We start from the raw sequence: 72,089 nt of genomic DNA on the forward strand, positions 1-72,089 counted from the left end.
GGTTTTCAACTGTTAAAAAATGTCAGCGAAAATGTTTTGGGACTGAAAATACACCCTGAAAGAACTGTTTTAAAACTACCCTCCCACTGTTTAAGAAGAAAGGGTGTGAGCATCCGAACCAGAGGAAGGGGGAGAATGGCAAGGAACTGCTTGTAATAGTTTTGCTGGCTGATAGTCACATGAGGTCCTTTGGGTTCGGCGAGCTGTGACCCAATACTTTGCCTCCATGCACGGCATGCGTGCTGGGAATGTGGAAGAAGGGCCGGTCATGTTTGACTGCTCAACGGCTCTCTGGTCGCTCTCTCTGTCCACCCGTTCTTCCACCTTGTTTCCGATCTGTTTCACCGCCCTCTTCTCACTTGACCCCTCTATAACTTCTCCTTTTATAATCTTTCTCCCTCCCCAAAACTCTCGACATATCCCCCCCCCCCCAAGCCTCTTACTTCGAATCGTTGTCCAACACCCCTAACGCAATAAGCAAATTCGATCTCATGCTGGCAGGTGGACTGGACACGCACAAAACTTTGAATAACATTCTAATATAATGCATCATAAAAATATAGAAAAATCCGTCTCTCTGCAACCGTCTTGATTTTATTTTTGAAAAAAAAACAACTTCCACAACAGGACCAAGATTACGAACTCTATGTATATACATTTTACGATAATATGCACGATCCTTGGCCTCAAACAAACTAATCAGGAAGACATATGGTCATGTCACTATTTTTTTCAAGATAACAAAATGTTTACAAATGATCTGTCCTTTAACACCGTACTCGAAATGCAGAATGACGAGTCTCTATGGCGAGACTGTATAATGAAGCATACACAAGTCGTGGAAATACCAAGTATGAGTAATATATATAGGTGACACATTAAGTACACAGTTACACAGTATCATTCATCATGGGATGTGTGTCTCACCCAAGTAAAAATAAAATAATAAAATTAAAAAAGAGAATATTGTTCAGCAATGTTCATTGAAGCATACTTAATTTTTTTTTAAATTTGGCACAATACATGCTGGCTATACGGAATATTATTCGAGAACGTTTTGAAACCAACACATGCTGGATAAACAGTATATGAACATGATATATGGCCTTCGACCCATGGCAGAGTTAAGTCCTGGTTAGCACACAGATGAACAGGCTAGTGTCAGTGTGACATGCCATGCACCCTCAGTCGACCATTGCATGCTGGCCGCTCCGCGCACCTTCAGAAAAAGACACAATTTTCAGTAATTAGAAACAATAGGTTTGCACACGACCAACCAGTAACACACACACACAAGCACGTATGCGCACACACACAGTGGAAATGGGTGACGGGGTAGAATTAATCTTCTTATGGCAGACGGCAAGTCAAATCATTAGTCATAGATGTTATGTTCTGTTACAGAAAAATGTAATGATTTCATCTGTTCACTCTAATCGATTATTTTAAGATAAGATAAAACTTTATTTGTCCCAGAGGGCAATAAAGGTGCAGCTCGGGAAAAAAAAATTCATACACAAATTAAAATTATCTGCTATTCTCCCCTCCCTCTCCCCAAACCCTCCCCTATACACACACTCTCTCTCTTTTAAAAAATCCTATTTAATTTAGTTAGGAGTTTAGTGAACATTACACAAGATCTTAAGAGTAGCTAGCTCATTGGAATTAATCATAATCGTGCATATGACGATATTAAATGAGGATTAAGCCTCTTTAGTTCTTTGTACTTCGCATTGTTGATTTGACCATATTATTTCCATATTCTTTTAGCTTATATTTCACCATTGACAAATAACATACTTTCTAGAATATGGTGTGGTTAGTGGACTGATAGAGCGTTGGGGTGTGTGGTCAGTTGATAAATTTGCGTGTGTGGGCGTGTGTGAGATTGAAAGAGAGAAGAAGCGAGAGTATGCACGTCTGTGCATGAGAGTGAGACAGAGGAGGAGGAGGAGGAGGAGGAGGAGGAGGAGAGACATCATGGGGACACCATCTGCCACAATCAGGCCATCAAGATGGTCGTTTATTTCTGACCATAGTGACGATACAAGTGACGCTTAACATACACAATGACGCAGAATCTAGCAAACATCGTCATGCTGTGACGAAAATACGCGCAACCCTTTCGTCGTCACCACAATGACGCAGATCGCATCTATTTTTAAACAGAGGCACGTGCACTAGCATCCTGGGCTGTGTACTTACATCCTCCCGGACCTTGAAGACACCAACTATCGTCGCGTGCAGTAGCCTTATTAACCAGACATAGTGTCGAATATGTGACCACGATTGGCAAATATTTACAATTACGGTCACAGGTTAAAGAAGAAGAAATAAATGAATGGACAAGTGTCCAGTTAAGAAGGCCTTTTAGGAATGTCTTCTCTGCGTCGAATGACAAGGCGATGAGGACAGGCTGCCGACACCACAGTGTCACCGACAGAACAAGACAGATTTGATAGAATTGGTCAGACAGCAACACAGCAAGGTACGGCTAGCGAAGCCATTGTTAGAGAAATGGACTGAAAGCAGAGCTACAGACATCTACTAAAGCAGCGAAACCAGTCCTGCACACATGTACTAGCAATGCAAAAGACAGATGACCTAAATATTAAAAAAAGGTTTGTTTATTACACCACCACCGTAAATAAAGAATTGTCTTTAAAACGTAAAACAGTACTATAAACACATACTTAAGTCTTAAAGCCACTGCTACAGACATGAATTAAAGAAGTGAAGCCAGTGCTACTATGTTTATATGAACTGAGTTGCGAAAGCAGCGCCACAGACATATGCCGAAGCCTCTAAAGACACGTATTAAAAATCGGAAAGTGAACACTGTTGACATGTAAGTTTACTAAAGTCGCAAAACCAGCACTACAGTCAACGCAAGTTGTAAAATTACAATTTGCCTCGACCGTCGCGACATGGCACTAGGGGCAGCTACAAATATGCCCAAATCTGCTTACAACCGTTTCTCAAGTCGCACGCATCAGTAAGGCAGCCCATGATCTGACTGAGGATCGTATATCCTGATACTATGATCGAATCATAGACCATATCCGGATCCAGTTCAGGTCTAATCAAAGACAATGTCCTGATACTGTCATAAGATGTTGATGCTCACTAATCCCCACCACCACCACGTTCGGAGACGTAACTAGCCCCTCTCACCCTCTATCATGGCATATGACCATCCCCCCCCCCCCCCCTCTAAACTCGCACTCCTCGGTATGCCACGCAATCCTCTCAACTTCTCTCCATGCTAACGGCACGTAAACCCTCCAAGGCCTAATCTCGGCGGCTGTTCCCCCCACTCATCGACATAAGCTTTTCGCCTCCCTCGAGTGTTGCGAGACCGTAGGTTCCGCGCTTCCGCCTCCAGCCCCTCATTCCACCCCTACCTGCTCTGAAGGAAGCGACGACAGACCTTTGTGCATCAAGACTTTCACCCTAACGTGGCTGGTCTACTGAGCCCTGGTTGGGCTCATCAACCGCAGTCAGAACCAGTGAACAATAACAGAACAGAACAGATGGGGTTCTTAACAATGGAAATTTCGCTCTCATTAACGATGACACAACTCGTCTAAGCCGACAATGCGCACAATACCACGAAAGTGCAAGTACCAGCATGTGTCCCTGCAAAAAAAAAAAAAAAAAAATCACTGAAGGAAGGGTTAAGTGGTAGCACTGTGGTACGATACAATTTTGTCACCAGTGTGTCTTATCTAAGCACACGCGCACTTCGGTGTGCAAATGGCGTCGGTTCAACAGCTGGTGGTTGTGGGGGAGAGGGTCTCAGAGCTCTTCCTCGACTCACCTCCAGAGGCCGTAGTTATGAAGCGAGAGTAGGATATTTCCCCAGGAAAAAATGGGGAACTCAAGAAAAGAGTTTTGTTTGCGAAGGTATAAAGCGATGCCCAGACCCTGCGGACTCTACTGCATATTATTTTATCTCGGTGCACATTTGCCACCACTTTATAACTACGGCTTTAAGAGTAAAATTTTGGAAATGGGACGCCTGTCCTTGAGTTTTCCATGTTGCCCTTTGCTTCATAACTACCGCCCCAGGGGTCAGCATATGTTATAAAACAAGCCAACCCACCATGCAAAAACAAGTCTGCTGACGTCTACAAGGTTTGTGATGCCTCCTCTGGTCATTTCGGGTACGTGTTTGGGCAGACCATTGATGCGACCACAACGAATAAGCAGATTTTGTCGAAACCTTCTTCTTGGATCCGATTTAAGGACAAAGAAAGAAAGGGACATTGATGCTCCTAGTCACTTATTTTAATTCGCCGAAGCAGCCGGCCTTGTAAGCAGGTTCCATACACAGGGGTATGGAGACAAGGCACTCGATATTCACTGCGTGACAAGCGTTTCAAGGGGTGCACCACCGCATAAAGATTTGCTATTATAAAGATTTGCCTATGGGGTCTACAATTGTAACCGGAAGGAGAGAGTAAATTCTCCATGAGTCTTGTTTAATAACTAGACCCCTCACGGACAATTCATCTCTCCGGCCGCTTTCTTCAGTCAAGCCTGTAACACCTACCCGTCAGTTTTCACAGCAACGCAAGAAATTCCTTTGGCAATTTTCATCGGCAGCAGCTGGGGTCTCTGATCAGGCTCCGACTAGTGGTATTGGACTTGTAGCGACCACAGTCAGGCGATCTTTGTAGTGGCGAGAGTAAGTTTTAACAGAACAGTGAAAATTGTGAAGGCGGACATAAGTCTATTTCGACCTTATTGTAAAAATTCTTTTGGTGCTTGAACCACTTCCCTTCAGCCTCTAGCACAGTAATTGAGAACTGGGTGCCATCTGACACCCCGCCCCAGCCAATCCCCGAAACATCCACCGAAGATTTAAGTCGTGACGGATTTATAGGAGACAAACAGCTTTATCTCTCAGGTAGCGGTGTCTTCACACTGTCTTCGCACCATCTTCGGTTACCCCCCGACCGGAAATTCATTTCATTCCTCCATCGCGGAAACGGGTAGCGGAGGGGAGACCACACAGGTCTTATCGACAATTGCCTTCCATCCCTCAGTAAGATGTGTCCCGCTGGTGTCCGCTTCTTTTCAACTCGCCGGCAGCCACGAAGCCAAGCAGCAGTTTACCCAGCTCCCTCCACACGACTTCCCACTTCTCTCCCAAGCAGCGGACGAGGTTTAGCCCTATCAGTCGGTCCTTTCACTCTGTAATGTCGCAGCTTTCTTATCAGCGCTGTGACACGCTTGGTCACAGTTTCACTTGTCTCCGACCTAATGGCTCTAGAAGAGGCGATGTCCCGAATTTACATTACAATTGAGGTTATTGTGAGACCTTATTTGAAGATGTAATTAAAAACCTCACTAGTATCAAAGATCTATATTTTTAGATAACTTATTAGTAAGTAGAACTACTGGAACAACAAATGGATAGTTTGAAATAACCATGTCAATGTTAACCAGAGTGAAAACATAAGCAGATTATCAATCTAGCCTTCATCTAAAAATCTACACACTGGAAACTGGCCATTACGAACATCCAGAATAAAAGAATTCAAGAGAATCACTCAAACTAAAATGAATAAGCAACTGTCTCCATGCCATGGCCTAGCTTACACCACAGCAAGAAATATCTGTAATAATCTAGGCAACAACAGCAAGACAAAAGACAAAATAGAATAAGGCAGTTAGACAAATGTTTTCTGTGTCTCATGTATATGTATAGCTACAAGCAGAGAACAACAAAAAATAAGAGTGCAGTAACATGGTAAACGTATGTGCCCTTATATAGAACCAAAAGTTCAAACAGAAATACACAACAACTGGAGACAATAACTGCTACAGAGTGAGGTGGTCATGTGACAGTCCACACTAAGATCAACAGAAATTTTAGGACAGACAAGAACACAGAGCCATGCACACCACCACTCTTACCAGAGCTGTATGCAGTGCCAGAGGACTCAGAATCACCAGACATGTAGGCATCTATTGCGTGCCCACAAGGGAACAGAAGCAGAGATCAGTGTTAATGCAGTGGGCATTGTAAGGGGTGGGAGTTGGGGGAGAACAAATAGGCCATGTCAAGTTATACAAAATAATAAAAATCCATTTATGTAAACAAAAGCATTAGGCAACACACACAGACATCATAAAACATAAGTGAATACCATATTTTGTAATCACAAAAATGAAAATGATTTTAAAATTGTTAAGAACTTCTGGAGGAATAAAATAGTGGGTTAACTCCACAGATACAAAGTTTAGTGGTTTCACAAATTAGTAGTTTTTCATAAGACTTTGACTTAAGCTTTCTCAAAAACATGACTCATGTTATTTTAAAATTGCAAAATTAATCAAATCAACAAAGTCAAAAATTGAAAAACACATTTTTACCCACAAGAGACAGAAAAAGCAAAATAAACTGAACAATGATGAATGCCAGGGACGATCACACCATACAACAGACAGAAAGCAAGACTGTTGTCTTTTCCTCAGTGTTTGAGGGACACTAAGTTTGACACTACCTTTCTGGTATCAATTTTTTTAATACCTTGTGCTAAAATAACACATAATTTACTGCCCCAGGACTATAGAATGTGAATCACTCCTTCTCTGAGCTTTTGTAGCAATAGCAAAAATGGGCTGAAGCAAATGCCAGCTCACCTTCAACAGCAATGTAGCAGCTTGTGGAGGTTTCACCAGCAGTGTTAGTGGCAGTGCAAGTGTACTGGCCCTCATCTTCTGGATAAACATCTAGAATCTGAAGTCGGCAATCTGAGCCAATGTTGCTGATGAGAATGTCCTTTTGGGAAAAATAATTTACAGGAATAAGCTTAGAAAAGATTAATATAGTCATATCATTCTGCTTCAATGGTCACAAAAATCAAGTGGTATACATGTGTGAGTGATGTGTGTGTACCTGTGTGCATTGCAGAAAGAAAGAGAAAGACTGAAGGATATGTAAGATTATGGGAAACTGAGAGGCAAAGGTATAACGGAGAAAGTGGAAAAACCAAGAACAGGCCACATTTAGACCATTTAGAGTTAAATGTATTTTTTCCTACTGTCAATGTTATTTATTCATGGGTGCAGGCATGTACACGAGTGTGCACACATACACAGATGAAACTTACTTGGTTGTCAAGAATTTCCTCTCCATTTCGGAACCAAATAACTTGAGGGCGAGGGTTTCCTTCTACTTGACAGTCTAGAATGATTGTATCTCCATCACGGATCTTCTGATCTTGCAGTTTCTTCACAAACTTTGGGGCATAAGAGCTGTAACACCAAAATGAAGAACTACCTATTAACACATGTAAAAATGGAGCTTACAGTTCACCAAAGGACAAGCGAGTTAATACCAACAAAAATCTAAAGCGACCAAGATGCTGTAAAAGCTGCCAATATGTAGCATCTTGGCATCCTCTGCATGTGCCCACACACACAGTTAGTAGTCATATTAAACAGAACATATGAACATAAATATTTTCTGAATAAAACCACAGTCCAATGTTCTACTAAGATCTCAGAATACACACCTATTGTCTTCAGATGTCTGGGCTCCTGCAAAAGCAATAGAATTTTATTAGGAATGTTTCTAGATCAAAACACAAATTTAAATAAAAGCAAACATAATTTTTTTGATTCTGCAGAAAGACATGAGAAGAAAAATTGATCTATTGTAAGGGAAGTGCCAACACCAACTTCTTGTTTTCAAAACCTGACACTTGGTATCCAAACCCTGAACTAGGCAACATAGCTGTTTTACAGTTTTCTCATCTCTGCATTTAATAGGAACAGGTTTTTCACACCTGTTTGCTTTACTAAAGCTCAATAAATTATGGGCCTCATTGTGTGGAACATTCACTAGTGTGATTATACATCCAATAGTTTTGCAAACACCTGTTTCCATCCACCTTTCTATTAATCATGGTGGTCAGGGCCTGCTGGAGGTTCATCCACTGCTGATAGTTATTTACATTTAATGCAGGCACACCAGTAATATTTGTCATATGCATCTGACATAATTAGGTAGGTGAGTTTGTAAACATGAGCCTATGTTACAGTCCAGATTATTCTTTTTTATGTTGTAATTTTTCTTCTAAACAAACTGAGATTCTAAATGGACATCAGATAATTTTTTTCTGAATATATAAAGGAATTCTTAAGCAGTATTTTTGTGCAAAGGGTGTTATCAATCTGTCTTCTTTTTTGTGTTTGTTTGTGATTGGATATAAAAGCCAATAAAGAAAGTACACAGAAACAAATTGCATGCCACCAGTAAATTGTTTTGCCTGATTGCTTATGTCTCTTGTTTACTGATTACTACAACTGGGCCAGGACATGTGTAGCCAGCCACAGCTATTTCTATTAACTAAGATTTTCTGTACCAGCTGCTGTTTACCATATAACAGGAAGACACATACCACTCAGAGTAAGCTGGGAGGCTGTACAGATCCTTGTGCCATCTGCCAAGCATGCTACACACTGATAAGTGCCAGCATCTCCTTTCTGCAAATCTTTTAGCTCCAGCAAGAGTGTTCCATCCCTGCGCTGCACTTGATATGCGAGGTGTATCAGATAGCTGCAGAAGAAGAAAGATACAAATTATTTCATAACATGTTACATAATTTTTTTATTGTTTTAAGTTAACTTGTAACCAGATACATGTAGCATCAGTGCTTGTTATCTAAACAGTAGTGATAAACTAAAATCAGAAACATAATTTGCTAGCAGCTTAAAATGATGTTCTAGGAAGCAGTCTTTGTAAGTGCAAAGTCTAACAAACAATTGTTCTTCATGTGTCACCTTCTTATCGTCCTTTTCCCAGTAGACCTCAAGCACGCTTCCTTCAATGGTGCATGACAGAGTCACATTACTGCCAGGAGACGTTGAGGTTTGTGGTGGCAGCTCACGTACAAATCTTGATCTTAAGGACCTGATGGTAGATTGTAGCATATTTTCAGATTTAAAAAATTTATCAAGACAAAAGCTATGATATATGATTGCTATATGATTGCAGCTTAAGCCCTTCAATTCCATTTGGTACACAGACAGTCCATCGATCATGAATCTTTGCAGTCAGTTTCTATGTCTTTATGCAACAATCCAGCACTTGTCCTATTCTTTCCATCATTTGAAACCATCTTTTGTATCCACTGTGAAAGTTTATTCTTGAATATTTAACTTTCAGCATTTTGTTCATGCTGCTAAACATGTAGAAAAGATAATACATATCCGCTTACTGTGGTTTTGTTGTGTCCAACGAAGATTTTCTCTGCTGCTCTGTGGACTGTGATCTGGAAACTTACCCTTTTCTGTCAGGACTGGTGAAATGAAATAAAATGAAGCTCATTACATTAAGTACAATAGTAATATTTCAATATCATTAAAATTAGCTGCATAATTATTAGATATTAACTTAAATACAAAGAAATATATACCTTTAGTGAGTTAAGAAATTCCATAACATTTTGTTGTGTGCATGTGTTGCGATTCATGCATCTAAAACATTTACACATATGCATGAATCAAAAAAAAAATATTCATAGCAGGTTACTTAAATAACTTAGATCTCTGCTTGAAAAGATTTCACCTGTTACTGAGGTGCACTAATGTGAAATAAATAATAATGTCACTATGCAGCAGAGCCTGTGACATATTCCCAGACCTTGTATTGTGAGAGTAGCAGAGCATGATGCAGAGCCAGCAGGTGAAGTGACCTTGAAGGTGTACTCTCCTTCATCAGATTTGACAATAGCAGCAATTGCCAGTCTGTGTCTTGTTCCATCTGATGTAATCCTTACAGTGTCACTAGGTGACACTGGTCTTCCGTTCTTGTACCTAGCACATAAACAAGTGGAGTACATCAAGGTGCTGTAAGATTTTCATCAGCAGCAATACATATGTATACCCTAAGAGAACACATTTATTTGAAAAAACAGCACTATAATGCAATAAATGAATGTTTCCAGTAACTATACTGGAGAAAATATTTGTTCCGATAACTGAAAAGACATGATTTATTGTATGATGCAAACAGTAGAAAATACACGTTAACTTAACAAAATACAATCTCAACTTGTTAAATTGCCACCTGTTATCTTGACAATTATGCCTCTTGTTGAACATTGTAATAGAATGGATTTCCGTCAAAGTCTCCACAGTTATAGATTGTATACCCCCTTTTTGTAGCCACCTTTGCCTCTTGCCCAACATTTGTGTTGGACCAGGCAAGATAACGGTTGGAGTGTAGCTTCTTACCAGGTGCCAGTGGTAGTAAAACGGCCCTGATGTCACACACTCAAACACAGCTTCACTGCCTGCTGGAAGCACCAGGTTCTGGGGAGTTGTTTTGAAGGATGGTGGGGCTTTAGCATCATCTAGAAACAATGATAAGAACTGAGCTTTGGGCAGGGACATGCATATCTTTTTTAAGAATAAGCACAAACTGCAATAGATGGCTTCTCCAGAATTACTAAAAAAGTATAATATTTAGACAATTTGACTTCACTTTATTTAAATAAAGTAGAATAAATGGATCTTATGGATCATACTTTTAAGACAGCATTTAAATATTAATATATACTGAAAATGATTAATTTTGTTACCATTAAATAAACATAGACAATGTTTCATGTTTATTTTAGACAGACTAAATTCAAACCTTTTGAAGAAAGAGCTGTGTCAGAAGCTTCTCTGAGGGGAACAAAATCTCCCTCAAATCCTTCATCTTCTAGAGCTTTTTGCTTCGCTCTGTATCCTCGTCTGACCACTGAACCAGCTCCACTCCACCACGTAAAATGCAGTCCAGCCTGACGCTGGTGCCTTCCTGGACCTCAATAGTATGCGGCAGATGCTTGATGAAGAATGGTGCTGTAAAAAAAAAAATTACTTTTAGGAAAGATTTATGGTATGAAAAGTGAACCTACTGAGTCAGAGGGAAATGAATAATATTGAAAAATACCATAAACAAAACTAGAAAAGCAACTAATATATATATTTTTTGATATTCATATGAGGGTGAGAACACAGTTCAAGGAAGCCTGATTCCCCAATAATCTTGTAACAAGTAAACATAATTCATGGATGTCACAAAAAACATCACTAACTCGTGCTCACATGACAGTCATTAGACATTCCCATTAATTTAACTAAAAGAATAAAATCACCTCATTTTCAAAGCCTTATTATTTAGTTGATCAATACAATTTTATAACCGATATTACACATTTAAAAGAAACAAAATAATGAGCATTATTTGTGTTTTTAAAAACACCATCATCGAGCAGGATATGATCAGTGATATTTCTTACTCCTAATCAGCTGAAGACTTATATATACATGAAAGCAATAAAACAAATTCTACCTTTCACATTTATATAGCAAAGTAGCTTATTAACGAAAATATCTTTGCGACTGCAGAAAACAATGAAGAATCTGGATGACCTGCATTTTCAGAACCATTAGGTGGCATATATTTAAGGCATGCAAGCTTCATCATTCACATAATTTGTTTTGTCATTGGTTATGTTTTAATAAATATATCAACAGTATAGGAAAACGAAAAACAATTACATGTGCTCCCTACCAAGCAGTGCATACTTAATAACATGGCAGCATATAAGTAAAATTTGCTAGTTTTGGACTGTTTAAAATATCTTCATCAGTTTGTTAATATCAAATTACATTAGTGGCATTTGGAACCAAAAGACTTGCATATAACTTAATGATCCTGGAGCTCAGAATTGTTTATATATATATATATAAAACTTTTACAATGTGAGCCTTGTGATCATGTCAGAGGAGCCTAATGTGAAATTTGGGAGATAGGGGTAAAAGGGAAGAAGTGTGACATTTTGTGTTTATAATCATGACTCATCCATATATCAAGAGTTATAAGTCCTTTTACAGCAAATTATCTTAGAACTATGTTAATGAGATGTGACTAGATTACAATTTTGGCTCATTTATAATGGTCATTGAAAGCTCCAACCATTCTGAGTCCATCTTTTAGGTTTCCAGAAACAAAGTCAATTATACAACAAAACTATATATTACAGATAGTGCAGTGTATGTAAGTAATGGAGTTAGATTTTTATTTAAATTAAAGAAATAAATATGAAAGAAAAAAAGACTTGCAGTCATCTGTGAGTGTTGAAGGAACACAAGTGATCACAATATTGATAACAATATATAAAAAAGAAATAATCACAATGATAAACATATAGTTAAATGCTGCAAAACAAGCAAGCTACTACCTCTTCCTCTTCGTGGAATTTCTTCGCCTGTGTACCAAGTGAAAAGCCCCTCCCATTAGCAAACAAGGTCTCACACCAGTAAATCTATTAACTTTAAGTTGATGTTCTATCTCTTACGCACATACACGCACACACAAGCACACACTAAGCACTGGACATAGTTCAACCCACTCCTACTTAATATAAACCACAGGAATTAACAAACACTAAAAGCAGCTTGCTTTCTCTCTCGAACACTATTACACACATGCACACACACATACCATAGTACATATGCATGTACACACACACCACAGTTATACTCCATAGTACACATCAAATACTTGGAGGAATTTTTTTGTGAGAGAAAGTACCCATCACAGAAATTTCCCTGTCCCCATTTCCTGTTTGCTGTAGTGACTCAAGAGATAAATAATATTTTTTCTGTGCACACAAATTGAAAATGAAATGATACATGCAAATAAATTACTCACCTGTCTTAGCTCTAGAAACAGGTTCCAAGTACATCATTTCTGGCAGTTCAACATCCCTAGAAAAAACAAACAGAAACTAAGATAATTACAAAAATTAAAACCCTTTCTTCGAAAAAAAAAATCTTACAAAAGAAATATGATACGGCAAATAACAATTGCCAGAAAACAAAATTAAGATCATATAAGCCAACAATTTATTCTAAGGGAGATAACATTGAAGTTGGAATGAAAGTCGAGTCATTTTCACTAATTTTTAAAAAAAAAAAACAATCTTGTAATTTGACTTACCCTTTCTTTCTTGGGGGCAGGATAGTCACCATGCATGATGTTTCTACACAGCCAAAGGCATTGGCAGCACGAACTATGTATTCACCCTTGTCAAGAGCCATAGTGGAAGGAATTTCAAGGGTATGCAGACTTCCCACAAACATAATACGGTGGCGCTGTCCATACATCAAGCCTCTGTGTCCTTTATTCCATGTCACTTTGAATTAAAAAAAAATGTACAATGTAAAGCTGTCTGCTTCAAATCTACATCCATAGAATGCCAAAATACCAAAAGAGTTTAATATTAGTTGCATGCTGGTGTAACTTTTTGCACTTCTGGCAACGTTTTTAGTAAGTAAATTCTGAATTTACTAACAAACATCTTCATTGTTTCTTTGACTCTTAAGTTTAATGAAATTGTAAAAGTGTGCAGAAAACAGCTTCTTAATCTTACCAACTGGCTGTGGGATTCCCTGAACTGAGCAGTCAAGACGCAATTTCTCTCCCTCATGCACACTGATCTGTGCTGGCAGCATGATGGAAAAGCTTGGTGGTCTGCCAGGAACAGCCATTTTCTGCACAGAACTGTAGCCTGGTTCAAAGCTTGGTTGTCTATATGTCACAGCTTCTGGAGATGGTGGTCTTACTTTCTCTAGAAAAAGAACGGTGGTTCACAGGCATCATCAGTGTTCGCTTATATTCATAGACTTGCAAAGGATCTCTAAAAATTAAAAATATTTGTCCTCGCATAATGAATTCAGATTTAATAGATGATTATTAATTTTAACATGGGTTTTTTTTCACTGAATTACTACAATGAGTGAAAAATCTTGAAAAGAAAATGTACAACTGAATATAAAAATCCTTTGAGAAATTTATGAAAGCAGACCACAAATCATACTATAAGGAGTAGAAAAACTTGATTCTTGGTTTATTGTAGCGTAGTAAATATGTATCTAGTAAATACCATATTCATAAGAGATCATACCTCTGACATGAAGTGTAGCTGAGGACTTGTTGCGCCCAGAACGAGACTGAGCCTGAACAAAATAGAGGCCAGCATCAGAGGCCTTAACCTTTCGGATGGTCATGGTCGCATTACCACTGGAGTCACTTGTGATAAGAATGCGGGATGAGCTGTACAGCTCAAGCATGTCTTTATGCCTAGAAGAAGAGAAGCATTTAGGCATGAATATGCATGTGTATGCAAATGCAAAATGAGACTATCTCACAACAGGATACTCTGAAAGAATTTAACTTGATCTTGCTGTTGACCTGTTCTTTGAATATTCTAGATGATTTTAAGACCAGTAAGGTGGGAAAAAAAAATCAACAAATTCTGTAATAAAATAAAGTTCTACAAACAGTATTATACTGCATAAAGGCAAGATTAAAAAAAAAAAGCAGCAAAAGTATCCGAGGAAACATGAAATTTCATAATTTTTTGACAATATTGTCATCATTTTTATTTTTATCCCTGATACTTGGCAAGCCAGAAATGTAAATGCAACCATAGAAGAACTACTGGCAACTGATTTGGACCACATTCCTGATCTAAAAATACTGACCATTTGAACTTGGGCATTGGTTTGCCAACTGCTTTGCACTCAAAAGTGACATCATCTCCTTCATCTACTGTGACATCTTGGATATGTGTCAGGAAGCGAGGACGCAAGTGCTCCAGCTCCAGTTCTTCTAGTTCTTCTTCAGCTGAAAAAAGTCAGGTATTTTGTTTTGGCTATCAACTGATCTTGGGTCACAGAATCCTTACTCAGATGAATGATGGGTAGGAAAATCATTCATGATCAACAAAGGTTTGAAAATAAAATCCTTTTCATCTAACAGAAGACTATTAAATGTTTCTCTTTATCCATAATGGGTAGCAGCCTACCTTCTATCTCAAGCTTAGCAGAACAGCTGACAGTGCCTTCTTCATTGGAAGCTTCACAGGTGTAGGTGCCTGCATGTTTTGCTCGAGCAGTCAGCACTTCCAGAGACAAAAGTCCATAGTTGTTCTGCAGTAACAGAGATAACTGCACTTGAAAATCCTTTTTACTTGTATGGCTTTCAACCACAACATCAATTTGCAATCAATCTAATATTAAGTGAGGCATGAACTTATAAACAGGCTTTTATGACCATGTTAAAAGGTGGAGAAACCTACATGGGTAAATCATTTTATGCATAGACTACAAACATAGTAGCATAGTAACACAATGTACAAAACATCACTCACTCTCATGCTGTATTCAGTTCCTTCAAAAATCTCCTCTCCGTCCTTCAGCCATCGAATGCGTGGCTCAGGTATTCCTGTGACAGAACAGTTGAGGTGTACACTCAAGCCCTCTGGTACTTTCTTGTTTTTCAGCTTGGCAGTGAAGTCTGGTGCCACTTGGTATTTGTAGCGGCTGGTTGGTGCTGCTTCTAACTGTGCCAACTCAGGTGCACGTTCTGGTCGTTTCACTGTGTCATGAACACCTGGAATGTAACAGAAGACTATCAGGATTTTAACAAAAAGACAACTACTTTTCAAAGATAAGAAAGAGTGAAGGCATTATCAGAAAGTAATGATGTGAGCATTAAAGGGTAAAGGTCAACTCACTTTGCACTCTGATTCTGGCCTCAGTGGAAGATGATCCAGCATCATTGACAGCACGGCACATATATGAACCCGAATCATCATAGTCAACATTGTTGATCTGGAGTGTGCACAAATTGTTTTCCGTCCTTATGTCATAATGCTTGTCTGATTGGATACGTTTTCGATCCTTGTACCTTTAATTAATAAGTTGGGAAAACAAATAAGAAAATGTTCATTAGTTGACTAGTACTAGAACATTACTCAACACTAAGACTTCTTGTGAAACAAAAATTTTATTAATTGACCAGTAAATATTACTCAACAATACAATTGCTTGTGAAAAAAACTCTTTAATTAGTTGATCAGTAAACATTACTTAATGCTTTGTGAAAAAGAGGGAAAATAAAATAATGTTAGCTTTTATTCTAAATATAAAGAAATTAAGGTTGTCACAATGGTTAAAAAACAAGTATTAAAATACTCTAGGGAAACAATGGCATACCACTCTATGGCAGGCTGTGGGAAGCCAATGACTTCACACTCCAGTTGTACCATACTGCCCCGAGTCACTGTCATATCCTCCAGCTCATGTGGGAAACGTGGTGCACGATGGCCTTCAGGAATTGCTTCTGCAAATCCAAAAGCCACTGACTGGGTTAATGGTGAACATGCTAACACAGTCAAATGTTTCAGACTTAAGTGTTGCTCAGTGTCATGATAATAAGAATCAAACAAAAAGATTTCACCATCGATTATATTGTGCTTACCAAGGATCTTCAGATCACAAGAACTCCAGGCCTGTCCAAAAGGATTAACTGCCAGGCATCTCCATTCACCAGCATCTTCAGGGGTTCCTTTATGAATTGTCAGGTGACAAACATTCTTGTCTTGTTCAATGACATAGTGTGAAGAAGGAGAGATCTGACGATCTCCCTTGTACCACCTGATCTCTGGCTCAGGATAACCAGTAACTGTAAACAAATAATTGCAAAGGCTAAAGGGTGCTTTAATGACACCAGAAAACAAATTCCTGACATGCAAAAGCACATTCTTAATAACATCCTTTGTTGTGCATTGTATACAAGAGCTAAGGAAAAAGCCTGCTTACATAAGCAGTTTTTTTTATAGAATATTTCTTAGAAATAAATTGTGCTAAAAATCTGTTTTGGGGAAATGATTAAATGCTTTCAAGTTTGAAGGTTAGGGGGTCTGGCTCTAGAAAGATTTACTCAATCATTTCTTTAAATCAAGACTTAAAGCTAACAATTCAAGAAACCAATTTAGTCTTTACAATAAGAACACAGTGAGGTATTACTGGACATCTTTCTAAATGGAAGAAAATCCAGTGCTCACCTGTGACACTGAGCTCCACATCCTCACCAACTTGTCTGACTTGGTCAACCAGCGGTAAGGTGAACTCTGGCTGTATGCCACCTTCGATGACAGCAGCCTCCTGTTTGGGTACTCTGTGAGACAAAATCACTGGCTAAATGACTTGACTTTCTTTCTGACCCACTTTATCATTGAACTAGAAGTCATGCATAATCAAGAAACCAGCACAGAAAAGATTGTGCCCTTCATGATTAACTAAAAGCAATAGGCATCTGAAATCTTTTGTGCCATCCGCAGTTCAGCTACTCAATCACAGATGAACTATCAGCGGTGTGTGTGTGTGTGTGTGATGGGTAGGTGTGCATTGGGTGGTTGTGTGTGTGTGTTTTTTTTTTCTCCATATACATATATGTTGGAAACAGGGCACAGCTCCCATCTAAATTGCCCGCTGGGATTAATAAAGTCGGTTGTTATTGTTATTGTTATTGTTAAGTTTAATTCGTCTTTCAGTATCTCTATATTATTAACACCTATTAACAAAGTTTTTAATCAGTGTAAAATGAACTTTATGCACATATCACATAGCAACTTAAGTTAACTGGACAGATCATCAATTTATTGTTTTGTCTGTATACAGTTTAAATCTCTTTCTATTTCATCTCATATATATATATACAAAAATCAGTGCCAAGGGACTTTCACTTAAGTTACTTGCACTTACTTGACAGCAGCCACAGTGTCTATCTCCTCCTTTCTCTTCCGCCTGTGTCGTACTTCTGTGGCAAGACAGGTATAAGGATGTACAGCTTTTGTTTTTACTTAAAAAACTATCAAGCTCATTCTTTATTAAAAAAAAAAAACCCAACTTGTTATCTATCCAGAACAGCTCTGTTCTTAAGTGTCAATGCTTTTAGTTTAACAATAATAATATTGTCTTGTGACAGCATTTTCCATTCTCTCTCTGTAGGCATGTATGTGTTGTACTTGCACTTGTGAGCCCATTAGTGCATTTAGTTTTGTAAGTGACAATCACCAAGCTTATCATGTTCACTTGACAAAAAAAAAAAAAATACATTAATCTTACATTTTAATACCATAAATTATTTTCCCATAAAAACTCCAGCTCAAAAGATTAAATGAGTATATGTCAGCAGAGTTATACAGTCCTCCCAAAAGCCACATTGGCTGGCAGGGAACCTATCATGTATGGTCACAAGGTCTTCAGGAAATTGAACCAACAGCCACAAAGCAGAACCTCACCTTCCACCATAAGCTCTGCTGTGGTCTCTGTGTCACCCAGGCTGTTGATTGCCTGGCATGTGTACTGTCCAGCATCTTCTGGCTCCAAATCTAGAACCTGCAACGTGGCCACACCCTCCTTGTAGGCCAAGTGGTGACGAGCATCTTGTGTGATCTCCTGACCCTCCTTCAGCCTGTGATAACATAAGAGCAAAACATAAGCATAGCTTCATGATTTGCAACATTACACTTTAAAAATTATATACTAACTCTTATATTCTTGAATTAGAATAACATTATTAGATAGAATTGAGAAAGTGAAAAAAAAAACATAATCTTTCACTTGCAATTAAGTAACTTCGACAATCATTTTAATTTACTTAAAAGTCTCAGGAGATGCTAAAAACTGACAACGTCATGTTAAAATTTGGCATTTATGCCCTAAACATGATCAGTTGTCACATCTTTGTTCAAGTTCATTCATACAGTGCATGTGAAGCATTTTACACTTTTCCAATCCTAGACTATTAATACGCCTTTTCTCAAACAGGCAGTGCTCTAATATCCTGTTTATGTATCAAGTTTAATTTAGAAGTTGAGAGAAGAAGTAGACAGCGTGTAATGTTATTTTCGAAGTCAACTGCTGCCCTTACAGGCATAGGTAAACATCCACCTGGGGCAAGCTGATGAGTAATAAGTATGGAAGGCTTCGGTCTAAAAATGTCCTACAGCTGTTCGCCGTCCTATCCTTCAGACAGAAAGGAATGCAAGCGGCAAAAAAAAAAAAAGTTTCTTGCAAAAAGTTTCCCAGTAAACTTCTTAAAACTGTGGGAAGAGGGGTGAAACGTTTCTTCGAGGTCTATTGTGCCCTGCGGTTTTCCAGAATGAAACTGCCGTACTGTGGTGTAAAAAAAAAGAAAAAAGAAAAGAAGAGTAGGATGCCCTTTGAGGAACCAAAGTGTCTGCTGTGTGAAATATTACTAACACAGTGGCAGGCCGCCAGATCTTGCAGCTAATGTTTGTGGGTGTGGGGATGTGGGGGGTACCGGTTAGTGGGGGTGTGACGCGATAACGTTGAAGAGAAATAGATTTTACAGTCTGGAAATGTGGACCCCGCCAAGCACCCGATATATCGCAACACTTTCCATAAGCATGTTTACTGTGGCTCTGGAGGGAACAAAAGTCACCTTCAGTAATATTACTCTCTAGGCGAATCTGCCGATAACAATCTTTTTTAATCGTAACAATGAGTGATCTCCCTTTGAGTGACGTCTTCGCTCACGGTAGTGCTTTCCCCTTGGCGTTGCTAGTTTCTGTATCTCCTATGTCTAGTACTACAAATCAAGTCTGTGTTCGAAAACTTACAAATCACGTAACTGTGGTGTCGCAGTAGATAAAAGAAGCAGTCGAACGTCTGCTTTACCAAGGTGTACGTACGGAAAGTTTATTTATCCACAGCTCGCATTACCAGTTTTACCACACATCATTAGGTAAAAGCATCGGCATAAAAACTGCTACATCCGCTACTATGAAGCATACGCCAACAGGTGGTCAGGAGTTTATTTTCACAGCTATACTTCTCTTTCTAGGATAAAGGCATTCTAAGTTCGGCCATCTGGAAACATGCATGTGAACTTCTGGCACCCATCTTGGATTTCTCAACCCTTAGTGGTGCTTCCCCTTCCTCTACATGCATCTTCTGCAAGGATACCTTGGCATAACCACCTAAAATTTAGATTACAGAATTTAGAGCTTCTCTCTATAATGTGTTCGCTAAAAGCGCCTTTGTGCACACTAGTTTAGACAGTCTTTTCCCGTCAGACAATACAGTCCAATATACCAGTCGGTCCTGTTCTTGTTTCTATAAACGCTAAATAGGAGACAAGAGGTGAAAGACTCTTCACAAGCGAAATTTAATGTCAGTGAAGTGGGCTTGCTGATCATGGGAAGGAGCAGTTAAAAGGAAACAGAAGCCGCACAAATTTCAGACCTTACCACGAACTTGATCGATTCACTCAAGAACAGCGCAAGCACACACTAACTCGAGCAGAGGGAGGGGCGTGGCCCGTTCGTCAGAAGAGGAATCTTCTTCGATGTGCTCCAGTTCCCGCGGCACGTCTGGCGAATACAGGACGCAGTGTGCCTCCGTGTCGCTCAGGTCCTGTCCCGATTCGTCCCTCTCCCGCCCGAAGCCTGAATCCAAGGTGACCACTGACTCGAAGTCGCTGACCGACTCTTCTCCAGTCTCCACGAAGAACTCTTCTTTCACGATACCGGCATCCTCCTGATCTGGCCCTTGGTCAGGAGAGCCTTCGGTGATGGGAGGCATGGACAAGGACCCTCCATCGTCAACCCCCGCGCCGATTTCTTTCAGCTTGGTGAGAGTCTCTGTTGCAAGTTCCTCCTCCTCTTTGGCTAATTCCTCGGCAGGAGGATGGAAAGGACAGTCTTTCTGGGGACACACGTGATTGGGTATCAAGAGGTACAGGCGGTCCAGCGCTCGCTTTCTCATTGCTTGTTCGTCCATGCTTTGTGACCGCTCTCTCCGCACATTCTTCTCTTTTTCGAGGACCCATGAGAACCTTTCTAAGCTGGCCATCGCGACTAACAATTTTTCTTGCGCTTGAACAGGAAATAAACTCACTTTCCACGGTCCGGAAATGGCTTCAGAACTAGACACCAGTGACCACCTAAGGGCGTACATAAGCCTTAGGGTGACACTATGCAAAGAGTGCCTTTAGGGATTAAAAACTGAAGTCATAATTCCGAAACGGAAAAAGACCGAAGTAGTATCCTTTTTAAAAACACAAAACATTATTCACGTGAACCGCCGAGATCAGAAATACAAGGTGATTCGTTGGAAAGCCAGTATTTCTCAAATCACCACCTCAACATCGGCAGATCACAACAATTGACACTGGTCACGGGTACATGAACGTCGCCTAGTCTTAACCGATGGTCGAGGTCAACAGCCTGCAGCAAAAGGAAGAAACGAAGTGCAGATTGAATGCCAGGAATGGTCACCACCCATTTCTTCCAAAATTCGAAAAAGAAGAAACGGACCTCCTTGCGCCGCACACAGTGGCGAGAGAGCCAGCGCCCACCGACTGCAGTTTTCTTTACGAATGCGGCGCCAAGGAAGACGCATGACGCAGTGCAGCCCGTTACAGCCATCCGGTGCCAGCCTGCGGGAGTCTGCAGCAACGGCAACAACAGCAGCGCGGCACGCTGGCAGCAGTTACGCAAAGGGGAAAAAACGTAAGGGCCGCGTTCCGAAAGGAGCTCAATCTTATTTCCACCTTTGAAACACAGCTACCTGCGCAAAAAGGATGTCGGGGGCATATGGAGAACAGGAGGGAGGGGAGCAGGTACCGGTACACGAAGGGGAGTGGGAGGTAGGCAAGGGGTGGGAATGGGTGAAGAGAGAATGCATTCGAGTAGCGCTTGCGAAGGCAATGCGTGGGCAGACACAACAATGATTGTTACTAAATGCAGAACTGCGAAAGAATGGAAGCCAGGTGAAGAGCCCCAGCTGCTGGTCTCGCCGCTTAGAACATTAACAACAGTCCAGACAGAAGCGCTGCTCATTTAGGGGTCTCTTAGCGTTCGTCATTAGCCACATTCCTCGGCGAGCAAAGGTCACAACAACCATTCCCTCTCATGCTGGTCAAATCTATTTTTGTCTACCTTTGGCTGTTTCTGAGTACAGTGATACCTCGGTTCTCGAACGCCTTGACTTTCGACCAAATCGGTATTCGACCAGGAAATTCGAGAAAATTTTGTCCGAACAAATATTTGGAACTCGAACATCCGAACGTCCGAGATAAACACATTCATTCCCTCCTGCCATAAAGTTTTGTGGGGCTGTTTCTCGAGAACCGAGGTATCAGTATATGAGTCAGCATGAAACACACACAAAAAAATTAATTAAATGACACGATGAAGTTTTGCTGGTGGCAAGGGACAGAGTAGAAGTAAATGTACTGTACATTAAATAAATCAGTAAAATTGTTGTCACTGACACATGAAAAGAAACTGTATCACACTTGTAATTTTCATCATGCATTATCCTTCCATTTTTTTCTTTCTCCGTACTTTAATAACTTTATGACATTCGTGTCCGATGAGAAAAGCATAGACCAACATATTGAACACATATTAAAGACAGGAAGTAAATTTTTGAAAAAAAAAACATTTTCGTCTCACTGTAGATTACTCACGGCTTTTTAAAAGGAACTGTTTCTAAGATTTTGTCTGGTGGAAACTTCATGCTACAGGTGCGCGTGATACACACACACGCGCGCGTACAACTTAAAAAAAAGTCACGAAAGTTTGTTGGCTTATCCTGGTTTAAACCTTAGCAGCAACTACTATACTCGAGGTTTCTTTCATATGAACATGCTTATTAGAATATTACTTAGAATAAAACATTTTTACGTTGCAAGGGTAAGAGTGTTTTCCACCCAGAACTCTCGCATTACACCCGCAATTAAAAGGCAAAAATCTAGCAACGGAAATTACTTTCATGTTCAAGTGCCGCAGACTACTCTGCTACTTGGAATAAAGCTATCATTGTTTTGCATTATTGCCATATAAAGATAACAGTATAAAATCAATTATATTTGTGTATCCCTTTATACAATACATATACCAGTTCGTTAAGTGGTGCAAAAATGGCATCTGTAAAATGTTTATGTTCATTAATTCCTACAAAAAGGGGCACAAAAACCTAAACGCGCGAACTTGGCGGTAATTATAGTAACAGCTGTGTGTGTGTGAAAGAGAGACAAAAGAAAGAATGCAAACCGAGTGTGGGGGCTTAAAAAAGGTTGTGCTGCATGCCAACAAATCCCAAGATCGGTATTTAGAACTGCATATTTCAAACTAAAAAGGCGAGTCTCACAGCTAGACTTGATTTAAAATAGAAACTAGTAAACTATCTCTCATTCCTACTGGAATTAGCTGGGTTCCTTCAACTCGTGAGATCTCCGCACAAGTTGTACGTCCTGAGCTATGATGTACCTCCCGTGCAGCTGGTCCACGCTGTCTTCATTCACCTCTCAGTTAATATTGGTTGTGTGTGTGTATATATATACCGCGCATGCGCCCACGGTGGCATGGTACCAGACCAATACACTTGTCAGTGCTGTTTCGAAATATACAGACTACCGTCTACCCCACCCACAAAAAGAGAAAAAAAAAAAATCCACTCATTCACATGTCTACCGGGTCAGGTATACCAAGCCAAGCACTTTTCATGCTAACTCTGGCATAGCCCTATTCCAGGACATTCCTATCACCACCACCACTCTCACTCTCCAAAGGTTAAAAACAACACGGTGCTAAAAGGCTACACCTTTTAGACTGATGCACATGTTTCATCGCTCGACCCGCAAGAAAACACCCCACAAAAAAATTTTTTTTTTTTTTTGGGGTGGGGGGCGGGGGGCCAACAAAAATGCCCCTCAAAAACCCAGTTGAAAGGAAAGAGGAAATGTGAAAAACAGATAAACAAAATTTGGCAATTCAGGGTGGAACCCGTATTTATATAGACACTGCGATCAAAGTGCAGCACCTGCCCCGTGTCATCAACATCTGCCCCGACGTATCAGTAACGCAGAGTGAATGAAGGTGTGCATCGTACCAAGGCATACAACTGAGGTATTATATATATAGGAAAGGTGAAGTGAAACTAGCGCCTGCCGCAGCCTGCTGCACACAATTGCTTGTGATATGTGGCTGCGCCGTTCGTTCATGTTTTTCTCTTCCTGATATCTACAGAAAAAAATCGGTAGGTGTTTACTACTTTGCCGCAAAAATATTTCTGCTGGTGTCTAGGCTAAAAAAAATCTGGCTGCAATCATTATCATCTATTTCAGTCTTTCTTTTCTTACTTTCTTTTCTGTCGTTCATTTTCTGCTTTTTACGGTAAATACGGGAAACTGGAAGCGTGGTTAATGCCAGGCTGCATAGCACATTTCTAAATTTAAACATTATCAGGCCTCGAATAAATTTAGAAAATCATTTTTATGGAAACACAATGCACAATTTAAAACTTTCAAAAGCTAAAATTGTTTTAAATAAGATAAAGCTGTTTAAGCCTGACTTCTGTTCTCATCAGAACTGTTTTTGTATGAGCTTTTGCAATGCATCTAAATGTGATTCGAGTGATTGTCGGGAATAAAAGTGGTCTAATTGTGCTCCTCTAGGTCAGTTTTAAGCTTTGAAAACGTGCAACTAGCCCGTAAAAATTGAAGGGGACTGAGCCCTTTCCACGATCCTGGAGATAATCATTACAGTTATATGTTCCCGGCACCCGATCAAGTCTGCGATCTTGCAAACATCCGCACGCAAGACGAGCCAAGGCAGCGCCATTTAAAGTTCCAGCGTTATCATTTTGTGTATTTTCTAACGGTGGGCGTGCGCACATGCTGAGAGTGAGGTGCAGGGAGGGATGTACGCAAACACACACACAGATAAGAGATTTGGGGAGCGGGGGTAGCGCTGTAGTACATCTTCAACTGGTGAGGGAAAAGAATTCACCTTGACTGTTGCCATAAACCGGGGGAACTGACCTTCAGTCGATGGAGACTGCCTCTCGGCTCGTGCAGTGGGTGAGGCTGCCAAGCGCTGCCCGTTCACCCCAGTGCACATGTAACACGTGCAGCATCTTCCGATAACGTCGTTCACGCACATTATGGAATACAGATACGCATCCAATAAAGTAGAGATTACAAATTTCAGTCGCATATTTTATTACGAATAGTGAGTTTTTGTTTAAGTTCTCGGTATTATTTTTCTGGCCTATAAGGCGTCTCTGGGATCAAAGGCAGCAAGCCAAACTGTAACTGAAGCTGACGACTTTGCCGTTATCTGTGAAGGACATACAGAGAGCAAGGACCAGATTATCTGGCAGCGCACTATCTACCATATGAGACCCAAAGAAACATGGCCACGTCACCATCGGCGCCAACCTTCTTTTAAGCTTCATTTTTTTTTTTTTTTTTTTGCGTCATGCATATCATGTGCATGTATGCGACACAATGGCAGCAACTAACACCATCCCATTTAAAACACTTATCAAATCATTATTGTCGGCGGGAGGGGTAACTCTGCTGAAACATGCGTAGGAGAGAAAGAGTGGAGGACGAGTCAGGCGTTGTGGGTGGACAGCAAGGTGGGGAGGCACAGCAAAACCTTCTCACCTCCTCTGCAATGAAAAGACGAAAGTATGTTCGGACGTTGTCTCGACACAACTCATTTTCCCCCCTGCATTAACTGCACGTACATCCGTTTGCAAATCGAAATGCTGAGCCCGTGAAGGAGAGAGGTTCCGAGGTGGGCCAGCGTCGGGCCTAGACTCTTCTACACAGCACGACAAGCCTGCCGACGGGTCTGCCGCAGCAGCAACAACAGGCGGTACGCAATGTACCCGGAGTTGGTACCCACACCAACAGCACGGCCCCCTAGCGCCCACCTGCCGCGTTTCCAGTGATGAAGAGGAGGAGGCAAAAGTGAACGACAGATGTGGCTACCTTGTGTAGGCGAGATGAAAGAAGCTATCCTACTTTCTATTTATTCCTTCCATAATCTGACCTTTAATGCCAGTATCCATACTCTTTCTCGTGCGGCAAGAACTACGGGTTCAATCATAAGTAATATACCTAACCTTTCCGACAGACAGCGACTAGTGTGAAGGTGGTAGCTACACCTATGAGCAATTCAACAAAAGTCCCATGTATTCTGCTTGCAGAATAATACAATATTATTTGAAATTTGCTATATAGGTTGCTGGGAAATGTCCACCAATCGTGGGTGGAAATTTCATTATTGCTGTCCTTAAGGGATTTTAAGGGGATGTGTAGAAAGCTGCTTCGAGAGGTCTGGTGATCATAAACTACACACTTCTCCTTCTCAATTAGACACAAAATGTCTCCTTTAAATCAAATAAAGACATCCCTGCCAATCAACACTAACACAATGTACTCTGTGGTACCCTCTCTCTTTGAGTGTGTGTGTATACGCGCGGGTGTAACTGAGTATATGCGCATTTGACGGAGAGAGTTCTTTATGTTTCTACGTTTGCGTGGGTACTTTTGGCCAAGAAGACCGGATGGGCAGGGCTTATAAGACTCGAAGAAATCGAGCAAACTTGCTGTTTCTCAGTGCAGAAAGGCACTGATGAAGCAGACAAATGGCAAAGCATCAAGGAGGCGTATCCGTAGCTTGGCACCCTGTCAACATCACCGGCAGCACACAGCATCTTGTCCCCGCTGCTACATTTTGGCTGCATCCCGCAGTTAACGCCACATCGACCTTTCTGATTTCAACGACACCATTCTCATCACAGCAGCTCCGCAACAACAATAGCAGCAGCAGCAGCAGCAGCTACACCTCGTGGCCGTCGTCCAGCACACGAACCGCAGGCCGATGGGCGGAAAGTTGGTGTGTGGAAGGGGGATGTGAGTGGGTGCGACGCAAACGTCACGAAAGGGCGAGCACGAGAGGGATACGTGAAGGAGGAGGAGGAAGGAATCTCGGCCAAAATGACTGGTTCGGAAAAACAATGTGTACGCTGGAGGGAGATAACACTGAGAGAACTCTGCACGCACAAACCCTGAATAAGATGCATACGGATCGCATTCTGCGAAGTTGGAAGCGACATAAACACTGTGTCCTGTCATGTACAGCACGTGCAATTTAGAAGTAGGTACATTGCATGACAGAAGACGTACACTCTACAAACAGACTGCTGGATGCTGCAATCTGAAATATCCATCATATACTTGCTTTTTCCTCGGGTACTGCATAGAAACTCAAGGAGTCTGTCGAATGACTGCGACAAAACAATTAACAAGCCAAATCCGTGGCCAAGGTGATCGGCTAGTGCGGTTAAGGAGGTTTTCAAAGCCTTTCATCTTTCACGACAAAATTTCTGTGGAAGACTATCATCCTTTTAAGATTAGGGTTGAAATGACCGAACTTATGAATGAACTGAGAGAAGGATTTTCCGAATCAGTTCTTTGAGAAATAGGTAGAACAGTAAAGTGAAAGCGAAAATATTGACATCGCATATTGCTTAGCTAAAAACACGCTTTACATGTTGATAAGTATATAAAGAAGGATGGAGAGTAACTGCGGATGATGCGATAAAACATGCAGCAACGGCCAGAAAACGCCCACTAATGGAATGGCATTTTGTTCCTGGCAAAACGCCAGATACAGCAAAATGTCAGGTGCTGCAACGTCTGTTTATTCTAGAAAATATTGGTTCATTATGGCTTCCTTTTGGTGGTGCTTCAAGATTTGCTACACTTAAGGTCAAGAGATACTCGTAGAGATCAAACGCGGCACACTACGTCTGGCAAGCAAAGTGCTTACTACCGGATAAACAACGGGTGTAAACTATATATAAAAAGCCTGAAGAACAGAACTAGATAGAATGAGCATTTAGTTTTTAGCAACAAAAACAAATTTCTGCATATGGCATTGAAATGGTATGATGGCAAGGATAGTGGGCCTGAGAACGTTTGATTGCATGCTAGACTGAAGAAGGAACGAAAACGAACCAAAGCAAACTTGCTGGAGGAAAATAAAAAGGATCCAAGGCAAGTGGCTCACTAACAAGTAAACTTTGCCATATTGTAGGTTTATAGTGCTACATATAACTAAGGAAATAATGGAAAATGCAACATTCGTCAGCCATCCTGTGCATATGACAAGTCAATTTGTGCTTTCTTTATTTATGAGTAGTATGTAAACCTTGATCAGTAAATGTTGAGATAGAAAAGAAGACAATAGTTTGCCTTGGAGAGCTGAAAAACTCATGACACATTATAAAGTTTTACTATGGTGTAAGAATGCCGAATTTCTAGACATTATGATATACTGAAAAAAAAAAAAATCTAAAAAAATAGTATGCAAATAACAGGTGACAGTTTACAAAGCAAAGGCTGTTCTTTTGCATGCCTTACTAATGAACTAGAAAAATATCGCCTGGTTTATGAAAAAGTTCACACTGACCATTTGATCTGGGGTGTTGGCTTGCCAATAATCTTGCATGACAGCTGGACACGTGAGCCCTCAAAGCCAGACACATCTGTCAGCTCCTCATACACCACAGGTGCATGTTCTGGCAGTTCTGTTTCAGAAATGCAAAATACAAAGGGCTATAGCAAAGTCTGGCATTGTGGACAAAATCAACAAGCTTATTCTGTTACTAATACCCTTGAGTTACCTACTACTTTTATTATCTAATGCTGGGATCACCGCGCATTGAGCGCATCTTTGTGATGCGGATACTAGTGCGTTATAAAACTACATCATCATCATCATAATGCCACCCATACACAAATTATACAGAATGACTTAAGGTCTCAAACTTGATTTACCCATGACAAGCTTTCTGACAAGCACTCCGGCATCTCCCTCCTTTCTGAAGACAGCACTGTCTCGGGACAGACGACCAATTGGCAATGCATCCTTAGCATCTTCCTGAAATAAGAATGAAAAATCCTTTCACGTGACCATTTAGAAATAATCTTTTACTTTATAATTACTAGTACTAGCGTCTGAAAATAGCATTCATCCATCCAGTATTTTATCTACGTTTATATTAAATGCTATGTGAGTAAAACATGAAATTAACTCAGTTACTGACTAGCACCACAGAATATAGCCAAATAGTTAAGTTGATCTCAAGCAAATGTTAGGCAAGTGGGATTGTGCCACGATGAGTAATTCTGCTAGAATATGCTTTTAATCCTCTATTCAGAAGACTTTTTGCTTAACTGATTAATCTGCAGACCCATTCTGGTATAGGCTGGCTGCTGTGTTTGTTACATCAACCTTCCACAAAAACTCTAACTATACATACATGTACACAAAGCCTACACCTACCTTGTGCTTTGTGCGAAGCCTGTAATCTTTGTGGTGGGCATTGGAAAGGGTCTGGCCTGTCAGCTTCTTCTCGGTCCATCCCTGAATAAAAAGCACCAACCAATTAAGTTATCAGTAATCAGAAGACTATAGTTGCCAGCTCACCATAAAATACAGAACAAGCAAGGAAAATATAAAAATCAAGCAGCAGCCTCCCTGTTTCTTACTCAAATCAAGTTTTCAAACCAATCGCCTTAAATGAATGTACACATGCTCTTGTCAGATACTATCTGGCAAGTATGCCTCATGCTATTGCTTTATCGGTGCTCAGCAAAGATGTCTCATGCTACTGACAATGAATGGCGAAGATGTTTCATGCTACTTTTGAACAGCACTTGGCAAATTGTTTCATGCTATTGCTTAACTGCAATAGGCAAAGAAATCTCATGCTACTGCTTATCAAAATGTTTCATGCTATTGTTTAACAATGTTTTCTGCAGTTAGGCCAATGATATTTGACTGTAAAATAGACTCTGCACACAAAGAAAAGACTGTAAAAGACTAAAAATATTAAAAGACAGATGAAAACGAGAACTGCAAGGAAAGCATGGGAAAGTAAAGATGGAGTGGCTGTAGGAATGTAGGGTAACAGATGCACAGGCAGATGAAGAAGCTGAGATGATGGATGGAGGGTTACTTACATCCACAACATCGTGCACTGGCGCAGCAGGAACAGGCTGTAATGGGAGGCACAGACTCAACAGTAACAAGCAGTAAAAAGCATACACAGGCCATTCACATGATCAAGACAGCGCAATTCATTAACACATCGAAATGCATCATGTCTACCTTTATTTTCATTCCTTCTCCACAGGTGTGGATGCAGAAATATAGTGGTAACAAATGCTTACATTCTTTAAGCCTGCATCAGGGGAAGTAAGCTAGACTTAGAAATAACAACAACCATTTCAAAGAGCACTCCATGCCTGTAAGAATACTTTTGATGGGTGCAGAAGATGTTGAAAGGGAGCTGGATGACGAGTTCATAAAATCCAAAGCACAAGCAGTCTACACGACTTTTCATGTGTAGCATTTCTTGCTACCAAGCTTCCTATGGGCAATGTGTAATTCATTCTGATGCCTTTTTGAAATTATTCAGATCCGTAAATATTTGCAGGCATGCAACAGCAGGCACATATTGGGAAAATGTGGCATGAATTAATGAATGAAAAGATGTGTTAATAATTTGCCTGGCCTTATTCATTCTTAATTATTAAATTAATTAAATATCAGCAGTCTCTTATGTACACAAAGAGGCATAATATCTGTGAACTAATTAAAGTGATTTTACTTTTATAAAAATATAAAAGCTAAGTGAATAATTATGATATAATTACAAATAATTCCATCCTGCAAGTCTACATGTCTGTATTTTTTAGAGTTGTTAAGCATGTAATATTTCAAAGTATTTAATGCAAAGCTACACAAAAATTATAAGCAGAGATTATCCTTAGAAGAAATGCACTGATTCAAATTCTGTAGGATCTTGAACTATTACATTAGACATTTGCCATTTGCCATGATAGCATAATCCTTCACTTTTTTCTTTCTTTATAGAGGTCACAGAAACCATGAGACCATGAGCATGCTAAGTGGAAAGCATGCCTGATGAAAATGAACACCAAATGTTTAGTTATGAATATGTGGTTTGAAGACTGTGAAGTTTCACAATCTACATTGCATATCAATAGTAGTTCTTTTGAACATATGGGTTCCTCTGAACTTCCAATCAAGCACCAACAATAAGCACCAGCGTTAGGAGTTACCCTTCCTGCTCAATGCAAGTAAAATTAATATAATATGGGTAAAGTAGCATTTAACCCCCCACTCCCCCAAAAAAGATAATGATTTAACACATGAGAAAGATTTATGTACATTCTTAACATTTTGGACAAAGGTACAAGAAGTATTTTACAAAAAAATCTAGAAAAAGAGAAACTTACATTAAGCCAAGGGTGAGCCAGAGCTTCATCAATTGTCATCCTCTGTCTGCAAAAGAATACAATATCTTAAAGAAACCAAGAAAATTCAAGAAAATTTTGTTTTTAGTACAGGATATACTGTGCAGTACAGATGAAGAATGTTCAATTATTTTGATTAATCTGGTACCCTGATGTGCTACTAACAGACATATGTATTGCCTGTTTAGCACAAGCTTTGTCATAGAAAAAATATGAAGGAAAGCTTAAAGACCTTCTTCCAAATTAAAAAAAACAAAACCATCCTAATTACACAATATAAAATTCTCACTTCTTGTCTTTGATAAGCAGTCTCTTGATGAAGTCCTTGGCTTCATCTGATACATTGTCCCAGACATCATCATCAAAGTCATAGTCAGCATTGTTGACTAAAGAGAAGGTCTCATGCTGCTCTTCTCCAGCAAAAGGAGAGTATCCACTCAGCCTGAAAATTTATAAATTTGTGTCTCTAAAGCTATACAGAGATTACCATGAATAGTACAATACAAAACACAGATCAAAGTAAAAGCTAAAAATTGAATGAATAAGGTGCAATATGCATATATATTAATATATCTGTGTATATGCAGCAACTTCTAGAGATTAAAGAATTTGCAAGTGTCAATCCATGGAAATTTAATTGAGGCTTGATCTGATCTTACAGATCAATAAAATCACCATTAAATGAGTGTTGTTAACATTCCAGCAATAACAAAATACAACTTAAGGCAATAAACACAAGGAAAAATGTTAAAAATTAATGTGTGTTGGTAGTGAGCACAAAGAGAAATAGATGTCACTAAAAACCACTTTAAATTGGTTATGCACTCACAAGACATAAGAAACAACTCCCAAGGACCACATGTCTGTGCAGAAGGACACGGGCTCAAAGTTGATAATTTCAGGGGCACAAAACTCTGCAGTGCCAAACAGCACTTTGATTTGCTTTCCTTCTTCCAGGCGCTGGGCCAAGCCAAAGTCAATAATCTTCACATCATTGCTGTCCTTTGTCACGCACATCACATTCTCTGGCTGCATAATAAACACAATCTTTATCAACCTTTTGTCAACCATTCAAAATCAGATTTTAAATACTATCACTTGGCACCAGTGAATTATATATTGCTATTGGGGATCTAGCTAACCATCTAACCATGTATAACAATCAAACCTTTAGTGAGTGTTAGTACATTCATCAGAAACAAATCCAGTTGCCTTTACCTTTAGGTCAAGATGGATTATGTTATTGCGATGCATATGCTGAACACCTTGGCACACCTGTCGCATATACTCAATACAGTCAGCTTCTTTTAGGTCATAGTCCTCAGCAACCAGTCTGTCAAACAGCTCTCCACCACTTAACCTGCAGAGATAATGTAACAAATCTGTGTAATACACATTACTTCTTCAAACATACACATGGCATGTACATTTTGTTAAATGATAGATTTCTTTTTGAAGAACCCAAAGACAAGACAAAAATAAAACTTAGCATATAAGTCCTACAGGAATTATAGCTAAAAAAAAAATGCCTCTGCTTTCTCTATCACCATCGAAACTACGTCTGATGAATGCCATTTAGCAGGACTTACAGCTCTAAGATCATGACCATTTCTCCAGGTTGGTCAAAGGCTTCATGCAGCTGTAGCAGCTTGGGATGGTGAAGGCTGTTCATCAAGTCAATCTCACGACGAACCAGGTCTTTGTCTCCTGGGCGACATCTCACAAACTTGGCAGCCCAATTCTTAGTTGTAGCTCGTTCAATGGCACGGTGGACCACACCAAATGCTCCCCTGCAAATGTATTTAATGAAATCAAAGTAACATCATGGCAAATAATGATTTTTTTCTCACCCTCCCTCTCTCTCTCTAACACACACACATGTTTCTGGTCAACTAATTTCTCAAGGTTTTCACACCTTTGAATTTCTATATTTGTAAGAAATAAATGAGTCTAGTATATGAATGCAGACTACAAATTTTCAAGTAATCTGTGATGTTTTACAAGGCCACACTGACCTGCCAAGTTCTTCACAGATGATGTATTTTCCAAGAACATCACCCTGGATCCTGGTAACATCTACTGGTGTGCCAAGAAACCCGCTGTCATCTGCATACACACATATCATATCAAAATAATTATTTTTTGTAAGATTATTTTGTTGCACTAAGTCATAGTCTTGCTCTTTGGATATAGTAAGCATGACATTATTTTAAACTATTTAAACCAAGTTATTTTACTATGAAAACATCAAGAAAGCATAAAAATTCTCATACTAGGAGGATCCATGGATAATCATTCAAAAGCAATAATTTTCTTGTGTACATGATATGGCCTAACTTCTCAACTTCATAAACTGTTGCTTACAGAAATCCTCATAGTTAATTGTAGGAATAGGTTCCTTTGTTGTTGCAGCCATGGAAGCTTTGCTAGGTTCGCTCACAGCAAACATGTTCTCAGCCATCACACGGAAACGGTGCTCCTGATGCTCATCCAGGCAATTCACAGTGCAGGCTGGGCGAGGGCAGTTCAGAGCATAACGCCAGATACCAGTTGATGGATCAAGGCGCTCTACCACATAGCCTGTGACTGGTGACCCACCATCATATTCTGGTGGCTCCCAGGTGAGAGTGACAGCATGTTTGTCAATGTCTGTGATGATCAAATCAGTTGGTGGATTCGGTGGCTCTGTAATGATAAAAATACATCAGACATTTAAATATATCAAAATAAATATTTTTAGAATTCTTAAGCTGTAAATAGATAAATAATAAGTAATAATAATGAGATGGAAAATTTTTTAGCTGTTCCCTTAGACATGCAAAACTTGTGTTTAAGTATTAATAAATGAATCTTTCAATGACTTAGCATTTCACAGTCTGTTTAAGACACCTTTGAAGTAAGAATAAGGTGGTCAAAATCTTACCAATCACATATATGGGAATGTCCACAGATGCTGAGCCAAGTTCATTCTGCACCTCTAAAGTGTAAATGCCTTCATCTGACTTAATAGCATCATCCACAATGATAGTTGAGTGTAGGTGAGTGCCTGATATGTCCACACGTCCACCCAAGGCTTTTGGGCCCCAGTTTCTTGCCATCCTTCAGCCAGGCAACTTCAGGGGTGGGTGTGCCAGTGATTGGCACTCGGACCTTGATGGTGTCACCACGGCAGAAATGCAGGCCATCACCGTATCGGGGTGGAAGATCAATGTGAGCTGGGGCTGGCATGAATGAAATAGTGATCCAAATTTATCTTCTAGACATTAATAATATAAATGTCTAACATCGGGTACAAATCTCTTCAACAGCCTGTGAATACTATATACTTTGAATCATTAGTATCAACCCTATTATTACCAGAACAAAGACAGGGTTTTTTCCCAAAATTTTTAATAAAAGCAGTGAGTAGGATCACATCTTACCCAACACAGTCAACTTGGCTCTAATGGACACAGCACCATAGCGATTCTTGGCCTGACACTCAATGTCACCAGCATCACTGAAGTCGACATTATGAATACGCAGGGTACACGTGGCACCATCTGTTTCCACACTGCATTTCTTGCCATCAAACAACTCACGGTAATTCTTGAACCTACACAAATATACACATTTATGGAGTTTAGATGCAATTTTCACAAAAGGCATTCACTTTGTTGTTGTGCTCTTCCCTTTTGCAGGATAGGAAATTCTTATGTGTTCAATTCATAAACGATTCATTTCTGGAATGAACATGCTCTAATTATTATAAATTTGACATATGTAAAAATAGAAGCCACCAAAAGGGTTACCAACAATAGGAAATAACAGAAATATTACTTAATAAGTACTGAAGTAGAAATTAAAGGAAGTAGGAGATTTTACTTCTCTGCCTGGTTTTTCATAACATTAACATTGATTTATCTTATTCCTTCCATCATGACAGATTCCAGGAATATGCACAAGCAAGCTATTTTACAACACTCACAAGGATGCTATTTTATGTTTTACTATATTTCAAATGCATGTCAGTCCCTAAAATAATAATTTGCTTCTTTATAAGCCTGCGATGGTCAAGTTACTGTTTTTAATGATTCATCTCCTACAAGTAATTACTTTTTCAAGCACTCATTGAAGAAGAACATGCAGATAGTATAGTCCTAAAATTCTAAAACCCCAGTATCTCTTCAGTATCTACAGAAGAATGAGGGGAAAGAAGTGTAATAGATGTAGTTTAAAAATACTGCTGTAGCTTACCATGAGATCTCCGCAGCAGGTAAAGCAACAACCTGACACACAAAGCGAGCTTCTTCACCAAGCGGTACTGACTGATCTGAGAAGACTCCAATAAATTTGGGTGGTTCCATAGCTGTGAAACAAGCACACAGACACATCATTCACCATATTAATTCATTTTTTAATCAGTAAATGTAGTTCTGCCACTAGGAAGTTTCTTTTTGATGCGGTCAAATGTTAATAACATTCTTTAAAAATGTTTTAAACAATCAAAAAGCTGGTAATAACAACAAAATTTTCAGATATTTCCAGAAAAATTCTTACTTTAGGTCTTAATACAGACTGTTGTGGATTTTATACGGTACCTGAATCTAAAGAGGAAAACTTAACGCCATTACTTACCAAGTGTATGACCACATATAAACGGTTCAGTAGAAGGTGAGGGTTCTCCAAGGCCAATGGCATTTTGGGCACGAACACGGAACTCATACTGCAAACCTTCTTTCAGATCATCTAGACGGAAGAATGTGTCTGTGATTGGTTCCCTGCTGACAGGAAGCCAGGAACGGCCACTCATGTCAAGACGTTCCAATTGGTAACCAGTGATGGGAGATCCACCATCTACCTCTGGTGGACTCCATGACAGCTCGACAAAATCTTGGCCCAATTTTCTGATAACTGGTGCCTCACGAGGAGCTCTTGGCTTTTCTGTTTTATGTGAGAAGAGGAAGTATTGGGAGTGGGATATAAAAGAATCAAAATATTAGTTTTGGAAATAATAAACACCAAGTCACAAAAGTATAGCATGCTACTCTGGAAGCATATAATCTGACAAACTGAATCTTTACAGTTAATTTATAATTACCAAACATTGCAAACAAAAGTAACAACTGAATTCTCTCCTAAATATATATATACACACATACCACAAAATTATATGTGACTAACAATTATCCAGTCTTGAACAAACAAAAGATTTTCAAGAATACAATATCACTGAGTAACTTAATATAGCCTTGATAATCCTTTAATCACAGTGATCGAACAACAACAACAACAACAAAAAAAAAGAAAAACCATCTCAGTCTTCAAATCCAACAAGATTTGATAAACACCTTATGAAAAAATATATCAATCAGCAAAAAATAAAGCAAAGCAATACAACATGCAAAGCAATCACAGTGTGTGGGCACAATGGTTGACAATTAGTGGTTTTTATAACAAGTACTCTTAAATAACCATTTGAAGCGAAGATTAAATATACAATCAAGCAGATTTACATAAGTAAACACAAACAGTGTTAAAAATGTAAAAGTAGGTAAAATCAGATCTGTTTCATGAATAGCACACAAACATAAATTAACATGATAGTAAAGAGGAATCTAAAACGAACAAGACATTAATTGCAAATAATAAATTATACATTTACTAGAAACAATAATTTTTACACCATAAATATAACAATATAGCAAATGCAAAAAATACACTTTCTTTAAATGCTTTAGACAGTTGATAAAACTGAGTAATACTTTAGACAAGACTAAGAACAGCAATGTAAGGAAAAACCATATGCAAAAAATAAAGGCAATTATAACATGGTCTGTAACGCAAACACAAAAACCAACATAAATCAAGGAACAGAAGCGGTTTTTCACACCTGAAATCAGTCAGAAATACTTAAGATATAAAACAAATCAACCATGCAAATTAACCAGCTCGGTAACCAAATTTTAAAACTTATTTTACACCCAGAATGGTAAAAACAATAAACGCAGCAACATGCAATATGGCCCTCATTAAGCAAGCCTGCTTTAAAAAAAAATTAAAATCTGACTTCTTTCTTTTGCTCAAGCAAAATTAATCATGCACTAATCAAAATGTTCTAAAAGCCAACACAATGGTCACCAACAACAGGAAAGAAATATCTCTAGCCATTATGCATATTAGTCATTCACATTGCTTAAAAGGCATTGAAAAAAAACTGTGCATACCTTTCTTTGCCTTCAGCTCTACAGGAACAGATAATTCTGCTGGCTCACTTTGTCCTGCTGGATTCTCTGCAATGACTCGGAAGTAAAAAGAGCCACCAGGTGGCAGGTTCCTGACCATGAACCACTTTGTACGTCCTGACACATCTGACAATGGATCCCACTGGTTGGAGTCTGCACTGCGCATCTCAATGATGTAACGGGTGATGCTTTGGTCATCATCAAGTGGTGGCGTCCATGCTAGTGTCAGGGAGTCTCGGTCCACCTTCTCCGCTCTCAGGCTGCCGGGTGGTGATGGCTTGCCTGTTGGGGGTGGTGATTTGTGTAGTTGTCAAAGGGAGAAAATGCTCTTTTGCATTACCTGATCAGATGGCTTCTAGCTACTGCACATTGCATTCTGGAAAAACCTTACTTTCCATATGGTGCTCATTAATGACTCTAAAAGTTAGCAGAATAGTGAGAATGGTGCAAATGCTTATGCAGATGTGAAGAAATGTTATTATTAATAGTGCAGTGTGATACAATAGTGAAATCAACACAAAGTGCAAATGACACAGAGACAACAGCAGCAACCATGCTGAAGAGTAAGTTTTAATCATTTTTTAAAGTGAGTGAAGATATATATATATTTAAAACACTCAGGTATCTGGTGTTGCTATGAGCTATTCAACAGTCATCTCAGTGAATAACAACTTTTTCTTTTTTTACTGCAATTTTTACTTTTTGAAAAATAAAAAAATGTTCAGTTGAATTTATTTAAATGGTAATCATACAATAAAGTTAACAATGTTAAAAAAAATTATGCTGAAATTATCAGTGGAATTTCAAACATACTGATGTTGATAATTATTACTTGCTTGTAATCCCATTTACATCCTTTGACTGTCATGCATTTCCCATAATGGCTTTGCATATTTTTGGTCACTGAACCTGTTGTTCTCACAAATTTAAATGGTGACTAACTAAAAATAGAATGAAGCCCTAAGAAAAATCTCAAAAGATCAGTGCCAGATGTAAAAGGAATGATGTGACTGGATTAAAAATCAGAGTTAATTCCAGAGGTTTTGAAAAAACCCAACAAAGCATACAAACAACTTAGGTTTGCTGTCTTTATTAGCATTACATGTAAAATTCATTTCTAGTTGGAATCACACCTGATGCCTAACTAAAATCTTATGGTTGCCTTGCTCTGGACACAGATTTTCTCCTGAGAGACTGAATAGCTATCTCTCAGGATTTGTTCACAGTATTTTCTTGCATTTTATATGAGGTAAAAAAAAAAAACGGTTGTCAAAAAACCACAGATGTCTAGCATCCCTAGAATTAAATCTGACTGTATAGTAGTATGTGTTTATTAAAAGCAATGAGCAACAGATTTGATGAGTGTTTCAAGGTTAATACTGCTCTCAGGACAAATGTACATGAAATTAAAAATTATTTTTAAGTGCTGATTATTTAAAATCTTTGACAAGTTCTAATGTTAAAACTCTTCATAACTCAGCCATGTTTGTTATGTAAGCTTTTCTTAAAAAAAGGGCATAGCTTTTCAGAATTTTGAGAATTATAAGGCAACATTTTTTCTTTAGAAATGTTAAATGTATGTGGCAAAAGTCCTTATGAATATTACATGTTTTGGAAAAAGAAATGCTTTTGTCTAACATATATATATATACCTCTGTAGAAAGTAACAAAGAAAATCAAGACCCTGTTGCCAAAACGCTGCATGCAATAATCAATGCCCTTATGAAAAAAGCTTACAGAAGCTGCAGAAAAGTGCAGTTGAAGATAAATGAAGCCATTTAAAACAGTGCTTAAGTTAGCTGATATTCATGATGCACATAAAGCTGGCTGGTGACTAAGTTAGCTAGAAGCAAAGTTTGATTCATGCAAGATGAAATGGATGTTATTTAGTCATCTGCAATATATACCGTGGAACCCTGCAAATCCATCTCACTGCTTTTCAAACAACACATTATGGACTACTTTCAAGTCACTGTAGAGAAAACACAGAAGTCTATTTCCTAGTGCACCCTTCATTGCTAAAATTCTGAAACATTTGCCATTTGTCCAAAATATACATAGCAAAACTTTCCCATATACCATGAGAATGGTCAAATCTGTCTAGGACATAAAACTATGTAAAGTATTAATCGAAACTTCGAAAAGATTTTATCAAGAAACAAATCAACAGATTGTTTCCTTTTTTTCATAAAATTTTCATCGAAAATACTTTCAGTATGAATATCACATAAGGGAAAAAAAGCACCATTTAATTACACACAATAGATTCAGCACCACTGAAATATTAGAAGAAAAAGCTTTGACTTAGAAGTCTATGTTAACAGCAGTGCAAGCCTTGACTGAAAAATCTACATTACAATGAGTCGAAAAACATCTTGAGCATTCTGCGCTAGTCATTGTTAACTCATGAACAAGGTCAATGACAGTATCATTGCTAGCACTGATTATAGCACCGATGGCAAAAAGTCTTTTCTTTAAACCTAGAATCTTCCCTCAATGGAGGACAAGTCTATGGAGTCCCATACACAACTCAGTGGGTTATCCGCATAAATTTGGAAAATGTACTCATAACGGACGAGGCTCTGCGTAAGGTAAACCTCAATGGAGGGCTGAAGGTTAGCCACCTTAAGCCAAGATGAACCAGCAAACTCTGCAGAAAACAGTCATTACAAAGAAGTCAGCCATTTTAGCTGCAGTTTCTTTGCCTGACAATGCGCTTTTGTGTTTTAGCACTCAAGCAGGATTAAAACAGTTAATATGTAATTTGTAAGCCATTGCAAAAAAATTTCAGCTATTAAATATGTGAAAATGATTTGCAAGAAATTCGTGCAACAAACCAAATAACCAGATGAGTCAAAATTTTACGGTTAATGCTGAGTGTGATGTTACCATTAAAAAAGCAAATTTTTCAAAAAAGAATTAAATCATTCAAAAGTTAATCTGCCAAATATAAAATGACATGCATAAATCAGACTGCCAGATTGTTATATGTTAAAATAGTGATTTTATTAAAGCTTGACAAACTCATGCACTACAAGCATAGAGACACACAGAAAAAGAAACAAAATGTGTAAAATAATCTTTTGAGGTAGCACAAGCTTTGCAGACCATGCAGGAGCTTAAACTCCAAAGATCGAACCTACTAAACACTAGCAATGGTGCAGTCCAAAGATGCCACTAATTCATCAACAAGCGAAAGGAATAATAGTAACAGTGCATAAAACTGCTTTAGGACCAACGTACATGTCAGTGGACAAGTAATGGTTTTGTTACTTAAGTAAAAACATATACTCTAGTAATTGTTCGTACTTCATGCTTGAAGTGATTTTAAAATAATTTACATTTTCCTTTTAAAGTATGAACATACAGTATTTTATCTTAAATACACTGATGAGACTGTCACGGACAGAGCCAAATGAGACAGTGATGGGACCATGCTACCAAGACAGTTACAAAGACATTACTAGGATCATCATGTGGACCACTGATATATGTCAGTGATGTAAGCAATTTGGACAGGGAAATGTCAGCTTTATTATATGTAGATGCAATTGATTTTATCACTTGGAAACAATTAGGAACACCGTTAGTCGACAAGGTCAGCTATGCAGAGGCATGTGGGACTGCCAAGTAGACAACTATTGGGAGTGCCATTTAGAGATGCTACTTCAACATGCTTTACCAACACTGCATGGTCCTGCCTTATTTTCACTTCTAACACATATTTAGAGACACACAATTGTTTTTTTATTTTGCAAGACAAAGGATTTCTTCACCTACAATCTATGCCTACACATTCTTCTCAAAGAGAGCAAGAATAAAGTCATAGGTCTTCTGGGTGTGTGGAGATCCTGCACACATTTCTTGGGATAACAGATTACCGAGGCAAACACAAACATAAAACAAAGAAATGAGCATGGCTGTAGCCAAATGACTGAGAGACATATGGGAAAGCACAGTGGAAAAAGGGTACGACACAACAGGGCAAGAAAATGATGCTTACCAAAAATCCTCTTTGGAATGAGGGGATACTCAGTCTCAAGTGGCTCACTTCGTCCATATCTGTTTTCAGCATAGACACGGAAGTGGTACTGCGTGTTTTCAGTGAGTGATGGGCATGTCAAGATGGTGACATCTGCATCAGTACGACCACAGTACATCCAGCTGAGTCTGCCTTCTTCACGGCGCTCCACCACATAACCTGTCAAAGGAGATCCACCATTTGATGTTGGAGGCTGCCACTGGATTGTAGCCGAGTCTCGCGTCATCTGCAATACCTTAATTGGGCCTACAGGCCTTGTTGGAGGTCCTAAAGACAGACAAATAGTAAATTTTATTTGTATTTATCTAGACATTGTTTAAGTAAAAATGGTAAGTGCATCAAGGTAGAAAAGTAAATATTAATTACTTATTTAAGAAACCAAACTGACAAAACAGCATCAGGATAGTTTCAGTATTGGTCCATGTGAATCACAAATTCCCACCTCTCCAAGAATACGAGATAACTAACCATAGGGGCACTTGGGCTTAAACTGCTCTGTATTCTCAAGTGGTGGGCTTAGGCCAACTTTGTTCTCTGCCATTACTCGGAAGAAGTAGCCCACATTCTCCAGCAGACTTTCAATGGTTGCGCTGGTCTGGTCTGCCAGCACCTTGCCCACTCTCAACCACTTCGGCCTTCTCACATCTGACTTCTCCACAACATAGCCTGTCAAGGGTGTGCCTCCATCACTATCTGGTGGCTGCCAGGAGAGGGTCACTGAGTCTTCTGTCACAGCTATACATTCTAGAGGCCCAACTGGAGCTGTTGGCTTTTCTGTAATACAAGTTACAGTGCATTCTCAATGGCAATAACGATATGCTTACTATGTCTGCATCCAGGCTTTATAACAAGAGAAGAATGAAGAATAGTTTAAGATCAAAATGCAAGCAATTTTAAAATAATAATATCATATGCAGATATTTTTTCATTTTAAAATACTTTTAAAGCAAGGTTCAAAAGAAAAATATGCAACCATATCTTTATTACCTTTACGTTTAGTAGGAACAACAGATGAACTGAGAGTTGCTGGCTCACTAACACCTGCTGCATTCTTTGCACGGACTTGGAAAAAGTACTCATAGCCCTCAATTAGTCCTAGAATGGTGAACACATGAGTAGAGAAGCTGGTGTCTACCACCTGGGACCAGGATGCAGCTTTGCCCTCACGTTTCTCAATGATATAGGACACAACTGGGGAGCCACCATCTGTAAGCGGCTTGTTCCATGCAAGGGTAGCAGAGTTTCTGTCTATGTCTGTGCATTCTAAATCCTGAGGTGGGCCTGGTGGTTCTGTAGACAAGACAGATTTATCAAATATGGGCATATATGTGTGTGTGATCTGATGCAAGAATATAACACAGAATTAGAAAAAAAAAAAACCCTAAAACACCATGGTGGTATGCCACTATCTTATTTAAATTTCTATTTATAGCTTGCAGAAAAAAAATGCTCAAAATAGTATTTCATAATTAAACTGTCTGCTAGCAACAAATCTTGAAATACTCACAATGCCCAAAATGAAAAACGTCAAATTCCAAACTGCTCTCATGATTTCTGTTTAACTTACCTATTGGTCTTTCAGGTGTGACAGGTTTAAGCAGCACAGCTGGTTCACTGAGACCTTCCTGGTTCTCTGCCATGATTCTGAAAGCATAGGGACGTCCCTCCAGCAGATTTCGTGCTACAATGGTCAAGACATCTGGGGCAGTTTGGCCCACACGTACCCACTGCTGGCGCCCCACCTCACGACGCTCAACAACATAGCCAAGTAAATCCAAACCACCTGTGTTTTCTGGAGCAGACCACTCCAATGTAATAGAATCTTGCTGCACTTCTACTACCTTGATTTCTCTTGGCGGTGAAGGCACAGCTGTAAACAGAATGAGTTTGGATGCTGTATACAATTTTCCCCCTTTTTCTTTACTAGCATTCTTACAGAATCAACTTAGTTTAATTTTTTAAATGTTAAAATACTACCTTTACTGTTAGGAGATGAAGCTTTAGTTTTAACCAGACAAAGCTTAAAGCATATGCTATACAAATGATGATTATCATCTTTAAAGCATATGTAACCATACAAGAGAAAATTTCAATGCTATACATAACTTCAAGTTTTGAAAACATACTGTATGGACTCTTGGCCTTGATGATGGTCTTAAGGTCCAGTGGCTGACCAACTCCAGCTCGATTTTCAGCATAAACACGGAAGTTGTAATCATGTCCTGGTATCAGTCCACCAAGTACATGGCTTGTAACTTCAGCAGGAATACGGGCAGCTCGCACCCATCCTCCCCGCTGCACGTCCAGTTTGTCCACAATGTAACTAGAGATAGGTGATCCTCCATCATCCAAAGGCGGCTGCCAGGACAAAGCCACAGCATCACGGCCCTCATTTTTGGCCACCAGTGGACCTCTTGGTGCGCCTGGAGTTTCTGAAGAAAAAATGTGCACTATGAGCTAAGTTTTATTAACATTTACTGATTAAGCTTTATCACATCAACCCTATCATCTTAACTTCCACAGAACATACCAAAATTATGACAAGGATATTTCTAAACTTACTTTCTGTTGAGTTCAGAAATGAAGAGAATAAGCAAGCAATCTCAAAATTTCATTTCAATGATTAGAAACTTTGACATAAAACTTCCAAGAAAAGATGTATTTTAAAAAAGTTTGAACTGTTACCTATTGGTCTGGAGGGCTTCACAACTGAGTCAAGTTCCACAGGTTTACTACGACCAATGGCATTCTCTGCACTTATACGGAAATTGTAGTCTTCTCCTTCTGTCAAATTCTTGACAGTGTGTTTGGAAGCTTCAGGTTTGACCTCAGCAACTGTGTACCTGTACATGACAGAAAACAATATATAAACTTGTTTCTCCTCATCAGAAACATGATTCTGGATCAAATAAGAGACAGTGAAAAGCGGTAATTTATCTCAGCTTTTGGTCAGACATATCAACTCTGACAAACTATACCTACCAGTCATTAGATTTACTGTCCTTGGCCTCAATGATGTAAGCAGTGAGTGGGGAGCCCCCATCATCAAGTGGAGGAAGCCAGTCCAGTGTGACAGAGTCCTGAGAGATCTTGGTGGCTCTAAGTTTGCCAGCAGGTGAGCCAGGCTTTTCTGTTGACAATTTAAAAAAAATTGTTTGCATGTGTTGAAAATTCAAAAATACTTTACAAATCTCTCCTGAGAAATTATTTTCCCAAAAGACTCAATAAAATTATCACAATTTGACATCACATTTACAAATCCTGTGTTATATACACAATAGATGGCTAATTAACTCCATGTACTAATGGAAAAAAAAAAAGCTCACAAGAAAAATAAAAACCAACTTAAGTGCTGTCTGTCTGATATCAAGTAAGTTAATTGACTATGCACATTATACTGATTAAAATTAAGGTCTACACCAAATGATCACATAAATACTCCATTACCAAAATAAATGTATGTGCTTAAAAAAGCTATAGGAAGCAGAATGTTAAAGAATGATTTTCAGTATTTTAATTGCAAGGCATTTTCTATTCTGGACATCAGCTTGCAAGGAGACTTTACAAACCTGGTGTTCTCCTGCATGTTACAGGAGCATCAGATTCCAGTGGTGGGCTCAAACCTTCATCATTCTCTGCAAAAACTCTGAACACATAGTGGCTACCTTCCATGAGGTTATCAACAGTGCATGTGGTGATGCCAGCACGGACGGTGTCTGCTTTGACCCAGGCTTGTCTCTTTGCTTCTCGCCTCTCTATTATGTAGCGTTTGATGGGCAATCCACCATCTTTCTCTGGAGGATGCCACTGCAGAGTAACTGACTGACTGCCTACATCAGTCACTTCTAGTGGTCCAGTAGGTGCTGATGGAATGCCTGAAATGAGATGGTAATGTGATCATAACTATCAAACAACTCAAAACCTCCAACTGCACCTCTCTACTATCCCAACCACCTCATCCCTCTGACTGGCCCTCATTGTTTAATACATGGAAACAGCTAAGTTCCGAGAAGACAAGTCAAACATTGGTCATTCTGTTTGTGACAATATTACTATATTTGATCAATCCATACTTAGAGTGATCATCATTACTTGATCCTAGAATAGACTTGTATAAACTTACTGTACGGGCTCTTTGGAACAATGGGCTCTTCCAGTTCAGCTGGCTCTGACACACCAGCCACATTCTCTGCAAAAACACGGATGTTGTAGGCTGTGCCTTCCTGCAGGTATATCACTTCAGCTGAAGTAACTGTGCCACGCACACGATCTACATGAGCCCAAGATGTCTTCCAGCTTTCACGCTTCTCAATAATATAGTTTGTGATAGGTGAACCACCATTATCTTTGCTGTGTTGCCAGGCAATGACAACAGAGTCACGATGAATCTCTGATACCTTCAAGTCTTCTGGTGGTGATGGGGGTTCTGTGCAATCAGAAACAAAAGCACTGAATTCCTGACACTTACCACCAAAAAGATTCAAAGCTTACTCAATATTTCATTACAATCATGAAAGTCTTTTTATTAACTACCAAAAGGTATCTCTGTAAAAGTTAAATTGTATGCTTCTGAAGAATAGCAATAAGCAATACCACAGTGTATGTCAAGGGAGGAAAAAAACTCTACTTCTTGACAGAGAAACAAAAATAAACTCTACTTACTGACAGTCTTTCTTGGTGCAGCTGATTTGTCAGCAACACAAAGCTCACCAACACCGACCTCATTCTCGGCTGACACGCCAAACTTGTACTTCTTGTCAACATCCAATCCAGCAACGATGTACTGAGTTGTATATGGATCAACATTAGCAACTTCTTCCCACATGGCTTTAGGTGTGTCCTCCTTAATTTGCACATGGTAAGCTTTGACACGTGCTCCACCATCATTGACAGGAGGTTTCCATTCTAGTGTCACGCCATCTTCAGTGGTCTTGCGGATGCTAACAGCCGCTGGTGGTTGAGGAACCTCTGTTGTGCAACATTATAAGTTATGAAATAAGTATTTCTCAAATGATGCATTTTTTGTGAAAACTTTGAACGGTTCTCAGGATTACAAATTAGCATGGCAAGGGAGAAAATGTGACCCACTCTTGCATACTGCATCAATGTATGTAAAACTGTTATTAAGAACATTTTTAAGTGCAACAATTTTCATAGATTACAGTGGTAATATTATTTAACATTAAAAGCAAAGCAAAGTTAAGGAAAATATAATGATAAAAATATTAAAGGACAAAAAGAAAAGTCATGCCTTCCATAAATGACTCAATTTAACCAGCAAACATAGAAAGCTTGCAAAATCAAGACCTAGAGATATTAAAATCTGACTGCAAAAAGTTAAAACTAATATTATTAACACTAACATTTAACTCTAGTAACACTTAAGAATAACAATTTATATGACATCAAAAAATAATTTGTAAAGAAGAGCCCAGGATATTATTCAACTCATAAAGACTAAGGTTTTCAATTATCTTCCAAAAAAAAAAAAAAATTATTAAAACTTAAGAGCTGCAGGGCTTCTGCTAAGGCTAAATTATTTCTTCTTCAGATTTTTAAGGGGTCCCTGTTCTTCGCCCAAATTTGAAGGGGACCCCATTGACGAAAATTGAAGGGGTCCTCCGAACTTTTAATGCGTACTGTGTGCAATTTTTTTGCGTAAGCAGAAGCCCTGAGCTGATTTTGCACTCACCCAGTTTCTTTCGAGGGATGACAGACTCCTCTCCTTCCAAAGGTTCACTTTCACCTTCAGCATTGATGGCACGGATACGAAGGTAATATTCATTGTTTAGGACAAGATTACGAACAATATAATTTGTAGTTGCAGCATCAACCACACCTGCACGGCCCCACATGCTTCTACGAGACTCTCGGATCTCAATGGCATACTGTAGTATGGGTGTGCCACCATCATGCTCAGAAGGTCCCCACTCAATTGTTGCTGTGTCTTCTGTAACTTGCAGAATCTTGAGTGGTGCAGTTGGTGGTGAGGGAACATCTGTTTAAAAGATTTTGTAAAATCTTCTGATTCTCTTCTTTTGATAATAGAGTTTATCATAATGTTTAAGGCCTAAAAACTCAAATATAAATTGAAATTTTATTTTCACAAAGAGGTTTCGAAACTCTTCTCCTTACCATAAGGACTCTTGATAACAACAGGGTGTGGCATCTCTAAGAATTCTCCAGTTCCCTTCTTGTTGAAAGCAGCAACACGGAAGTAAAACTCATCTCCTTCCACCAATCCTTTCACCACCTTAGTTGTTTCATTGTCAGTTGTCTTATCAGCTCGACTCCATGTCAAACGCAGTGCCTCTCGCTTCTCAATGATGTAGCCAGTGATAGGAGAGCCACCATCATCTGAAGGTGGTTTCCATTCAAGTGTAACTGAATCTCTCATGATGTCTTTGGCTTCCAGTGGACCAACTGGCTTGCCTGGTAAACCTGTGCATATATTAAATACTTATATTTTATGTGACTTTCAAGGTAATACCAGAGAACATTTAGAAGTATTAATAATTATATACAATATAACCAGTCATCACAGATAATAAGGCAGGAATTATTCATGAAATGGTTAATTCTGTAACCATAAAAAATTAATGTACAGGATATTGCAAATACTATCAGTTGATGAACAATGTATTCTGCTCACCAACAGGTCTCCTTGGAATTATGGGATCTGAATCCAGTGGTTTGCTGATGCCAGCCTTGTTGATTGCAAAAATGTGGAAGTAGTGCTTTTGGTCTGTGGCCAGGTTTTTGACTTTGATTTTCGTGACTTCAGCTTCAGTGATGGTCACTTCAGTCCATGTATCCTGAGTGAGGGACATCTCCACTTTATAGCCAGTGACTGGGGCTCCTCCATCATCCCGTGGTGGCCGCCATTCCAAGATGACACTTGTGGCCTCCAGATTAGAGAAGTAAACTGGCCCAAGAGGAGCTTCGGGAGCAACTGTTGGGAAAAGAACAAAGGCATTAGTGTTGTTTCTATTCTATTGCATAAGAGTGTGTAATAGTAAAGGGGTAGTAGCCTCAACCTCCCCACCACTCATGATTTTTCTCTTATTGTCTAATATGTTTTATGTATTATTGTCTAATATGTTTTATTTATTATTTTGTTCTTAAACATCTTGCTGGTACAAAAATGAAAATGTTCAGTTCTAATAGATGTTTCAAATGACTGTGCATCATTGTCATGATGATCATGATGATGATACTGATGAGGTTTATTATTATTATTAACATATACATGTATGTGACAACCAAAATACTAACTGTTGTCGTGTCTGACTTTCAATTATAAACAAATTATATCATAAACTTTACCAATACAGTGGCATTCAAAGGAGTTAATCATTACCTCCATAAATCATTTTCAGCAGCACTGCTGTTTAAAATAAAACCTTTCAATCCAGAATCATAAAACAGAATCAGAAACAGTAAAAGTTGAAACCATTCTTACCTGGTTCCCGGGTTGGCATGATAGCTTCTTTCATTTCTGTGGCAGGTCCTAAGCCCTCTTCATTTTCGGCAGATACTCGGAAACAGTACTCTTGTCCAGTGACTAAGCCAGTGACGTCGAAGGTCATCACAGAGCCCTTGGTAGTGCCAGCCTTGACCCAGGAACCCCAGCGTCTGTCACGGCGTTCAATGGTGTAGGACTTGATTGGCAAGCCTCCATCATCATCTGGTGGCTGCCATTTCAATGACACAGATGTTTCTGTGACATCCGTTGCTGTTAGAGTCTTGGGGGCGGATGGCTTATCTGGAAAATTGAAACCAACAATAACCATTACTGGAAGACTACATGGAAGCCAAAAAAATTTAGTTAAGCCTAAAGTAGCTCTCACTCAAATTTCAGATGAAGATGGCCAGGCAGTGTATTAGAGACCATACTTAAAAATATGTTAGTATCCTGTTTCACTGCTAAAAAAACAAAAAATTGTCCATTCAGGGTGTAGCAAATCTAAAGCAGCAAATACTACTAAAATTCTAAAAATATACTCAAAATAGCTTACTGTATGGACTCTTTGGAGTTATTGGCTGTTCTGATTCCAGTGGTTTTGACTGTCCAGCCACATTCTCTGCATATATGCGTACAAAGAAGTTCTGACCTTCCTGCAGGTGTGTAAATTCATATGTGAGGCGGTCAGCAGAAATACGCTCAACTGGCGTCCAGCTGGTCTTCCAAGTCTCTCGTTTTTCTATGGTGTATAAAGTTACTGGTGATCCGCCATCATTTTCACATGGCTTCCAAGATATGCGAGCACTGCGTCGGGTTACATCTGAGATTATGATTGGACCAGTTGGTGGCGATGGCGGGTCTGCAAAAATCAATTTAAAATAATTTTAATAAACTACTGACAGAAAACAGAGATGACAATCCCATTCTGCTATAAATTGTTAAAAATTATTCATTTAAAAATTATGCTCCTTCCCATCAACAAGAACAAAAATAAATAAACAAACTACTGAAGAGCAGGAAAAAAGAAAGAAATCTCACTTACTGATGGGTTTCTCAAGCCGAACAGGTTTTGATGTTGCTTGCTGCTGGCTGATACCAACATCATTCTCTGCAGATACAGCAAACAGATAGTCTGTCTCTGGCTTCAGTTTTGACACTAAGAACTGAGTTCTGAACTGATCCACAGTGCCCAGCTTCTCCCATGTGCTGCTGTCCCCAACACTCATCTCTATGATGTACTGGCGCACTTTAGTGCCACCATCATACTCAGGAGGTGACCACTCTAGTGTGAGACTGTCCTTATTGATGCCACGTACATGAATGGAAGATGGAGCATCAGGCACACCTATACAGATTGTATAAAAGAGTGTACTTATTAAGACTGGTAAGTAGACACACACACTATCAAGTCCTGCATGTACATGCATGCAAGCACACAGACACAACACTCACACTTTAATAGTGAAACTCTTACTGAGAATTTTCTTGGGGCAGATAGGTTCTTTGCTGATCAAGGGTTGACTCTGTCCCTCTACATTGGTAGCAATTATCTGTACCATGTACTGGCTGTCTGGTAACAAACCGGTCAAGGTCAGTTTTGTATCTGCTGTCTGCTGCACTGTTGTGAATGTAGAACGAGGAATAACACGCATTTGCACTATGTAGCCTGTTAGAGGTGTGCCTCCATCACTGTCAGGTGGGTTCCAAGCAATGTCTGCTGATCTGTCGGTGATGTTTGACACATGGAGAGGACCCACAGGTGCAGAGGGCACATCTAGTGACAGAAAAAGACCAAATAGTTGTCATATATGATGAGTACTTCCTAAACGTAAAGAAAGAGAATTCATATATTTAAAGGACAGCTAAATTAAAAAACAGTTTTTAAACATCTAAACAACATTTTTTTAAATACAAGGGAATAATACCCATCCATTCTCATAAAAAGTGCCTAAAATATCACTGTGAACAAAAAGAGACAATGAATATCCAAGTATATGTTTAATTAACAAATAGTCCCAGCTCTCCAGTGGCTGTAGCCATGAATAATCCAATTCACAAGTATATTCTCCTCTCATTCTGTGTAGGATTGTGTCATCACAATAGAAGAACGTTTTCTACTAAGAATTTTGAAAAAAGTATATTGTATTGAGCTGAGGTAATTTATTTGACAAAAATTGATATCTTGTAGAAATATGTAAACAAGTTATAACCATATGGACTCTTGATCTTCACAGGTTTGTCCATCTCCAAAGGTGGGCTTGTGCCAGCTTTGTTCTCAGCTGTAACACGGAAGAAGTAATCAGAACCCGTAGGAAGGTTCTGAATGCAATAGTTGGTAAAGTCTGGGCTGATCTTGTCCACACGGTTCCATGTTGTTCGTGGAAACTCTCGCTTCTCCACAATGTATGCAGTCAGAGGAAGTCCTCCATCATCATCAGGGGGTCGCCACTCAATGGCTGCAGAACTCTTGGTCACCTCCAAGATCTTCATAGGACCCTGTGGCCTTGATGGAGGTTCTGCAGAAAGAACGCAGCCTTCATAAGCAATCATAAGCATATGGCTACCTGGTTTGGCCAGCGCAATTAACAAATGCTTTTTTTTAAATAAAAAGGGAACGAAATGGAAGATGAAAAAAACAAACACTGAACCTGGTGGTCTCTTCGGAACCACAGCCTCTGACTCAAGAGGTTTGCTGGTGCCAACTTTGTTGACAGCCGACACATGGAAAACATACTGCAGTCCAGCAGTCAGGTCCTTGACCTTCAGTTTTGTGGTCTTGCCATCTGTGTGGCCAAGGTTAAGGAAATCACCGCCATCTTCTGACATTTGGATCAAGTAGGAAGTGACTGGTGTACCTCCATCATCTTTAGGAGGGAGCCAGTCTAAAGTCAGTGAAGTTTCCTGCACGTTACTGAAGCGTACAGGCCCTGTTGGGGCTGAAGGGATTGCTAAAAAAAATGAAAATGTTTGATTAGAGACACAATTAGTAGATTATACATCAAATTTATTGTGTTCATGTCACTCAATATCATGAAATGCTTGCAAACTTTTGTGACAATTTTGAAATGTAGTTCTTAATATAGACATTCTCCTTGAGATTACTTGACAATCATAAGCATATCTAATGCCAGTTTCTCAAAATCTGACCTATCTGTCCTTTAAAGGATGCTTGCAGGCAAGAAAATAATTTTCTTTCTTCAAGTGAACATTCTACAAGTTACATATAGTAATTTGCTCATCAATCATAACAATCATCATTGTTACGACAAAATACATAGAAAACTTTCCACAATAAATAAAAACATTGAAAACTTTCAACAATATAGTGAGGAAGAAACAATAAAAATAAAGATACTGCAGCAAACCCTTATCAAACCAACATAAATAAACAGAATACAGAATGCACATTAATAAATACATCAAGTACTATGAAATAAATGTATCAAAACACTGTCATGTCACATGCAGCAATTTTGTTGCACTGTTACTTTTAAACAACATAAAAACAACAGTCAAAACTAGTGTTCGATAAAAGTTTGCTGAAATTACTGTGCTCAGGTTAAAACTCTTGAAATGCACCTGGTGGTCTTTGTGGCATAACAGATTCTGTACTCTCCAGTGGGGCACTGAGTCCCTCTTCATTTTCAGCAAAGACACGGAAATAATACTCATTTCCTTCAAGCAGATTCTGGACACAGTAAGATGTAATGTTGGCCTTGGTCTTATCCACTTTGATCCAGGAGAAGTACTTCTTGTCCCTGCGCTCCAGGTGATAAGCAGTGACTGGCAAGCCCCCATTGTCTCGAGGGGCCTTCCATCGCACCACCACTGAGGTGGAGGTTATCTCTTCAAATACTATAGGTCCCTCTGGAGGTGCTGGTACTTCTGTAGAGTGTTAGAGAGCATGCTACTAGAGCAAAACTTTGTGCATGTTAGCAGAATGTGCATGAACCAGCCTCTAATGAACAGTTTCCTCACAATTATGATCATAGCTGTAAGCTATAGTAATCAACATACAAGTCTGCCGTACTTCTGGAGTTTGTAATAGTTATAGTAACTCTGTTAAACAGTCATAAATATAACTTGAAAATGAATGCTGAAAACCCCTCAACATTTTTTAGGCCATTTTATGCCTTTAAAACCAATTTCTTTTCCATTAACTGTCGGAATCACCGACAAAATAAAAAACAGTAAATCTTTCATGTTACTGCACCTCACCTACTGATTTGTAACCATAACCTTGAAAAACTGTACGCATCATTATGCTAAAATATGCAACATTTTATACTGTAGTTTTTTTATTTTTTTATATATATACATATTCATATTTACCCTCCCTACACCCACAATATACACTGTTTTAAAGAGGCTGGCTGCCAAAGTCACATGCAAATATGAACGAATATATAGAAAAGTAAATAATACACAAGTAAAACATAAAGGGTTATATTACAGTTACAGTGTTTCATAAACAAATTTAGTGAAAATCATGAGCCAGTGAGATGCATATAACATCAAGAAATTATTAAATAAATAAAGAAACATTAAAAGTAAATAAATAAAAAAAGAATAATAAACAATATTCAAATGTGTCTGGACACATGAGCTTTTCATTTCACATTTGATTCACACTTTTTGCAAATTTTGAAAATGTTTTTTTACTTACACCTACAGTAAGAAGTAGGGAAAAAAATGTATTTCCTTCCATGTAATTTTTACATAAAATATCTTATAGCTTTCCTTTCTTTTAAAGCTTATGTTATCCAGACCACTTCATAATACTTTAATTGCTAAACATGCCTTGCTTTCACAAGAAAATCCTATATAACAGAATATATTTAAACATAAAGAAAGCAAACATGCAACGTTCTATTAATCATTATGTGCATGAACGCAGATGTGAAAGAAAATTCAACAAAGTGCAGTTAAGAAGTTTCCCAGTGAATCTTGAAATAAATTAAGAGCCCACTATCAAAACAAGCCATAATAGTTAAGTCTTCAGATTTTCTTTTTTTTTTTTTTTGGCAGTTATTGCAGAAAACGGGCTCCATCATCAGGACATAAATTGGCTAGCTCATAGCTTGCACGAAGGTCCACTCTTTATGTCAGTAGGTTTGAACCATGAAAGAGCTAAAGTCTGAAGCTTTGATAGTGGTAATTGCAAAATTCACTGTTATGATCAGTCTGATTATTGTAACAATAATGTTATAAAACATGAATGAACGAGTAAAACAAAAAAGTAAATCCAGACTTACTGAAAGGTGATCGGGGTTTAGAAGCTGTCTCCGTCTCAATGGCTGGAGAAGTACCAACGGCATTCTCAGCATACACCCTGAAGTAATAATCCTGCCCTTCTTTCAAGTGCTCTACGCAGTATGTCAGCGTTTCATCCTCAGGAAGGACTTTAGCCACTTGTGACCAGGTGGTCTTCCATCCTTCACGTTGCTCCAGAACATAGTGAAGGATCGGTGAGCCGCCATCTGATTCACTTGCATGCCAAGAAAGTGTTAGGCTCTCTCTGGTGTGGTCAACAACCTCCAATGGTGGTAAAGGTGCTGATGGTTTTTCTAAAATGTGTTGAAAAACATTGTGTCACCCAAAATTATCCCAGCTTAAATGGTTAAAAACACAGTGTATTTTGATAGCTCCAGTAGAAAAATGTCAATGTTCTGTATATACAAGTGTACATCAATGTGCATGCCTGCACACATGCACATACACAAACATGCACATGTGATGGATAATAATGCTTAATAGGCAGAACTTACCAGAGGCACTGAAGCTTTGACAAACATTTCAGTTTCTTTTATCTTGCTCAGGCCAATATCATTTTCAGATGCACCCCAAATAGGTACTCTGTTCCTTCTTTCAGATTTGTCACTGTGTAGGATGTGTCATAAGGCTTTGCCTGTGACACCAGAAAAAAGAACTGCCATGCTTGTTTCGTGCCAGCCATTGTTTAAACTTATCTATTTTTGGTAACTAGACCTGCTCATGACTTCCTTTTGTGTGTTACTTAAGTGGAATAGTACTGATAATTACTAACAGAGAAAGTAAAATAAAAATTATAAACAACAAATTATACTCCTTTCTTTCAAACAACAAATCATGATATCCTACTACTTAAATATAGCAAAGCTTTTACCTTTGCAACTTCTTCCCAAATAGGTGGATGAACAGTTGACTTGTAGACACGGTAAGCTGTGATCTTTGCACCACCATCTGACCTTGAGGGAATCCAGTCCAGATCAGCATAGTCCTTTCCTACATTCTTCACACGTAAGCCCTCAGGGGCACTGGGTGGTCCTGTAATAATCATTTCAGCCTTTGACCATCAGGCCAGAGCATTCCATGCCTCTTATTTTCAGAAACTGCTAAAACTGATGTTCCTACAGTAATATTATAGCAGAACAAACTGCTGGCTGCTGCTGCCTTTTAAATTTATTTTTACCTCCTTTTACAAACACTGACATCATGCACTATGCTTACCTAGTTTTTTGACTGGCGATATAGGAGTGGTTGAAGTCAGTGGTGGGCTTACTCCTTCAGCATTGACAGCAACCACACGGAAGAGATATTCATTATCCAGAACAAGTTTTGGGACTGTGAATGTGGTCACCATTGGCTTAACATCAGCAACCTTTAGCCAAGTGGTCCGTCGAACATCTCGCATCTCAATGCTGTATGACGTGAGAGGCATACCACCATCAGACTGTGGAGGCTTCCATTCCAGATCAGCAGAGTCTTCTGTGATGTTGGTAATGTTTAGAGGCCCAACAGGAGCATCTGGTTTATCTGTGAAAAATAGTTTTAGAAGATTACAGTATTTTTAGCTATAGTGTTCTTACCATACAAAGTGACTACAAAGTCAAGCAGGCTGTGGATACATTGATTAAGTTAATGTTAAGATTTAAAACTTGCTTCACGAGTTTAATCAATGAGAAAAATTAACTCACAACTGTTAAACTAGAAAAAAATTAATGACCATTTTAAAACTCAAAGATTCTCACTATATGGGCTTCTTGCCATGAAGACATCTGATTCTAATGGTTTGCTGACACCCTCTTTGTTCACAGCAGACACACGGAAGACATACTCATTGCCTTCGGCCAGATTCTGGACCTGTGGAGGCAAGAAAATAAAAGTACATGACTAGGTATGTGCAGGAAATACAAGATCATGCCACTCAGGGAGATAAAAAGTCTTGAAAAAGTACCAAATAAACATAATAAATAAATTCTTGCCTGATAAGTTGTGATGTCTGGCTTGACAGTTGTCACCTTACTCCACAACGTACGTTTGGCCTCACGTCGTTCCACAATATAGCCTGTCAGAGGGGAGCCTCCATCATACAAAGGAGGCTTCCAGCAGATTGTGATCGATGTCCTCTGAATATCTATTGCTTCCAAAGGACCAACTGGTTTTCCTGGTGCCTCTGTAATTTCATAAGATACTGTGGTTGGTACCATGGACAGAATTCTTGTAACTAAAGATATCTTTATTCAGAAACAAGCAAAAACTAAAGTGTTCTTTGGTAATATTTTTGATTGACATTACCAGAACATACACCAGACATGATCTACTTTTGTTAAATTACTATTTTAAACAATGAATACATTTCTGTCTTAAAAAAATTCACAACTCTTGTTTTTCTAAAAATTTTTATTTATTGAGTGCCGTGCCTCATTAACAATGGCAGCTTCAAAGCATTTACATACATGAAGTCTCATGAGCATTCACAAATGTTTCTTACAAATTCATTCACCATCACTCAAATCTCTCTCTCACATGCATACACACAAGGTGGAGGAAACTGGAAAACCCAGAGAAAGCTATATAATGTTGTAAATACTTCAGAACAAGATTTTATTTTGCTTTACCTGGTGGCTTTGAAGGGATGACAGGCTGAGACTCCAAAGCCTTGCCCACCCCCACCTTGTTAACTGCAGATACTCTGAAGACATGAGTGGCATCAGTCTTGAGGTCCTGGCAACGGAACTTTGTGGAGTAGCTGTCCACTTTACCCAGATTTATCCAGTCACCACCATCAACGCTCACATCAACCAAGTAATGGGTTAGATCTGCTCCACCACTGTCCTCTGGAGCCTGCCACTGCAGTGATGCTGAGTTGTCTGTTAAGTTTGTCACTTGCAGGGAACCACGAGGGACTGAAGGTACTTCTGCAGCACGAGTTGGTTTGAAAGGTTTGATGTTTTCCAGTGGAGCACTCTTGCCTTCTGAGTTCTGGGCAATTATGCGGAAGTTATACTCATTGTTGGTCACCAGATTCTTGACTGTGTAGCTGGTGGCATCAGGTGGAAGTGTGGCAACTGGAGACCACACTGGACGACGGACATCACGGCTCTCAAGGAGATAGCCTGTAAGAGGCTGACCTCCATCAGTTAATGGTGGTTTCCAGTTCAATGTCAAACTGTTAGCTGTGATATCACATGCTTCCAAGGGTCCTTCTGGCATACTTGGAGGTGCTGAAAATGTGTGGATCATATTAGTTCAGCTACATTATTTAAGAACTGATGTAAATTGACATCTTTAAGAGGTCGGTAGAGAGTAAAAAATAATGATAAGTATCGATGGCCTTCCGAATCCACAAAGGTTTGGGGAATGTGGAAAATCTGCAAATAATTCTAGCCCCCATCATCACACACAAAAAAATGTGTTAACTCTTAATACTGTTGACCATGCTTAACACACACAAAAAACACTATGTATACTCTGCTACACCACAGATGGTACCAAAATAATGACCATGACATCCCTAGAGTGTGTTGTCTGCAGTTTTTAAGATCACTGAAATTTTTTACAATAGATTTGTTCAAGTATTTGTATTAGTAAATGATAAAAATATTAATAATAATTAATAGATTAATATACATATGCTTTGGCATTTATGATTTTCTAAACCTTTTTCTTTTTTCAGTTCTCTTTACATTTTCTAGTCATATGTGATTTTTTGTTCTGCAAAACAGCATAAAAATGTTCATTTTGTTTAAAGAACTACATATGATGGCCAATACAGACTCTAAAAGAACTAGAGCAGTGATTCTTTGAACAGACTGTAAAGAATTTATGCAATCATCAGGATGAAAATAAATACTTCTGAGCTAATAGAACTGCATTTTACAAATGAGAAAAGAAAAATTAATTCTCACCATAGGGGTTTTTGGGCACAACGCCATCAGATTCCAGTGGCTCTGATTTGCCAACAGCATTCTCAGCAATAACACGGAAGAAATACTCTGTTCCTTCTTTCAGATTCTGGACACAATAGGAAGTGATGTCTGGTTTTACTATGGTCACAGGAGACCAGGTTATCTTCCAAGTCTCTCTCATTTCCAGAATGTAGTTTGTGACTGGTGTGCCTCCATCATAGGGTGATGGGCCCCAAGTGAAGGTAACAGATGTTCGCTGGATGTCTGTAAACTTAATGGGACCTTCTGGTGGTGATGGTTTTTCTGGAGAAAATCAACCAGCATCCTCTGAGATTTTGTTATAACCAATCACTGGATTTTTATAAAAGACATTTTACTCTTTAGTCCATAGAGACATTACACAGGAATGCACGTTTCTTCTTGAAAATGCTTCTGCCATCATCAGAAAAAGAAGCAAATCAACTTGCTCTTGGAAGTTATTGGAGACATATTACACTCTGATGTGTTGAATTTATTTCTGACTTGGATACACTATTGTCTTCAAGATTTAACATGACATAATTTTGCTCAACATGAAAGCAAACAAATCTTAAAAGTAATCTAAAAGTGATGGACACACATGTAACACATAGAGGTAAAATAAAAGCTTCACAAATCTATTTACGCAGTGGTTTCTTTGGTGATGCCGGAGATGTTGTCTCTATTCGATCTCCCAAGCCCTTCTTGTTTTCACCTGCCACAGCAAAATAGTACTTCTTGTCCAAAGACAGATCTTTGACTGTGAAGCTTGTCTCCAGAGATCCTACACTTCCTGCTTGAGTCCAGTCATCTGAATCCTCATCTCGGTACATGACTGTGTAGCCTGTTACTTTTGAGCCTCCATTGTCTTTGGGTGCTGACCATTCTACAGTGATGAAATCCTTTCCTGTGTCCTTGATGGAGATGTTTGCTGGACTGCTTGGGGTTGCTAAGGAATGCAAAGTTAATTATGTTTTAATTTATTTTACTAATTTGGGTTAGGGTTAGGGTATACATAGTTACAATCTTCTCCAAAATACAGCAAAGAAAATAAAAAGAAACATTAAGATCAGCTACTTCATAATCACCGAAAACCTAGAAATCTGAGAGACTTGCTCTCAAGAAAACAAAAGAAAGAATACAGAAGAAATACAAAGTTTATTAGATAGTCCTTTTTGATCAAATGTGGTCAAGTAAACTTACTTATTTCCCTCTGAGGTTTCACGGTTTCCTTTGACTCAAGGGGTGGACTTTCACCCTCATCGTTGAGAGCAGTGACACGGAAGATATACTCATTACCCTCAATCAGGTCTGCACAAGTGAAGCTAGTGTTCTCCTTGGAAACTGAGCCAGCTTTCACCCAAGCTGTCCTGCGTGTGTCTCGGTACTCAATATTGTACTTGTTAATGGGTAGGCCGCCATCACTATCAGGAGGCTGCCATGAAAGAGTGATGGAATCCTTTGTGACATCAGAGAATCTGATAGGGCCTGTCGGTTTGGATGGTTTATCTGTAAAAAAAGAAAAAAAGCCATGTCTTCCTTTTAAAGGCAGCTTCATGTGTGTATATCTTCAACATTCTATTACAAACCATATTGATTCCATTCTCATACAAGACTTATGACTTATTGTGATGTTACGTAAAATTGTTTTAATCTCATTGTTTTTAAAGCTGGAATAAAGATCACTTCCACCATCTTTACACTTCCCTGTAGATGACACAAGTCAACCAAATATAATCTTTTAAAGAAAATGTATTTAAATACATTTCCCAACCCTCTACTTCACACAAATTTATGTCAAATCAAAACCTAGCACATGATAAAAGAATACAATCTTCTTCCTAGTCGCCCCCAGTGGAGCATAGGGCTGCAACTACACCCTGCTAAAAGAATATAATGTCAGCTCATAATTCTTTAAAGTGACAAGACATCAGGTCACAGAAATATAAATGATCGATGAAGAACTCACCAAATGGACTCTTGGGCTTGACTGTTACCTCTGTTTCTAGAGGCTCACTGGTTCCATGTTTGTTTTCTGCACTGACTCGGAAGTAGTACTCCGAGCCCTCGAGCAGATTCTGAACCTTGTATGATGTCTTGTTTGGCATAAGTTTTTCCACACGAGTCCAGGTTGGTCGGCCTGAGTCACGTTTTTCCAAAATGTAGCCTGCGATAGGAGAACCTCCATCACTGGTTGGTGGCTGCCACTCGAGTGCAATGGAAGTGCGTTCAATTTCTTTTGCTTTGAGTGGCCCAACTGGTTTGGATGGCGGACCTGAAGAAATATGAATGTGGTCATAACATTTAAAATAAAATCAGTAATATAAAATAATAACAAATAATTACACTATTAATTATATAAGATTTAAGAGAATTAAAGTACAAAATAGCACAAGACTACTTATCTCATAAGATATGTTTCTGATTGTGTGTAGGATGACACAAACTTTTGTAAATAAGAATAAATTCATATATACTTATATTTTATATATATATAATGAATCATACACAGATTTGTAGACAGGTATAAGCACTAGAAATCATTTGCATCATACATCTATATATACATAACTATGTTAAAATGTTTTTAAAATAACTTATTATAAAATAAAGAGTAGCCTATATCACACAGCCATTAACTATATTTTGCATGAATTCCTGTTTTTTTTTTTAAGTTCCTCTTAAATTTAGATTCATCTTTTCCCAAGAAGCCTAGTACCCATTTCCTTTCTCTGATAAATACATGTATGCATCAAATTTGTTTATAGCATATGAAACTGTGTTAACATACACACATACACATCATTTGGTCTCCACAGTATGACTTGCTACAAACCTTCAGGTTTCTTGGGGCTGACTGCTGTCTCTGTCTCGCATGGCTCACCATAGCCAGCAGCATTCTGGGCAGACACAGCAAATAGGTAGCTGACAGTGTCTTTCAGGTTTGTCACCTTAAAATTTGTATCAAATGCCTTGAGGTCAGCAAGCTTGACCCACTGATCTGAGCTTTCATCACATATTTCCAGGCGATAGCCAGAAATTCTGGATCCACCATCTTCCAATGGTGCCTTCCAATCAAGGGTAACAAAATCTGGTCCAATCTTGCTGACACGGAGACTTGAAGGTGGACCTGGGGGTACTAACCACAGACAGAAATAACTTCATTACATGATTTTCAATTGAACATTCTAAACTGAAAAGTAAAGAGACAAATCAACGGTTTGTACAAAGCATATATTCAGATAGATTTTTTTTCTCATTTTGCATCTAATCACATTGTTATTGTCAGACTGGTAAAGGATAAAAAATGAGGCAAGACTCACCTATCTTCTTTACAGGCTTAGCTGTGTCTTTGGCTTCAAGAGGTGAACTCTGACCCTCTGCATTGACTGCTATGACTCGGAAGTGGTATTCTGTATCTGCTTGAAGATCAGGTACAGTGAAAGCAGTACTGTTGCCATCTACACTTCCTGCCTTTGTCCATGTGGATCTGGAGTCTGGACGCACCTCAATGATGTAAGCTGTCAGTGGACTGCCTCCATCACTTTCTGGTGGATTCCATTTCAGGTCAGCAGACTTGTCGGTCACATTGCTGATCTCAAGTGGTCCAACAGGTTTGGATGGCTTTGCTGTTTAAGATATAAAATTTCTCACTGAAATCTTTTTTAATCAAGTCCTTTAGTTTGTCTGTTCCTTTAAGTGGCATGCCTAAATGTCAGTTACTATCATTGATTTTCCCTTTCTACAAATGCAAGAGAGGGAAATGATAAACCATTTGTGCCCACTGCCCCCTCTCCAAAAAATACCCTTCAATTTATAAAACAAAATAAGCTCTTATTCTGTTATTATTTGTTATAAAGACTTACTGAAAGGACTCTGAGGTTTGACAGATTTTTCGGTCTCCAAAGGTTCACTAAGACCAATTCTGTTCTGAGCCATGACACGGAAATAATAATCGCAGCTGTCAATAAGATTGATGGCCTTCAGAGTGAGAGTATCAGCATCTAGGTGGTCTAATGTGGTCCATTTGCTGCGCCCTGACTCCCTGCGCTCCACTATGTAAGCTGTGATGGGTGCTCCACCATCATCTTGTGGAGGCTGCCAGGTCAAAGTAGCTGAAGTTAAGTCAATGTCAGAGACAAGAAGTGGTCCTGTGGGTGGCCCTGGTCGTTCTGTAAATGATATACACACAAATGTAATCTAATTTTAATAATAATAAGTAGTTAGTCTGCTTTAAGAAGTCAAGAAACCTCTCTGAGCATTTAAAATTACGAACTATATCATAGAAGCTGTGAAGATTTGTATATGTCTGAAGTTTATTGCTATTTAAATACACTACTAATAGATAACCGATGGCAAAATCCAAAATAAAAGACATCAAGTGTTAGAGACTGCATGCATTCAGAGATATTATTGCCTGAATAGATTTTAATTCTGCTGAATGTAAAATCCCTTAAGAATCGTAAAATTCCAAAATGTTAGGTTCCATACATGCTAATGTTCCTTTTATATCCCACTGCCAAGTGTTTTATATTGCATGTGTCAGCTCCTAAACACAACAGATAATGAAGTACTACTTCAAAATGTCAATTACTATTTAAATAAGACTTGATACACATATTCACCTTCAGGTTTCTTAGGTTTGATAACTGCCTCTGTTTCACATGGTTCACCAAAGCCAACCTGGTTCTTGGCAGACACTGAGAAGAAATACCCAACACCTTCCTTAAGACCAGTCACTTTGTAGGCTGTGTCCAAAGACTTGATGTCCTCGACTTTCACCCACTCTTCACTTGTCTCCTCACATTTTTCAATACGATAAGCTGTTATCTTTGACCCTCCATCATCTGAAGGAGGCATCCATTCTAGAGTGACATAGTCAGGACCCACACGAGCAGCATGCACACCTTCTGGAGGGCCTGGGAGTGCTGTAAAAACAGAGTGCAGGTTTATGCAAAGTCATTAATTTGAATCTTCATCGATCATAACTCCTTCACATCTTTGTTCACTTTCCTTTTTAGATGTTTATATACATGTCTGTTCATCATTTCTCTTTATCTCATTAAATAGGGTTTCAAACAGATGATTCAGGTACAAATTCTGGTATTAAAATTAAATAGTACTCAAATTTTGAGTGTGAGTGTAGTAATTGTATGGGTGTATGGAATATGATTTTATTCTGTTTAGTTTATTACTTATGAGAGCTTCCAACAAAGGAAAATTTCTATCTTTGTTATAAACTGAAGTAGGCAATAAATAATGTATCGTACTGTAAATATAGTTCAATAGTAAAAAAGAAAGAAAATTATGAGAGCAGTCCAAAATAAATTTAATTTGTAAGTTACAACTGGGAATAAGAAAGCAGCAACATTTCTAAATTTTCCAAACTAAGCTATTAGTTAATGTTTTGAAGCAGCACTCACATATCTTTCTGGCTGGTTTAGCTGTGTCTACAGCCTCCAGTGGTGCACTCTGACCCTCTGCGTTGACAGCCATGACCCGGAAGTGATATTCTGTTCCCTCTTTGAGGTCAGGTACAGTGAAGGTGGTACTACTGCCATCCACACTTCCTGCCTTTGTCCATGTGGATCTGGAGTCTGGACGCACCTCAATGATGTAAGCTGTCAGTGGACTGCCTCCATCACTTTCTGGTGGATTCCACTTCAGATCAGCAGACTTGTCTGTTACATTACTGATCTCCAGTGGTCCTCTAGGCTTGCTAGGTGCATCTGATAATGAAAAGATATTGGGTTATATAGAGCCAAAAAATACAAAATTATATATATATACACACACATACATACTGGGGAAGTGAATAACTGAATGGTTAGAATCATAGGGCATACCAGTTGAATACTCATGGTGCATCAGATTTTCCCAGTCAACCCAGCTGTCAGGAATGGGTACCTGACTCCACACAGGGTTAAGGAAGTTAAAATAGTGAGGGACATACTATAAGCACCGGTGCCAAAAAAAGTGTGGTTTTTAATGCCTCCCTTAATAGTAACCAAAAATAAAATAAATAAAAGGACCTTTATCACACACAAACACACACACATGCAGTTTTATTAATGTATATCTTTAACTGATCCTTATTCAAGGAATGACAACATTAAATAAACCCAATGATAAATAAATAAACGAAAGTGATGCTTTAACTTACTAAATGGACTCTTGGGCTTTACAGCAGAGTCTGTCTCCAGTGGTGAGCTGACTCCATGTTTGTTCTCAGCTGAAACACGGAAGAAGTATTCATTGCCTTCTATCAGGTTCAGTGCTTTATATAACAATGTGTCTGGTCCTATGCGGTCCAGTTTGGTCCAGGTGGTGCGAGTGGATTCTCGGCGTTCTAAAATGTAGCCTGTGAGAGGAGATCCTCCATCTTCTGTTGGAGGTTTCCATGACAAAGTCACTGATGTCTTGTCTATGTCATCTGCAGTGAGTGGAGCAGTTGGTGGGCCTGGGGGACCTTAAACATTGGCAAATTGTTCTGCATTAGTAATTTAGTCTATATTCATTACTTTTGTAATGAGATTAAAACAAAATACCCAATTTTAAATTAAAACAGCAACTGTATAAAGCTCTGCATAATACCTTCAGGTTTCTTGGGTGTAATAGCAGCTGCTGTTTCACATGCTTCACCAAAGCCAACCTCGTTCTTTGCAGACACTGAGAAGTAGTACCCCACGCCTTCCTTGAGATCTGTCACTTTGTAGGCTGTGTCAAGGGATTTGACATCCTCCACCTTCACCCACTCCTCACTGGTTTCCTCACACTTCTCCACACGGTAATGGGTCACCTTGGCACCTCCATCTTCTGCTGGTGGTTTCCATTCTAGAGTGACATAGTCTGGACCAACACGTGCTGCTCGCAGATCTCTGGGAGGACCAGGTGGAACTGAAATGTTTGTAGACAAGAAATAAAGCATAAAAATATGTCTGCATATCATGAACTATGGACATTCCAGTCATGTGTCAGAAACTTACAATCATAAAAACTAAAAACACTTCAAGATGTTTTTCCAGCTCACCTTTCTTCTTTGCTGGTTTAGCTGTGTCGACAGCCTCCAGTGGAGCACTCTGACCCTCTGCGTTGACAGCCATGACCCGGAAGTGATATTCTGTTCCCTCTTTGAGGTCAGGTACAGTGAAGGTGGTACTACTGCCATCCACACTTCCTGCCTTTGTCCATGTGGATCTGGAGTCTGGACGCACCTCAATGATGTAAGCTGTCAGTGGACTGCCTCCATCACTTTCTGGTGGATTCCACTTCAGGTCAGCAGACTTGTCTGTTACATTACTGATCTCCAGTGGTCCTCTAGGCTTGCTAGGTACATCTAATTGTTAGGGACATATTAAGCTCAGATAAGCAAACATCTACCTGCTACTGGTAGTCTGGATTCTAAATTTCATGTATTGTTATTTGTCAATTTTTTTTTTTTTAATTTGTGACCAGGAGTAAAGCATGCTAGGTAACAGAGAAAAAGAAACTGAAGTCACCTAACTTACCATATGGACTCTTGGGCTTTACAGCAGAGTCTGTCTCCAGTGGTGAGCTGACTCCATGTTTGTTCTCAGCTGAAACACGGAAGAAGTATTCATTGCCTTCTATCAGGTTCAGTGCTTTGTATGACAGTGTGTCTGGTCCTATGCGGTCCAGTTTGGTCCAGGTGGTGCGAGTGGATTCTCGGCGTTCTAAAATGTAGCCTGTGAGAGGAGATCCTCCATCTTCTGTTGGAGGTTTCCAGGACAAAGTCACTGATGTCTTGTCCATGTCCTCTGCATTGAGTGGAGCAGTTGGTGGGCCTGGGGGACCTGAAATTAATTTTGCAAATAAATGTGATTTTAAGATATTTCACAACATTTGGTGAAATTACTTAAATATTCTTGTAATATTGCAATGGACATCAAACAGGTTGTAAAGACCTGCATTTTGTGTTCTTTCCAACAGATGCTTAGTCATTCACTTGTTATTTTAAAGACTCACGTACACATTTATCAACTTGCTTACTCTTCTCCAATGTAATGTTCCCACACTTAACATTTATTTGTACACACAAATAAACAAGCATACACACTGCTTGCAAAAAATGTAGGAGGACTTAAATTCATGTGATTTAAAATTTACTTCATAAATTTCTTTTCCATCATGTTCAGCAATAAACTTTAAACAACAATTCTTCCTACCTTCAGGTTTCTTGGGTGTGATGGCAGCTGATGTTTCACATGCATCACCAAAGCCAACCTCGTTCTTTGCAGACACTGAGAAGTAGTACCCCACGCCTTCCTTGAGATCTGTCACTTTGTAGGCTGTGTCAAGGGATTTGACATCCTCCACCTTCACCCACTCCTCACTGGTTTCCTCACACTTCTCCACACGGTAATGGGTCACCTTGGCACCTCCATCTTCTGCTGGTGGTTTCCATTCTAGAGTGACATAGTCTGGACCAACACGTGCTGCTCGCAGATCTCTGGGAGGACCAGGTGGAACTGAAATGTTTGTAGACAAGAAATAAAGCATAAAAATATGTCTGCATATCATGAACTATGGACATTCCAGTCATGTGTCATAAACTTACTATCATAAAAACACTTCAAGATGTTTTTCCAGCTCACCTTTCTTCTTGGCTGGTTTAGCTGTGTCTACAGCCTCCAGTGGTGCACTCTCACCCTCTGCGTTGACAGCCATGACCCGGAAGTGATATTCTGTTCCCTCTTTGAGGTCAGGTACAGTGAAGGTGGTACTACTGCCATCCACACTTCCTGCCTTTGTCCATGTGGATTTGGAGTCTGGACGCACCTCAATGATGTAAGCTGTCAGTGGACTGCCTCCATCACTTTCTGGTGGATTCCACTTCAGGTCAGCAGACTTGTCGGTTACATTACTGATCTCCAGTGGTCCTCTAGGCTTGCACATCTGATTGTTAGGGACATATTAAGCTCAGATAAGCAAACATCTACCTGCTACTGGTAAATAGTCTGGATTCTAAATTTCATGTATTGTTATTTGTCATTTTTTGATTAATAATTGTTGACCAGGAGTAAAGCATGCTAGTAACAGAGAAAAAGAAACTGAAGTCACCTAACTTACCATATCTGCTTTTGGGTTTAACAGCACTGTCAGTTTCCAGTGGTGAGCTGACTCCATGTTTGTTCTCAGCTGAAACACGGAAGTAGTACTCATTGCCTTCTATCAGGTTCAGTGCTTTATATAACAATGTGTCTGGTCCTATGCGGTCCAGTTTGGTCCAGGTGGTGCGAGTGGATTCTCGGCGTTCTAAAATGTAGCCTGTGAGAGGAGATCCTCCATCTTCTGTTGGAGGTTTCCAGGACAAAGTCACTGATGTCTTGTCTATGTCCTCTGCAGTGAGTGGAGCAGTTGGGGGGCCTGGGGGACCTAAAACATTGGCAAATTGTTCTGCATTAGTAATTTAGTCTATATTCATTACTTTTGTAATGAGATTAAAACAAAATACCCAATTTTAAATTAAAAGTATCAATTGTATGAAGTTTGCATAATACCTTCAGGTTTCTTGGGTGTGATGGCAGCTGCTGTTTCACAAGCTTCACCAAAGCCAACCTCGTTCTTTGCAGACACTGAGAAGTAGTACCCCACGCCTTCCTTGAGATCTGTCACTTTGTAGGCTGTGTCAAGGGATTTGACATCCTCCACCTTCACCCACTCCTCACTGGTTTCCTCACACTTCTCCACACGGTAATGGGTCACCTTGGCACCTCCATCTTCTGCTGGTGGTTTCCATTCTAGAGTGACATAGTCTGGACCAACACGTGCAGCTCGCAGATCTCTGGGAGGACCAGGTGGAACTGAAATGTTTGTAGACAAGAAATAAAGCATAAAAATATGTCTGCATATCATGAACTATGGACATTCCAGTCATGTGTCAGAAACTTACTATCATAAAAACACTTCAAGATGTTTTTCCAGCTCACCTTTCTTCTTGGCTGGTTTAGCTGTGTCTACAGCCTCCAGAGGAGCACTCTGACCCTCTGCGTTGACAGCCATGACCCGGAAGCGATATTCTGTTCCCTCTTTGAGGTCAGGTACAGTGAAGGTGGTACTACTGCCATCCACACTTCCTGCCTTTGTCCATGTGGATCTGGAGTCTGGACGCACCTCAATGATGTAAGCTGTCAGTGGACTGCCTCCATCACTTTCTGGTGGATTCCACTTCAGGTCAGCAGACTTGTCTGTTACATTACTGATCTCCAGTGGTCCTCTAGGCTTGCTAGGTACATCTGATTGTTAGGGACATATTAAGCTCAGATAAGCAAACATCTACCTGCTACTGGTAAATAGTCTGGATTCTAAATTTCATGTATTGTTATTTGTCATTTTTTAAATAATTTGTTACCAGGACTAAACCATGCTAGGTAACAGAGAAAAGGAAACTGAAGTCACCTAACTTACCATATGGACTCTTGGGCTTTACAGCAGAGTCTGTCTCCAGTGGTGAGCTGACTCCATGTTTGTTCTCAGCTGAAACACGGAAGTAGTACTCATTGCCTTCTATCAGGTTCAGTGCTTTATATAACAATGTGTCTGGTCCTATGCGGTCCAGTTTGGTCCAGGTGGTGCGAGTGGATTCTCGGCGTTCTAAAATGTAGCCTGTGAGAGGAGATCCTCCATCTTCTGTTGGAGGTTTCCATGACAAAGTCACTGATGTCTTGTCTATGTCCTCTGCAGTGAGAGGAGCAGTTGGTGGGCCTGGGGGACCTGAAAAATAAGTTCTTTTCTTTTGCCAAAAAATCGTAGGAAACAGAACTACACACAAGCATAATAATCTGTCTTTAATACAGTGCTAAATAACAAACTACTGCTGACAATTGGTGCTTATTTTAAGCCAAAGTGCAGTTCACCTTCAGGTTTCTTGGGTGTGATGGCAGCTTCTGTCTCACATGGTTCACCAAAGCCAACCTCATTCTTTGCAGACACTGAGAAGTAGTACCCCACGCCTTCCTTGAGATCTGTCACTTTGTAGGCTGTGTCAAGGGATTTGACATCCTCCACCTTCACCCACTCCTCACTGGTTTCCTCACACTTCTCCACACGGTATTGGGTCACCTTGGCACCTCCATCTTCTGCTGGTGGTTTCCATTCTAGAGTGACATAGTCTGGACCAACACGTGCAGCTCGCAGATCTCTGGGAGGACCAGGTGGAACTGAAATGTTTGTAGACAAGAAATAAAGCATAAAAATATGTCTGCATATCATGAACTATGGACATTCCAGTCATGTGTCATAAACTTACTATCATAAAAGCACTTCAAGATGTTTTTCCAGCTCACCTTTCTTCTTGGCTGGTTTAGCTGTGTCTACAGCCTCCAGTGGTGCACTCTGACCCTCTGCGTTGACAGCCATGACCCGGAAGTGATATTCTGTTCCCTCTTTGAGGTCAGGTACAGTGAAGGTTGTACTATTGCCATCCACACTTCCTGCCTTTGTCCATGTGGATCTGGAGTCTGGACGCACCTCAATGATGTAAGCTGTCAGTGGACTGCCTCCATCACTTTCTGGTGGATTCCACTTCAGGTCAGCAGACTTGTCGGTCACATTACTGATCTCAAGTGGTCCTTTAGGCTTACCAGGTACATCTGAAAAATAAGTTCCAAGTTCTTTTCAGTTCATGAATACAGAAGGGAAGATTTAACACTGAAATTAATATACTAATTAAAACATGCCACATGTTTTATGATTTTCCCAATGTCGAAGAAGTCAGCAGAGGATAATAATAGTGAAATTAGGGAGGGAAAATGTAGCTAATGATATTCATACCAAAAGGACTCTTGGCAGTGACAGGCTTATCCATTTCCAGTGGCTCACTCTGTCCAGCCTTGTTGACTGCCATCACTCTGAAGAGATAGTTGGATTTTTCCTGGAGGTCTATAGCACAAAATTCAGTAACAGTGGGCTCCACCTTACCCACTTTAGACCAGCTGCCATACTTGACATCTTGTTTTTCTATAACATAGCCAGTAAGTGGTGAGCCACCATCTTCTTTGGGTGGTTTCCACTTCAAGGTGACAGAGTTTCGCTGAATGTCAACAGCTTCTAAAGGTCCCTCTGGTTTTGCAGGTTTACCTGCAAAGATATTTGTACTTTAGTCACCTGATACTGAAATGGATTGATTCAACTGCCTAAAAATAGAATCATCAATAACATGTAATGCAGGTGTTGATATTATATTTTTACGATGTTAGTACTTTTGTCTACTTCTTTCTTTCTCTTTCACACACACACATACAAATGCACAACACCTACCCGCAGAGATGTGCACACAAACAAATTCCTTTCCATCCTCCTCACTTACCAATTTTCCTTTCTGGTCTGATGCTGTCTGACACAAGAGGCTCACTTGGCCCTACGCTGTTCACAGCGCAAACTCTGAATTTGTAATCCTGCCCTTCTGAAAGACCTTCGGCTGTGTAGATGGTGTGAACAGCCTCGACAGTACCAATGTGCTTCCAGTTTTTCCCAGCATCATCCGTCAGTTCAATGGTATAGGCAACAACAGGTGAACCGCCATCTTTCTTCGGTGGTGTCCAGGCAAGGGTCACCGAGTCAGACAATACTTGACTAAACTTAATGGGGCCAACAGGTTTTCCTGGAGTTTCTGCATTTCAAAATGACATTTTCATTCAACGGAAACTGTTATTATGACAATAATAATATGTTTATCTGTATAGCGCTTTTTCCCACCATTAAAGGCGGGCTCAAAACGCTTTACTAAAAAGAAAAACACACAAATACAATTAGAACAATGACATTTATGACAGTTTATGACATTTTTTTTTCCTTCTTTATTCTCTGTTTCATTCATTTCTGCCTTTATTCTTAGAATACAGTTATTGTTACTGATGCATTAAGTACCTCGGCTCACACTAGATTAATATCAAATGGACTAGTCCTGTTTATGGTGTCTCTTTATTTGGAAGACATAGCATTAAAAACTATAATCTACACATGAATCCATTTACCAAAACTGTTCAGTCTGCATGCTGAATTTTATACTATTTCTTATTCAAGTTAGCATTAGTGTTTAATAAGCTAATTAAAATGTGACAACTTGAAAAGTTATACATGTACTTAAAATAGCCTTACTGGTCTCACCAACAAACTATGAAACATGAGATTTCAACATCATTCTATACCTGGTGGTTTCTGTGGGACAACTTCTTCAGATTCAAGTGGTAAGCTCATTCCCTCCTTGTTTATAGCCATAACACGGAATATGTATGGTGTCCCTGAAAGTAGCTTGCTTGCTTTACAGGTGAGCATTTGTGAATCTGTAGAAGCTACCTTGGACCACGTTGTCTTTCGAGCATCTCGTTTCTCAACAATGTAGCCAGTGACTAGAGATCCACCATCTGACTTCGGTGGTTTCCAAGTGAGAGTAACACTGTCTTCTTTAATATCTGATGCCTGCAAGGGACCTTCGGGAGCATCAGGTTTATCTGTTTCACGTGGGCAAAAGGTAAAGTTAGAAAAATAATACCATTAAGATATTACCAGTGTCATCACAGTTCTTCTCAAATGTTATTCTGCTCAACAAAACCAACAAATCTTCATTAAAAGCATGTAACTTTGTAGATATTTAAAACTAAAGATTTCACAGATTTTATTATTGGCTGATATAAAAATCAGCCTTAGTACAATGAATTTAGTTCTTCAGAAATTAAGCTGAAATACAAAATATACAATATAAATATATAAAATATATTAATGCCTTCTGTCTCTGTTTGAAAATCACTTGTAGCTATGTTTCATTATAATGAAAAATTAAAGTAATGACAGGAAATATATGCAACTGTTTTAAAAGAAGACTTGATTTACCATTAATAAGAAGAAACAAACTGACTAGTGAGATGGCCAGAAACCCACTCACCTGACTTTTTCATGGTTCTCATTGTTAGTGCTTGTCAACAGGATAACCACACACTTGATTTCATTACTACCTTCATGGTTAGTGCACACAGAGCAGAGTCATTCAACACACAAAAATGTTTCATGACTTGGCTTCATGCACTTAAATATCTACCACTTTTCATATCACACAAAATATAACAAAACCATCTCACCCCTTTTGAATGAAACCAAATGAGAAGGTAAG

The 72,089-nt window shown here is 39.2% G+C and overlaps 2 protein-coding genes and 1 long non-coding RNA gene across 5 annotated transcripts in view; all 3 read right to left on the reverse strand.

Moving 5' to 3' along the window:
* Positions 1 to 578: 578 nt before the first annotated feature.
* LOC112570130 lies at positions 579 to 6,792 on the reverse strand. Its single transcript, XR_003100587.1, has 2 exons — positions 6,655 to 6,792; positions 579 to 1,219 (listed from the first exon to the last, which is right to left on the reverse strand). It is a non-coding gene; the product is annotated as an uncharacterized LOC112570130 (long non-coding RNA).
* A 3,556-nt stretch (positions 6,793 to 10,348) lies between these two features.
* LOC112570063 (titin homolog) lies at positions 10,349 to 34,606 on the reverse strand. Of its 3 annotated transcripts, XM_025248272.1 has the most exons (29): positions 34,465 to 34,606; positions 33,966 to 34,263; positions 33,407 to 33,727; positions 33,058 to 33,148; positions 32,632 to 32,832; positions 32,261 to 32,402; positions 31,872 to 32,071; positions 31,332 to 31,484; positions 31,025 to 31,070; positions 29,723 to 29,758; positions 29,043 to 29,123; positions 28,535 to 28,637; positions 28,167 to 28,284; positions 18,165 to 18,337; positions 17,626 to 17,680; positions 16,926 to 17,038; positions 16,340 to 16,543; positions 16,075 to 16,201; positions 15,594 to 15,766; positions 15,228 to 15,469; positions 14,883 to 15,006; positions 14,560 to 14,701; positions 13,980 to 14,155; positions 13,446 to 13,643; positions 13,013 to 13,208; positions 12,725 to 12,780; positions 12,252 to 12,278; positions 10,658 to 10,866; positions 10,349 to 10,373 (listed from the first exon to the last, which is right to left on the reverse strand). In XM_025248272.1, exons 2-28 carry the CDS (start codon positions 34,138 to 34,140, stop codon positions 10,727 to 10,729), a joined length of 3,813 nt encoding a protein of 1,270 aa, XP_025104057.1. In that variant the 5' UTR covers positions 34,141 to 34,263; positions 34,465 to 34,606; the 3' UTR covers positions 10,349 to 10,373; positions 10,658 to 10,726. The 3 variants fall into 3 exon arrangements, with proteins under 3 accessions (XP_025104057.1, XP_025104074.1, XP_025104066.1); XM_025248289.1 differs by lacking the exon at positions 29,723 to 29,758; XM_025248281.1 differs by lacking the exon at positions 12,252 to 12,278.
* A 19,601-nt stretch (positions 34,607 to 54,207) lies between these two features.
* The window catches only part of LOC112570126 (titin-like), a 149,833-nt gene continuing 131,951 nt past the window's right edge, over positions 54,208 to 72,089 (reverse strand). The window contains 28 exon segments of the mRNA XM_025248372.1: positions 54,208 to 54,341; positions 54,542 to 54,681; positions 54,919 to 55,079; positions 55,263 to 55,568; positions 55,784 to 55,895; positions 56,018 to 56,208; positions 56,654 to 57,259; positions 57,944 to 58,246; positions 58,608 to 58,910; positions 59,165 to 59,470; positions 59,931 to 60,236; positions 60,798 to 61,100; positions 61,285 to 61,590; positions 61,828 to 62,133; positions 62,587 to 62,889; positions 63,385 to 63,690; positions 64,125 to 64,430; positions 64,556 to 64,858; positions 64,992 to 65,297; positions 65,470 to 65,775; positions 67,483 to 67,785; positions 67,912 to 68,217; positions 68,390 to 68,695; positions 68,839 to 69,141; positions 69,268 to 69,573; positions 69,755 to 70,060; positions 70,290 to 70,592; positions 71,131 to 71,433. Coding sequence (XP_025104157.1) covers positions 54,589 to 54,681; positions 54,919 to 55,079; positions 55,263 to 55,568; positions 55,784 to 55,895; positions 56,018 to 56,208; positions 56,654 to 57,259; positions 57,944 to 58,246; positions 58,608 to 58,910; positions 59,165 to 59,470; positions 59,931 to 60,236; positions 60,798 to 61,100; positions 61,285 to 61,590; positions 61,828 to 62,133; positions 62,587 to 62,889; positions 63,385 to 63,690; positions 64,125 to 64,430; positions 64,556 to 64,858; positions 64,992 to 65,297; positions 65,470 to 65,775; positions 67,483 to 67,785; positions 67,912 to 68,217; positions 68,390 to 68,695; positions 68,839 to 69,141; positions 69,268 to 69,573; positions 69,755 to 70,060; positions 70,290 to 70,592; positions 71,131 to 71,433 — 7,868 coding nt within the window. The 3' untranslated portion in view covers positions 54,208 to 54,341; positions 54,542 to 54,588.

The sequence above is a fragment of the Pomacea canaliculata genome, linkage group LG1 (genome assembly GCF_003073045.1).
Source record: "Pomacea canaliculata isolate SZHN2017 linkage group LG1, ASM307304v1, whole genome shotgun sequence".
NCBI classification, from domain to species: domain Eukaryota; kingdom Metazoa; phylum Mollusca; class Gastropoda; order Architaenioglossa; family Ampullariidae; genus Pomacea; species Pomacea canaliculata.

What these genes read in the sequence shown, in the direction of transcription:
- LOC112570063 (XM_025248272.1), bottom strand. Translation starts at nt 34,140, where the DNA reads ATGGCAAGAAACTGGGGCCCAAAAGCCTTGGGTGGACGTGTGGACATA. An exon ending in CTGCTTATCAAAGACAAGAA is followed by an intron (nt 31,071 to 31,331) that starts GTGAGAATTTTA and finishes ATTCTTTTGCAG; the next exon opens with ACAGAGGATGACAATTGATG. An exon ending in GGGAATCCCACAGCCAGTTG is followed by an intron (nt 13,209 to 13,445) that starts GTAAGATTAAGA and finishes TTTAATTCAAAG; the next exon opens with TGACATGGAATAAAGGACAC.